We start from the raw sequence: 72,089 nt of genomic DNA, 5'->3' as shown, positions 1-72,089 counted from the left end.
CCGAAAATAGACTGGGTGCGTGAGGCTGTGTGTTAGTGTGGGGAGGAGTTTGCAGCTGAGGGGGGGAGAGGGGGGTGGGGCACGCAGGGCACCACACAACACCACGTCACTACATCAGAAAATATTAGCTTCAGACTCAGTGAATGTGCTTGAAATGCTTCATTTCACAAAAGGCGGAATATCTCAGCTTCTAATTTGAAACGTGTCTTTTTGCTCAAAACAACCTATCTTCTCCGGCTCATAACTAAAGAACGGAAAATGGTATCAATAAACTTATTTTTGCAGATGATAGAAGAGAGTCTCATCGTTCTTTGTGCGTGTTCGGTGTTTACATAGTAATATCACACAATATTCTGTGGGCCTTGAGAAATCACTGAAAACGCTCTGAAACTCTGGCACTGGGAGCGTCCGTTCTCCAAAAGTGGCTGGCACTCAATGAGTTAAGCATCATAACCACGCCTTTTAAGCATAGAATTATTCACAACGTGCTCATTGGAGAAGTGCAGTAAACAAATCACAATGTCCCTTTCATGTTCCATTCCATGGAGCGATCCAATCTGGTCAGAAAAGCCCGACCAAAGCGCTCTGAGCTCCCCCCTCCCTTTCATCCCCGTCTGTCTCCATATATATTATTCCATGTTATTATGCTTCTCAAACCAATCTCACTGCAGTTTAAATACAGCAAGCATGTAAATACGCTACACTATAGCAAGATCAAAGTGAAAAGAATGTTCTAAACGCTTTGGCTAGAAAAATATAGCCTATCCCTGAATGTCATGATGAGATTAGATTGGTGAAAGTTTGGGCAGAATGATATCGTTTTCTCTCGCTACCTTTTCTTCTCCCCCGCTGCACAGATGATGCAACAGCCTCTGAATGACATGGGCTCAAAACTATGGTATAACAACGTTTTTTTCATCGGTCATTCTGCCTGTCTGACGCGCGAGAGAGAGGGAGTGAGAGAGAGAAAAGAGAGTGACCCTGGGGACACACCGGTATGCGGAACTTGCGCGCATGCACCGCGCAGCGCACCTCCGCACAGAAGGCGCTTAACGTGTCCACACAGAGAGCGCAGCTCACTTCTCTTTCTCTGTGCACTCTGCTCGTCCGCTATATATTTTGCCCCAGATCTATTGTCTTCGTTGTAAGTAAATAACAACATAAATATATAAAGTAATATGTTTGGGATAACTGTTAATGGCTACCTTCAGCGATATGAAATGCAATTGCATCATATTTATGTCTGTTCTCCTCCCGTTTTCCCAGTGCATGTTGTTGTAGAGCAGGGGTGCCCAAATTATTTTCCATGAAGGGCCAAAACTCAATCTGGGTGGAGGGCCGAGGGCCAAAAATAAACGTTGTGGAATTACATTAAAATGTATTTGTGTTTTATAGAAAATTAACATTCTAAATCTAAAATAACATTTCAATATAATAATCTACTTTTTATCTGTTTGGTAATTGTAATCATTTGCAATTGGTTATATATATTTAAAAAAACATCTATTTGTGTGGAGCTTAAACATTTAATCAGTAAACACCCAGTTAAAAACAGTTGTATTTTCCACCTTTGTAATCAAGAGGGAAATTTTACTTAATTCACAACTTGAAAAATCCTCAAGGTACTTCGAAAATCAGTTTCATAGTGGCGACGTATATTGTACGCTTTCAAAACAGCCACTCTCTGTCTGCAAATGAGACAAACCGCTTTTGAATTTACTTCGGTAAAAAAATACTCGTCTTGCCACTCCGTCCTAAACTTTCTTTTGTCAGTGTGCCACTGCCGTGATGATGATCTGTCCATCTTGCTGAGCTGGTGTAAAGCCAGTGACTGGGGAGGGATCAAAGATCAGAGCTCACCCCCCAACCAGGTGATTCAGCCAACCAATCAGGAGCAATCAATCCTCAGATAGCAATGCCTCACACCCGTGTGATAGAGTTGGGGAGAGAGAATACCAGCTGCACAAAATTAACGTTAATTGTAGATAGAAGAGTCCCGACATCTCCATTCAGGCGCAGACTGCATAATCGGGCACGTCGGGCAACTGCCCGGTGGCCTGGCCTGCATTTTTTTTTTTTTTTTACCCCCAAATCCGTGGCGGGCCAAAAAAAAAAAGAGTGGCGGCCAAACTTGGCCCGCGGGCCCCAAATTGGGCACCACTGTTGTAGAGAGAAGGTGAGTCTTAGCTCTCTCTCTCTTTTCACACTTCTAAAGGGGCAATCAACAACGTAAATAAACATTATTTTACTTTGAAATTGGTTTTATTTGACGAATGTCCGGTTTCGGAGTTCCTGTCTGCCCTGATCTGATCTGTTCAGATTGACAGAGTAGCTCACGGGTGCAGAGGGTCCACACACAAAAATAGAAATCGAGGCTATCCTCCATGCCCTGCGCGCCCGTGGAGCTGCGCGCTGCGCGCAATTCGGTGTGGACTGACAGATCTGTTAACATGGTGTCCTAATGAAAACTGGCTGTGCACGGGGGGGTTGGATGCTCTATCTGTTTTCACCACTACTTTGAAATCGCACACGGATCCCCAAGGGGGACACGTGCTATGCCTACCAGGGATTACTCACCAACTTTACGCAGAGCAGCAAGGCCAACACTTACCTTCTTCTGTCCCGTGACTAATTTTAGAAAGAGAGAGAACACATTTGTACTTCAACTGATCCCATCCCCTGGCACCAAACGTACAACAAATTACAAAAAACAATTCCTCCACCCCTTACACAAGCTTCCCAAACGGAGCGCAAACGGGAATTCCACTGCTCAATTTGGGGGCGGAACACGCCAGGATTGGCCAACGCCAACTCCAGTGCCCAGAACTGTCTAATCAAATCACCAATAGACACGCTATGGCCCGCCCCTCAACCCTCTTTCATCTCAGGCAGGCAGTATGTTTCAGTCTGACGATAAGTCACCTGTCACCTGTGTGGAAACCAGCAGCTTGTTTATTTATCTCTTCTTCCAACCATTCGTCAACAGTAAGTCCACCAAATAAATCAACTTTGTTATCTAGCTGCTGGTTTCTGCACAGGTGTTTTTCACAGTTAATGGCAGTGCGGCTGACTCAACGGGGACTATTTCTTGTCTAATGGAAATGGACTATAACACTGTGTTATTTTGAGAGCAAATTGCCCCAAAATACGAACACCTTCTGTTTATAGCTTGTATTTTGTGGGTAACTGTTGTATAATCGCAATATTACACTCGAGGTCCTGCCGTATCACTGTCGTGCCACTAACAACAGTAAAGCACACCCTCTCGTGTAATATTGCTTAATTGTCAGAGTCAGTGGATCCTATACTGACAGATCAGTGGGAAACAAGTAGGGCAAGGTTGAGTATAGGGCAGAGGTTTTCAAAGTGGGAGGCGGGGCCTCAGCGGGGCTCCAAACTGTTTCAGGGGAGGCACAGGGAATGGAAGTGAAAAAATATTACATTAGCCAAAATACACATAGAATACTGTAGCCTAAATGTGTGTGATTTGGTTAAAGAGATAGTTCAGAGCCAGAAACAAATAAATGCCTTCAGACAGTCATTTGATCATGGTGTACTCTGAAGTACAGTTGAAGTAGGCTACAGTATGTCAAACAGTACAGTAATATCGGGATATCTTGGCTCAATTGTTGAATGTCTAAGGGATCAAATAAGATAAGCCAGAGGGAGGGGCAAAGGAGGCCAATTCCCACCCTGAAACTGGGGTGTGTGTGTATGTGTGTGTGTGTGTGTGGGGGGGGGGGGGGGGGGGGGGGGGGGGTTGGGGGGGGTTTGAGGGGGTCGCCTGTATCCAAGCATTGTCTGAGGGGAGCCTCGGAATTTGAAAACCCCTGGTCTAGGGTATTCATTCACAGTTAAGCTTTAACTTCATTTCTCACAATCAAGGCCAACCACGATAATCTACATGAATAACGTTTGGTTTGTTAGCATCACTATGCCCATAGCTTAGCAGTGAAGTCTTTGGCCCTTACCTGGATGTAGCTCTGGCTTTTAGCTCTGCCTTGAACCACGGCGTCTCTCAGTGTTGAGTCTCGGCCCCCTTGGTGACACAGCGGTTGTGGTCCCACATCCTGGACTTTAGAGTCTGCTGATATACAGAGTTCCATTCACATGAACACCACTTAGTTGCATCTCTGTGGCTGGAAGTATTTAATCATTATATTGTATTATGGATTCCTTTTTCTTATTTTATTTTATTGTTTTAATATGTATGTATTTATGTATTTAATGCAGGGGTTTTTTCTTAGCACTGCTCAACTTCCTTGTGCTTCTGCCCTTGTGTGTGTGTGTGTGTGTGTGTGTGTGTGTGTGTGTGTGTGTGTGTGTGTGTGTGTGTGTGTGTGTGTGTGTGTTTTTATTAATAATCTATGTCACTGACATATGTCTGTCTGATTCTGCCTTGTCTGGTTGTCTTTTTGTATTTTGCTTTACTCACAGTAAAGTATATGTTTTCATTGTTTATCTGCATCTGTTTGCATCTGGCTCCTAGTTTGTCTGCCTGCCGACCACACACAGTTTCTAACTGCTGACATATGGTGTCATTTAGGTTCACTCTCTGCTGCAACAAAACTTCCTCATTTAGGTGAAAGGATGTGTGGAGATGAAAGGGGAAACCCACAGGAGGACTTACATCTCCGAAGAGTCACACCATCTGACTAACAATACATTGCTGCAGTATACTGTAGTGAGTGTTCGGTCAGGATGGTATTCAAGTTCACACACCCAAAAAACAAAGAAAACACACACACACACACACACACACACACACACACACACACAGGACTGTTGAACGCTGTGGCGTTTCATTAGTCATAACAGCCCTCCCTCCCCTCAGCACTTTACATAGCACCATACATAACACAAGTGGCCACTTGCAGAGCAGGGGCGCAGGGTCTGAGGGGGGGCAGAATATTCCAAATGCAACGCACTTGCCCTTAAGCAGGCCTAATCATTAATACAAGTTATTAGCCACTCAGCATTTTTACTAGCCACAATTTTGTTGTTGGGAAATCACTTTTTATTTTATTATTATTATTATCATTATTATAATTACATTATTTTAGAGTGTCTTGACGTGTGTGCGGCACATAAAGTCTGCAGGCTGCAGCCAGGAATCACAATGTTTATGCGAGGCAGACTTTTAATCAAATTTTTCAATGTAGACTACATCAGAGATTTTTCAGAACCCGATTTCATCAGAAACACATTATTCAACTCACATTATTCAACTCGCGATAACTTGGGGTGGCAATGTGCCAAAAAGTGAGCGCTTACATCGCCCAAAAGCCGCCCCGTCAAAATAGTGCTCAAACTAACGACCATACCGGACTCATACCGGACATTTGTTGCTAAACATGCAGGCCGTCCGAGTAATGTCTGGATATGTTCAGGAATTCACTGCATGTTTAGAAATGGCTAGTCTCAGTGTTTCCCACATAAACTTTACCTGCACCACATCAGGGATAAACATATCTCCATCTTCTTCTTTCTTCACAAACTCCCTCATATCAAGTTGTTTTCTTGGTGGCATGTCTATGTGCCGACAGCCCGCAATGCCGATAGAACCACAAGCAGAACCAGCTGAGCGAGGCAGCGTGTCGGTGGACCGGCTGGAGCTCCTGCACGGCTCCAGCGGAGGGGGCTCCAGACCTAACCCTGACCCCTAACCCTACCGGGCTATCGGCACTGCGGGTGGTCGGCATAGCGAGCGGACCCCGTTTTCTCAGCAAGAGTCCTTACTTGTGATCAGGCAGTAATTAGAAAAGCCTGGGAGACCTAGATATCTTTGTCCCTCCCTCTCTATCTGTACAATGGTATGTGAGCACTGAGGGGTGCAATTCCTCTCAGCCCTGACCATCTCCAGTTCTATTGCCAGTGCCTTGGTCAGAGGCACTGACAGTTACACCAGACGAGACAAAACCTTTTTAGAACGTGCATCGAAAAGTTGCAGCTACCTCAATTGTGGAACGAGCTCCCTCCCATGGTCAGGACGGTCGCTTCACTGCCAATCTTTCGGCGAAAACTTAAAACACACTTTTCAGGCTCCATTTGGGCCCTTTTTAAACTAACATTTCTCTCTCTCTCTCTCTTAAAAAAAAAAAAAAAAAATTACTAACCTAAACTTTACCACTATTCCTTCAGAAGTTGTAGTTGTCATAGTCTGTGTTGCATAGTTGATTGCTGTTGGCAAAAATGTGTTATTGTACATGTAAGTTGCTTTGGATAAAAGCGTCTGCCAAATGATGTAATGTAATGTAATATGTGTGTGTGTGGGGGGCCATAGCAAAATTATTCTAATTTTGATATTGCTGTTGCTAGCAACTCTAGCTCATTTGGCAAAGGTGAGAATCATCAAACTGAGCATCCGTGGCTGCATCTGAATGAGCTGTTCAGAGACAGACTTCTTGCGAAATGTTGCACACACTTCCTCTCCGCGCTGGGGGATGACGCACTGTTTTTGCTCTGAGGCTCTGAGGCTGCCCTCCATGTCTGGGAAGTTAGATCCACTAACATTATGGCACAACAAGACAGGGTAAGTGTTTGTGTGTGTTTGGGTAGCCTATGTGCTGTGCTACAAAACCACAAACAATAACATGAATAACAGGAATGTAAAAATATATATATATATAAAAAATGAATATAAAAATAATAAATAAACACAAACAATGACATGAACCACATGGTCAAACTTCCACGGGTCCATTAGTATCTAAGTAAACAAAATGGTGGATTGTGTCAGTACAATGCTTTTCTTGCCAAGACCCGCCCTGCGTTGCATTCAAGTGCTAGGATTAGCCAGTGCTCCGTAACGTTGGGTGTTTAGGCCGGAGAAGTGAGATTGGTTATGGTTATGGTAAGACTATCAGGGCTAGCCAATCAGAGGCAGAGTGGGTGGCTCTTGTGAAGAAAAGCAGGGATCCATAATATATCAGTGCATGATCATGTGCAGCACCACCCTGTTGCTGAGGATTGTCCGCCATTTTGCACATGAACGTGCCAGAACACAGCAGTCGTGGTGCCTTCATGTGCTGCTGGGAAAGTCCTACATCAGGACTTTACAGTCAGCTGCTATACAGAGTTCCATTCACATGAAGACCAGTTTAGTTTTCCATTTATATCTTTAAACTATTTATTCTATTTTGACTTCTTTTTTAAACAGTTTCCTCTGCTCAACATCGTTGTGCTTCTGTCCTTGTGTTTTTAATGATCTATGACAGATCTATGGCATAGATCATACAAATGTCAATGACATAGAATCTATGTCATTGACATTTGTCTGTCTGATCTGCCTTGATCTGTCTTTTTGTACATTGCTTTACTGAAAATGCCTCTGGTGCATCAAGACAACACCTTGTTGTAATAGGGGTCAAGAGTCAGGGGGAATTCCTACACTCCTCTGGAGAACTGGGGCTTTGGCTGGGTGATCCCTATTTGAAAAAGCAAGCATTAAAAGCAAGAAGACAGAAAAAGTAAGAAACTATTTTATCTTGGTCCCCATTCAGTTACAGTCTAATGGCGAGCCATAAGGTCCAGGCTGATCAGACCTATAATGAGGTGAAATAGCAGCACTCCAAAAATTGAAATGCAAGACTTTGCTCAAATTTATTTATTTTTAATTCAAGGCTAATGCGTTTCGGCATGTGCCTTCATAAGAGCATCATACAGAATTATCGTATCAGCCTCTTTTTATAATGCCGGTGAAGGAATCATCCCCACCTGTGTAGGGGGAGGTACTTGTTTAAAATCAAGACAACATAGAAATATAGCACGGAGAATTCCTGTTTTTTACACCCCAGACCTTATTTCCATCTTAAAATATGATGTTTTACTCGCCCAAATAACTTTGGTTTTACTTCGTTTAGAACTCAAGCTCTCACATATTGCCACATCGCTGCCAGAGCAGTGCCACTGGATGAACACTCATTTTACTCCAAAAATGACCTTTTTAAAAAAACCAACCATCCACCAGTAGGTGGCATGGTATGCATGAGAAAGGCGCGGCACCCAGCAATCGCTGTGATTGCGTCACGTCCGCCTGCCAGCATGCAAATCACTTCGCTTTCATCCAGCTCACTGCTTGGATTGCTCGGTGATTTGCTCCAGGATATGCTAACAAAAGTTGCTTTCTTAGCCGAAGCTACCTCCTTCTTGACAGCCCACCAAACTACAGGCGTTCGGCGGACGAGACCCAGACAGGCATCGGGGCTCTGAACCTGTCCACTTCACCTCGGGCGGCAGCCCCGGCTTCATCGAAGTCATCGAAAGCTAAGACTGTTTTCGCCTTCTATTGTTAGCTCATTTTGTCTGCTAAGTATATGGCTTTTGCTGCCGTGCAAATAGCCTCTACTAGCGTATTATTGACCTTTCTCCTCAGCATGAGGAGTTTTCTCTGAGACTACAGCTTCGCTAGCCGCTAGCTTCGCTAGCCGCTAGCTTCAGCTGCGGTTATGCTCGCTTCCCCGGGTGTTACTCAGGGTGGAGGCTCGCTTCACAGGTGTGTTAGCTTGCGCTGGTCTCTCGGTTCATTACACTAGCTTCAGCTGGTTGCTAGTCATGCTTGTTTTCCTTGGGATAAACAGGCTGTGTTAGCTTGCCTTCCTGCTCGGGAAGGCAAGCTTTCTCCTCGGCTGAGGAGTTTTCTTTGAGACTGACAGCTTCGCCAACCGCTAGCTTCAGCTGGCGGTTATGCTCGCTTCCCCGTGTGTACTCAGGGTAGAGGCTCGTTTCACAGGTGTGTTAGCTTGCGATGGTCTCTCAGTTCATTATACTAGCCTCAGCTGGAAAGTGGCGAGTCATGCTTGCTTTCCTTTGGGTTAAGACAGGATGTGTTAGCTTGCCTTCCCGCTCGGGTAGGCATTATAGCCGATTACGCTCCAGTGCGCGTGCATGTGCGCTAGCATACGGGGTTCGCTTGTAGCTATTAACGGATTAGCTAGTAAGCTCCTCTCACGCTAGCCATAGCTAGACAATAGGCTCGGTTCTTCGCCCTCTTCTCAGGGCACGGCTTGGAGGTTGCTTTAGCTCACTTCAGAGGTGCTAAGCTTCCTTATTTACCTTCTACCCTCTTGCCTAGCTAGGGACCCATTCCTCTAAGCTAAGAGTGTTTGCCTTATTATGTGTTAGTACATACTGCTTGTAGGCTACCACCGTGTAGCTATTACTTTGTCCCCGGACTGGGGGAGCGCTCTGAGATATTTAGCTGAGCGAATACGCTAGCTAGGTAAGCTCGCTTCACACAAGTGTGTTAGCCGCCTCTCTCAGTAGTTACGCTATCTTAGCCAGCTTTGCTTGTCTGCTAAGTGTTGCTTTGCCGCCGTGCAAATAGCATCTACTAGATTGTAACCTCCTCAGTTTCTTCTGAGATTGACTAGCTTCACGAGTCGCTGGCTTTCAACTTGCGGTCACGCTCGCTTCCCCGTGTTACTCAGGGTAGAGGCTCACTTCACTGGCTTGTGTGCAGACTTGTGGTAGCTCACGCTTGTCTCTCAGTGCTTGCGCTAGCTTAGCTAGTGGCTTGTTCACGCTTGTTCTCTCGGGTTGTGGGTTGTGGGTGTTGTTGCCTTCCCTTCGGGCTAGGCTATTGCCGCTTACGTTACCGTTGCATGCGCACGTTCGCTAGCCTCCGGGTTGCTTACTGTTTAGCCTGTGCTTCACTCTAGTTTGCTAGCTTGCTTAAACGGTACTCCCGCTAAGAGGGTGCGGCCTGCGGGAGCTTGCTATTTTAGCAATTAGCTTCCTGCTTTCTCTTGTGCTACTAAGCAGGGAAAGTCAGCGAGGGGATGGGCCTTGTGTAAGGCTACATTGGCCGAGTATGAACCGGCACGAGATGCGTGTTCTGCCTTGGGCATGAGCACGCTGCACAGGCGCTTTTGAACCCTCGGTCTTGCAGCTGCTGTGCTATCTTCAAGATAGCCGTGCTGCGTTATAGAGCTTTGCTCTTCTTGAGGAGGACATTCCTCCCAGCGGTACGCCTCTCGAGAGAAACGTGTCCATTGAATCTCTCTGGCCTGTTGTGGGTGAAGCCCCTGCTGCTCAGCGCGAACAGGGCCAGGGGCCCCAGTCCGAATTAGACGAGCAGTCTTGAGTTAGGTGGGGCGATGAGCCTGTGCCTTTATTCATAGAGTGGGGCAAATTCCCTGGGTACGACCCCCTAGTCGGGACCGCCCAGGAGGAGGTTCCCGATAGGGGGGAGGCTTGGGACGGTGCTAGCACTGTCACTGCGGAGGCGGAGGCTCCCGCGGAAACGAACGAGCCCTACCAGAAGCAGTTTCGTGGGGTGATGCCCAGGGCCGCAGCTGGGCATTTCCTGGGCTGAGCCACCGCAGCCCCTGCATCAGTGCTACAGGGGTGCTCTTCAGGCGTGGCAGGCATCTTGCCCACCGCATCACATGCCTATCAAGGGCGTGACTCGTGCTGTACAGACTGTGTGGGAAAGACCACAGGTGGCCAAGCCGCTTGCGCTAACATGGCTCATTGGTCTACAATGGACATACCGCCCCTTGCTGGCGCTACACATCCAGCAGGGGTGTCAGCTCCCCAAGGTCTGGGCTCAGTGCCAGCCTTCGGCTTGTAGCTCTAAGGACAAGCCCACCACCCTTGGTGCCCAGGGGCCCGGTTTGGTTGGGAGCTCTCCTTGGGTCCCATTCCCTTTGTTGGGGCGCCCCCTGCAAGCGCAAGGAGCCTGACAGGGGGCCCAGCGCACCTTGGTCCATGGTCACGGCCTGGCCTCAGTTGGCAGCGCTCAGGTCAAGCCCACTGGTCAGCTCACCAAGGTCTGGGCTCAGTGCCAGCCTTCGGCTTGTAGCTCTAGGGACATGCCCACCGTCCTCGGTGCGCAGGCCCCCGAGTTCGGTTAGGAGCTCTCCTTGGGTCCCATTCCCTTCGTCAGTAAATGGTAAAATTGCCCCCTTCGTTGGGGTGCCCCTGCCAGCGCAAGACACCCAGCTCACCTTGGCCCATGGCCACAGCCGGGCCTCGGTTTGTAGCACCCAGGACAAGCCCACCGTCAATGGCACCTTGCGCCTGTCATCGGTCGGGAGCTCTCCTGTGGACCACGCCCCCGGACACCATCTCACCATCGTCGGGGCCCAGGGCCCGACTTCGCCTGGGAGCCTTTATGGGATCCGTGTGCGGCCTTCACGGTGTTCCACAGCGGTTCAGCTAGGCCGCCGAGTGTAGTTGCGAGCCCGCCGTCAAAGGCGTATGACGCCCGTCTTCGGTCTCTGGCTCAAAAGAGGACCAGCCTGACCTGACGCGTTCCCCGGACGCGTCTATAGTCGGAGTTTGCGTGAAGGACTTTACCCCGGCATACCTAGCATTTGCGGAGCTAGCCGTGGGACAGGTGGGCGCAGCCTCTCGCACCCTGCTCCCCCCCCCAACCACGCTGCTCACTAAGGGGGCGATATGCTCGGTCCCCAAGGCGGAGGAGCGCTTAGGGTTTCTATCACAGGTACCCTTTCGTACCCAAGAAGGACGGTTCCATGCGTCCAATTCTGGACCTTCGGCGTCTCAACAAGACGCTGAGGAAGTTCCCGTTCCTAATGCTCTCTTTCCCCCGCCTTTTCAATGCGTTGAGGCCGGGGGATTTCTTTACTTCCGTGGATCTGAAAGACGCGTTCTTCCATGTCCCCGTGGTTCAGAGGCACAGGAAATACCTGAGGTTCTCCTTCCTGGGAAAGGCTTACAAATGCTGTGTCTTTGAGCCCACGAACCTTCACGGTGTGCGTGGAGACAGCCCTGGCTCCCCTCCGCGCAAGTGGGATTTGCGTCTTCCTCTCTCAACGACGCTCTCATAGTGGAGGACTGTTGAACAGATCACCTGCAGACCTTGGGGTTTTTGGTGAACTGGCAGAAGAGTGCCTCGTCCCAGCACAGGTGGTGACCTTCCTGGGGCTCGAGCTGGACTCTCGGGCCATGCTGGCCCGCCTTTCGCCAGAGCGACAGGCTCGCACAGTGTGGACAGCAAAGACGCTAAGTCTGTGTCCCTCCGTGTCAGTGCATCAGTGCACAGTCATGCTGGGGCTAATGGCCTCAGCGGTGCATGTGCTCCCACTGGGGAGGCTACACATGCGCCTGTTCCAGATCTGGTTTCTCAGGCATCGCCTGGACCCAGCCAAGGACCGTCATTGCAGGGTTCCTCTGACGTGTCTGGCCCGGCGGGTGCTGGCCATATGGGCGGACCCCCCGTTACCTCTCGAGAGGTACTCGGTTGGGCCCTGTCCCGCTCAGGTTTGTCATTCGCACCGATGCCTCCCTCTGGGGACGGGGTGTGGTTTGCGGGCGCTTTTCGGCGAATGGCCGGTGGAGAGCTCAGGGCCTTCGCCACATAACGTGCTAGAGCTGGAGGCGATTCGCCTGGCTCTGGTTCACTTCCAGCGGCTCATACATGAACGTCATGTTCTGATCCGCTCGGACAATACAGCTGGGATCGCCCACCTGAACAAGCAGGGCAGTGTGCGGTCAGAGGTGCTGAACCGGTTTGCGGCGGAGATTCACCTGTGGGCGTATCCCCATTTCCTTTCGTTGTCAGCGGTTCATGTGCCAGGCCAGCTGAATTTCGGGGCCGACCTGCTGTCTCGGGGCAATTCCCGTCAGACAGAGTGGTGCCTCCACCCTCAGGTGGTGGAACAGATTTGGGCCAGGTTCGGCCGCGCCCACGTCGATCTCTTCGCATCGTGGCGCGCGATGCACTGCCCACTGTGGTTCTCGATTCAAGAGGACAGCCCCCCGCTGGGTCACGACGCGCTGGTGCACGCGTGGCCCCGGGACGGGCTCTATGCGTTTCCCCTGATCCCCCTGATCCGACAGGTGTTGGACAGGGTGAGGTAGCAGCGCCTACGGCTTATTTCAGTGGCCCCCTTTTGGCCCAAGCAGATATGGTTTGCAGACCTGATCTCCTTGGCGCAAGGTCCGCCCTGGGCGTTGCCAGTGCGGGCGGATCTTCTATCCCAGGCGGAAGGGGAGGTACTCCACCCCTCCCCCAGCAGGTGGAAGCTAGCAGCCTGGCTCCTGAACGGGACCATTTGCTAGCCCAGGGCTTGCCCGATAATGTGGTGTGCACTATTCAGAGTGCTAGGGCTGCTTCGACCCGCTCTCAGTACACGTACAAGTGGCGGGTCTTCTCGCGTTGGTGCGGATCCAGTGAACTGTGGTGTGCTGCCAGTTCTCTGTTTCCTTCAGAGCCTTCTTGACGCGGGCCAGGCCCCGCAGTCGCTTAGGGTGTACGTAGCCGCGATTTCTGCTTGCCACATGGGAATTGAGGGTAGCCCCGTGGGGGCGCTCCCTCTGGTCTCGCGCTTCCTGAAGGGAGCGCGTAGGTTGCGCCCGCCTTGTCGTCAGGGGACAGGGTTGGTAAAAGCCTGATTGCCCTCTCGGTGCAGCAGTCCTACATGGTGTTCGCTGGTGATGGACGCAGGGTGACATTGCGGCCTTACCCTGCGTACCAACCTAGGAATATTACTGCCAGCTTTGGGTCTATGGTCACAGACTTGTCAGCTTTCTGTCCCCCGCCGTTAAGTTCGGACGGGGAGCAACATTTGCGCATGCTGTGTCCCGTAAGGGCGCTCTCGGCCTACGTAGCGAGAATGCATTTGTTACGCACTTAGAACCAGTTGCTGGTCTGTTCAGGCCGAGAGCCCGGGGTGGACCCCTTTCCAACAATCGCTTATCGCACTGGATGGTGATTGCTTTGGCATACTCTGCCGTGGGTAAGGCACCCCCGGAGGGGGTATCAGTGGAGGACATGTGCGCTGTGGCCTCATGGGTCCTCCCATCACACGTTGTTAGGTACTACAGTCTTGATGTGTCCGGCTCGCTCTTCGCGCGTGCGGTCCTGTCAATTGCTAGACGGTAGTGCCGTTGTCACTCCGATCCCACACGATGGGGCATGGGCAGTTGCCATGCCTCTCTGATGCACTCTACAAGAAGGGGCAAAGCCGTCTCTACTTTCTGAGAAGACTGAGGTCCTTCAACGTCTGCCGGACCATGCTGAGGATGTTCTATGAGTCGGTAGTGGCTAGTGCCTTCCTGTATGCTATTGTGTGCTGGGGCAGCAGGCTGAAGGCGGCGGATGCCAACAGACTTAACAAACTGATCCGTAAGGCCAGGGACATTGTGGGGCTGGACCTGGGCTCTCTGACTGCGGTGTCAGAGAAGAGAACGTTATCCAGGCTACGCTCCATCATGAGCAATGACTCGCACCCACTCCATGGCGTGCTGGTCAAACACAGGAGTACATTCAGTGAGAGACTGATTCCACCTAGATGCAGCACGGAGAGGCACAAGAAATCATTCCTGCCTGTGGCCATTGGCCTATTTAATGCCTCTCTTAAAAGAGCACCTCGGAGACGCTCAGTCTCCCTGAGATTGAGCCAGCCGATAGGCTAAATGGAAAAGTGTCTGGCTGAGCCACGTGTAACGTATAGGGCAAGCCGAATAATAATACAGGTTCAGTGTGCAATAATTTAGATAGGCTAACTGGAAAAGTGCCTGGCTGAGCCACGTGTAACGTATGGGGCAAGCCGAATAATATAAATATAAGTTCAGTGTGCAATAAAGACAATTTGACACGTAAGGTATACTCACTCTACGTATTTGCTTACTTAAACGTACTCCACTACTTTGCTCCTATCGCAGTAATACTGGTTAACGTTTATACTGTTTATACTGTTTATACTGTTTATACTGTTTACTCCATGCTATGTTGTGTTGTTTTCTTCTATTCTGCTTATTTTACTATTGCACTACTACTGTGTATTTATTTTAGGCTATGTGTGTTTTGTGAACGAGCAACTGTGATTTGTCCCAATTTCCCCCCGGGGATTATTAAAGTCTTTCTGATTCTGATTCTGATTCTGATTCTGATTCTCAGGGTCGCTCTGGGGAGTGCTCCCTGCAGCAAGGGTGGTTGAAGTTGGCAATATGTGAGAGCTTGAGTTCGAAACGAAGTAAAACGTTAGGGTTGTGCTACAACCCGGGTTTTACGAGTGAGAACGAGAGCTCTCACTACCCAGCCTTGCTGCGTCGAGGCGTCGATTGTGCAGTGAGCTGGATGAGTGGAAGTGATTTGCAAGATGGCGTGCGGACGTGACGCAATCACATGATTGCTGGATGCCGCTCCTTTCTCATGCATACCATGCCACCTGCTGGTGGATGGTTGGTTTAATAAAAAAGGTCATTTTTGGAGTAAAATGAGTGTTCATCCAGTGGTGCTGCTCTGGCAGCGATATGGCAATATGTGAGAGCTCTCGTTCTCACTCGTAAAACCCGGGTTGTAGCACAACCCTAACATTTCATTCTGATCCCCCTAGAAGATATTCAGATCCAAGTAGAGTCCTGGAACTGGCCAAAACAGGCGTAAATGGGGCATACATCATTCACACTGTAAATAACGTATTTCCTGTCACACCGTGGTTCATTATGGTTGTTATATAATTATGAGAACATGAATTAGCTATGTAACGAACCTCCATGCTGCCGACAGCCTGCTCTGTTTGCTGTCCGAGTGTCCATCACAGATAACACCTCCCGCTTTATCTCCCGCTGCTGTTTGTAATCAATATATGGCCTTATTCCATATGTACGGCAATTTAATTGAATTGTCCATCCTGCCCCAGATGTGCTTAAGAAGAAGAAGAAGCGAGAAGCGAAGAAGAGAAAACCACAGAAGAAGAACATAAGCACATCCGGGGCTGGTCAGAGTTGACTCCGTCTGTTGTGTTGTGTAGCTTAGCAGCCTGCTTAGCATATAGATATGATCTGATTTCAAGATTATGTGTGTGTGTCTGTGTGTGTGTGTGTGTGTGTGTGTGTGTGTGTGTGTGTGTGTGTGTGTGTGTGTGTGTGTGTGTGTGTGTGTCAGTCATCATGGCTAAATGTTGTCCGAGACAGCTATCAGATTTTATTTTAGTGTCACAATTGTGTAAGATCCAGTCACAAATCTTTACAGGTCTGCCCCCTATGGGTGTACTTATGTCCCTGCTGGTGCACAGTCATATTAAGTCATTGCGGCTGGTGTGATCCAATCACAAGATCATCTGTAGTTTTTGACTGAATATGATTGTAATGGAAACATGTCCTTCCATTATTAAAGAATGACATGAAAACACACTAAACTTGTTATGGGAGTAGGATCATTGCTATAATACTTCTGTATAGGTAACACTTTAGTTTGCTAGTCCGCCTAGAGAGTATTTTGTAACATGTCAACAGCTTATTAGTTGACATTCAACAATTCAGCTGTTTTGCTTTGTCTTTGGTTTTAACAACTTATTAGTTGAGATTCAACAAACTGATTACGTTTGATTTCCATTCCACACACCTGCACCAAGTGGTATGTTCATGAATTGTCACATGGACTCTAGAAAATCTGTTTAACATCTGTTAAACAGTTGAATGTAAACTAATAGACTGTGGAAATGTTATAAATACCCTGCATGCAGACTATTGAAATTATGTTTTACCTGTAGTGACTTCATGTTATGTGGAGAAGAGAGAAACTCAACTTCCTCATCTGCATGTGGTGATAAGGTGGTCGCCTGCTGCCCCCTGCTGACTGCTTTCCATCACTGCTCAGCTTATTGACGCCTGATAGGAAACTAGGTCAATACAGCAGCAGGAGAACACAATGTGATTATAGCTGCTGTCTAGCGGTGAGTCCGGGTCGGGCATTTTGCTGAGCAGAATGCTTGAGTAGGCCTAAGCATGTTTATTCTGCATCCCCCGGGGCTCAAACTCACAACCAGGGGCGGACTGGGATCATAATTCAGGCCGGGCATTAGGTACCAAGCAGGCCAGGCCGATACGGGCCGACGCGCGTGCCGACGAAAAATGTGGGACGTTTGAAGCCCAATTTGGGCTGTTTCAAGCCCAATTTGGGTCGTTTGAAGCCAGATTTGGGCCGTTTGAAGCCCAATTTGGGCCGAGTCCAATTTTACAATGAGATGCACCCACTTTAACCCTGAAGTGTAATTATTACTTCAGACTAACTAATGAAGTAATAAAACCACTAGTAAACCAGTAGGCGGCGCCTGGCCTGCTGTTCAGTGAGTGGCCTGACTGCGGGCACCAAAAAAAAAAAAAAAAAAAAATTGCAGGCCAGGCCACCGGGCATTTGCCCGACGTGCCCGATTATGCAGTCCGCGCCTGCTCACAACCTTGCACCAATGGCAAGTTGTGATTGAGTTGAGCTATACAAGAGAAGTGGGAAAATCAGAGAAGGCTTCACACTATGACAACCAGACACCAGGGAGCAGTATAACAGCTTTTACGGGCAGATTTGAAACAAGTGTCAAATATTCTGTATTATTCATCCTGATCAGTTGCATACTTCACCAACATGAGACAACATGAGATTTCTGTAATTTGTTTTAACAAATATTGATTGCTCCAGAAGTGAAAAACTAATGTTTAAATATGCTCTTTTTCCATTGACTGCAATAGTATACAGTCAATTCAAAATACTGTCCAAAAGTTTAAGGTCCCAGCTGATTGTTGAGCCCAGGAAGAGAAAGGACTGGGGAGTCACCCAGGGTGATGGGGGGGAAAGTGGGGCTGCGTTCTTCCTGTAGTCCACACTCTACTGTCTTTTGAGCATTGAGCTCAAGTTTTTGAGATGAAACCCCCATTCTGGCGTGAGCTGCGCAAGAACCCCAAGATGGCGACAGCACTAGGTTTCAAAACGGGAGTACAAAAACCAATGGCTTCGTACATAGGGCCCTATTCTGCCACAGGCCTTCGGCGCTAAAACGGGCCTTAACCGCAAAAAAACGTGCCTTGCGCCTGTTTTGGGACGATATCAATATGGCTTTACGCTGCCAAATGCGCTTTAGGCCGAATGGGCGTGGCGCAGTCCCAGAATGGGCCTGAGTGGGCGTGTCTGCCTTAAATCTCGGCGTACTGCTATCTTCCCACCTGGCGTAAATTTAGCGTTTTGCGCTTTTGAAAAGCAGGCCTATTCAGTGCGCCAGTTGCGCGGAGCACTCCCCTCTGGCTCTCTCCTCTGTCACCCTTCTCTGTGTCACTCTCTCCCTCTCTCCTCAGTCTGACAGGCACAATACGACTGTCTCTCTCTGACTCCCTCGCTCAGACAGACACAACACACGTCCTATAGGAAATAGCAGTTGTAAGTTCACTGCCTGTGAATGTCCCAGCATGCAATTGGGCACTTCATTTCGCTACTAAATAGCAACCAAATGAGGCGAAATAGATATAAAAGGTCGATCTAAAATAATGTGGTAACACAGCCTGCAATTGTAGAACATTTCAATATTGGACCAAATAAAACATCGAAATTAAAACACCACCCTAAGTGAAACATATATGTCCTCCTGGGCCTATATATATCCCTTGTCGATTTAACGTGATTTAGATAAGTGATAGCGGAACGCGCTTCCTACTGTCATCTGCTATACTGTGATGTCCGCTCCAATAACTTGGCCCTAATTCACATTTAGTTTTACAATAAAAACACATTTATGCAATGACTTTACATAATGTGCATCATTCTACCTGCAGCAGGGGAGAGAAAACGATATCTTTCTGGACAAACTTTCACCAATATAAAATTAATCTCATCATATAGGGATAGGCTATATTTTTCTAGCTGATGCCTTTAGAACATTCTTTTCACTTTGATCTTGCTATAGTGTAGCATATTTACATGCTTGCAGTATTTAAACTGCAGTTAGATTGGTTTGAGAAGCATAATAATATGGAATAATAGCCTATATGGAGACAGACAGACTGGATGAAGGGAGGGGGGGGGGGGCAGGGCGCTTGGCTTCTGTCTGGTTTTGCGGGACCACTGGAATTGGAGCTTAAAAGGCAAGCGTGCGATTCGTTTATTGCACTTATCCAATGAGCATGATGGTGCATAATTTTACGCTTAAAAGACGTGGTTGTAATGGTTTAGGCTGCGTCTAGTGCCAAGACCAAGATATCAAGTGCGCTGGTCCACGCCCACTGCGCCAGGCGCTCGGCGTAGAAACTAGGCCGATGCAACGATAGGGGCCATAGTATTTACTGTCGATGGTTCAGACCCTGCTCCTTAGCTAGCTGACCGGTACTTCCAGGAGATGGCAACTTCAAGTGGAAATCAAATAAATTTTGGTTATTTCCTTAGAAAAACACCCTTTCACAAGGCGTTGAAAAACTCACTTGATGAAAAAAATAGGATAAGGAGTTTGGACTGACCCAATTTACAGTTTTAGCAGCAGGCAAGTGACTGTTGTACAGTATAAATCAGTCACTTTATTTGTATTTTAGTGGAAGGATGTCACCAACTTTTTACCTACTTAGTGTAGATGAAATATGTTTATTATGAACTAAATCAAAGAGCTTGAAATGTAACTGCAAGTAGTTGAAATAGTCTAAAATTAGAGCAAAAAAGCCTAAACGTAAAAAAATAATATTGTCTTGGTGAAAATAACGTGATTTATTATAAGTGATTGAATGTTTTAATGCCCCAATCAGTAACTTTTTCACCTTAATATAACAGCTTTTTAGTCATTGAAGATGGTAGAGTGACAGGGAGAATATCACCTCTATTGGTCACACACCGCCCTCCAAAGGCCTCTCCTGGGACTAAGCAGTTTGGTGCCTGCGTCCCGGAGGCTAAATGTGCACATGCGCTGTACAGCGGAAGCGTTGTGTTCGTGAAAACAAGGGAGTGACTCTGTGCGGATTTGCTACGAATATGACGTTTCACGGAACTATGGATTATTATTTCATCACGTGGTGAGTATCCGATGTCACAACATGTACATAGAGCTTTCTGGTGCTGTGTTTTGTTGACTTTGAACGGCGATATCAATATCGATGCTATTGCACCCAGAGGGCGCAGTTTCTCCAATAGCAAAACTTGGAAAAGTTGATGAATGGGGCTTTAAGTAAAGACCATTTTGGGAAAAAGAGGTTTAAGGAAATGATCAATATTTCTGGGTTGTTACAGTTGTATTAACCCCACGTGTTCAGCATTCACATGCTACAGTATTCACATTTTGTACAGCAGATGGCAGCAGAAGGCTCTATAAAGGAACTTGGAAGTAGCTAATATTTTCCCACTCCTTTTATGACTTCATAGAATGTAGAAAATGAATTTAGTAGCTTCATATTACCGCCTCGTTCTGATTCATCCACTGTTTCCCTACGCTGACTATTACCTTCTCGACCATTCCCTCATTCTCGGATCCTCCTCAGTCTCACAGACAGACAGTGCTTATCTTCAGAGCCTGCTTTCAGTGAATCAGACTATCGGTGGACACCCTCATGCACACACACACACACACACACACACACACACACACACACACGCACACACACAGGCACACACACGCACACACACACACACAAACACACACACACACACACACACACACACACACACACCCACAGTTCTATGGGCCTGCCAAAGCCTGTATATCACCTTATAGGAGGGGTCTCCAACAGCCAAACAAAGCCAGGATGTAAAAAAAAAAATGTATTTATTCATGTATAAACTAAATCCCACTCATGTAGGACTATATCTCCTACAACTTTGAAAAGCAGGATTGCAACAGGAGAAGTCACTGTTCACAAAACCACTGAAAAAAGCCAAGGCTGCAACCGAAGCGTCATTCAAAGTGGCCCATCATTTAGCAAAGAACACCTTTGTGTTGTTGTTAAAGGGGGACTGTTCACAAACTTGTCCTTTCGTTTGGGGTTTCTTCGTGATTCTTGTCCAAAGGTGCAGTGCGCCGTGTAAAAATCGCCCTCTGCTTTTTCCTCTCGAGCGCGAGACCAGAGAAATCGCCCTGCCATCCCCCGATCCATCTCATCTTGTCTTCTCTTCTCATTCTCCACATGCCGCGCCGCCTGGCATGCAAAACTACTCTGTGCTCAGCTCCATAAGAGTAACATTATATGTAGATAGGCAGGCACAACGACGATGAATAAAAAGTTGTTACCGTAGTTTTGTGCCGCGATGACATCGTGCGATGACATCGTGCATTGCTGATGTCAAAGGGTGGCGATTGGACGATCTGACTGAGGTCAAGATCGCACAACTCTAGAGCGGAGCTGCAGCTGGCCCGCAATACAAACAACACCCCCCCCCCCCTCCCTCCTCCTCTCTCTTTTCTGTCTCTGAACAATTGAAGTGGTTGAGTGGTTCTCAATGTGGGGTCCGTGGACCACCAGTGGTCCTTGAGAGGATTCCAGGATTCTCTGTTATCTCTCAACCTAATATATATGGAATTCTGGACAAAATCATATCTAGGCTACATAAAAAAAAAAAAGATTTGCATCTGACAGGCCAAATCTCATCATATTGGGGTCCATTGCCCCAATGTGAACTAAATTAGGGGTCCTTAATATGACAAAGGTTAGGAATGATTTACAGCAACACAATGCCATTTCCTTCCTTTTATTTCTATGTATGATTATAGTAGCTTTTATAGGGAGTTGTGAGGAGCCGGGAAAGGGTACAGGGGGAGTAGGGGAGTTACTATCTTGAAATCCCATAGTCTTTGGTTCATCGTGACGTCAGGCTGTACCACATTTTGTGCATTTTTTAGGGCAAAAAAAAAGCAGGTTTGAACCCATATAGGGCACTTATGCGGCTGAAAATGATACAAATGGTACAATGCTAACAGTTTGGTCTCAAATGTGGAAATTTTGACCAGATATCTTCACACACCACCCCAAAAGTCATTGGTTAAAAGCTGAAAAAAAGTGTTTTGGGGGTTAGTTACACTTGAAGGATGCAATGACACTTGTGGCCGAGTGTTTATTCAAAGATCACAAAAACAGTCCTGAAAACCTGTCTGCTATCAGAGGTCCAATTTGGCACAAACCAAGGTGGAGGTTCTGCACTCTCAGTGCAAATGGGTTTCATTTCAATTTCAGTGTACTCTGGCGGGTGAGGAAGTAGTTGGCGACTAGTTTTTATTTTTTCTAAGTAGCTGTCATCCTAAAAGAGTTTGAATACCCTTAGCTTTATAGCATAGAAAGCCCCTGTATATTGTAAATAGACTGTGGTTGCGGTTGTTCTTCAGAACATGACGTGGACAAAAAACAATGACGCATAACACACACGCATGCACGCGCGCGCGGGCGCGCACACACACACACACACACACACACACACACACACACACACACACACATACACAAAGAGAGGAAGTGTTGTTGGTTAGCCACAAGTTACATTTTCCATCTAACAGCTTTGTGCAGCACGTACACAGGTGGGGCGACTGGAGCTCAGGAGCTCAGGAGGTAGAGTTCGATTCTTGCCTCCTCCAATCTGCATGTCGAATTGTCCTTGGGCAAGAACCCCAAATTGCTCCCGATGGTGTGCCAGCATCTGCGTGGTAGCTTGCCACCATCAGTGTGTGAATGTGTGTGTGAATGGGTGAATTCATTGTAAAGAGCTAAATGTCATTTACCATTTATACAAGATGACAAATATGATTATGAAACTTTATTAATCAGTCTAAGTTTATTAGACATTGGATCGTTGCAACAACGGATAGTAACAAGATCCAGGAAAGAGGCATAGAATATAAATAAGACTGTATATTAAACATAAAACAGACAATTATCAGCAGATCCTAAAAAGAAAAGTACGTATGAAAGTACCCACTCACAATAAGATCAGTGAGAACATGGACACAAACTGTAAAAAACAAAATGATAAAAGGATGTAGTGAGGCTGGGTTTGAAGGGCTTTGGGGTGCAGTTGTGGTCAGCAGACCTCCTGTTGAACATCACTGGCTGAACATCACTGGTTGACCTGGTGTGAAGGTCTCACCGGTGAGTACAAGACATCTGCTTCTGATGGAGAGTCTGAACACACACACACACACACACACACACACACACGCACACGCACACGCACACGCACACGCACACACACACACATCATGAAGAACAGCAATAGAGGGCTTTCAGGTGATGCAGCCCCGCATTATTATTATTATTATTATTATTATTATTATTATTATTATTATTATTATGGGTTCAAGCCCCAAAGGGGCTGGAAACACTATTGTATTTGTTACGTTTATTATTCTTATTATTTTCCTTCTCTAAAACTGTATACACATCAGAAACCCTACGGCCCACAGTAATCAAACTTTGCACATAGAGGTTGGAAATGTCACCCACTACTCAGAAACAAAAAATTACACCAATCTACTAATCTTTGGCGACATAACAGCCTATTCCACGTTTTGATGATGTTAATGTAATATAGAGACTTGGGTTGAGGACATCAATTTGGGCAAAGCGAGGATGGGCACCTGATTCAGCCTGGAGCAGCCCCATTCGCTGGACTACCCTTCCTTGGAAAATCACAGAGGGAGAGAATTTGGAGAATGTTCACTCTCGTACAGCAAGACTGGAGACTGAGAGTGTTCTCTGTTCTCTGTCTGTTCTCTAGATGGCGTAGAAACATTTTTTTTCATTCTCGTACTTTTTAAGCGGTGCTGTGTGATTTTGCTCGTATGCACCTGTAGGTCAGTAGTTGACCTGGGCTAGGTTCCAACACCTAGCCTGGGCTAGGTTACGACACCTATAGCCTTGTTTTCTTAAGCATTTGTCCAAGATTTGAACCCCTGGTATCGCCGCTTGCGGCTATATTTATTATTATTACTGTTATAAAGTTTATAACCACCATGCCACACACAGTGGGCCCTATTCTCCCACAAGCCTTCGGCGCTAAAACGGGCCTTAAACGCAAAAAAACGTGCCTTGCGCCTGTTTTGGGACGATATCAATATGGCTTTAGGCTGCCAAATGCGCTTTAGGCCGAATGGGCGTGGCGCAGTCCCAGAATCGGCCAAAGTGGGCGTGTCGGCCTTAAATCTCGGCGTACTGATATCTTGGCACCTGCCTTAAATTTAGCGCTTTGCGCCTTTGAAAACCAGGCCTATTCAGTGCGCCAGTGCTCTTCTGCTGCCTCTCCCCTGTCACCCTTCTCTGTCTCTCTCTGAAACCAGGCCTATTCAGTGCGCCAGTGCTCTTCTTCCTCTTCTCTGTCACCCTTCTCTCTCTCTCTCTGACTCCCTAGCTTAGACAGGCACAACACACTTCCCATATAGGAAAAATAAATTGTAAGTTGTCTGGCCTGTCCCAGCATGCATTGTGCTTCTCCATTTCGCTACTAAATAGCAACCAAATGAGGCGAAATAGATATAAAAGGTCGATCTAAATTAATGTGTAATGGTAACACAACCTGCAATTGTACACATTTCAATATTGGACCAAATAAAACATCGAAATGAAACACCACCCTATGTGAAACATATATGTGCTCTTGAGCCTATATATACCCTGTGTGGATTTAACGTGATTTAGATAAGTGACAGCGGAACGCGCTGCGGAACGCCTTCTACTGTCATGTGCTATACTGTGATGTCCGCTCCAATAACTTGGCCCAACCTCACATTTAGTTTTACAATAAAAACACATTTATGCAATGACTTTACATAATGTAGGGTATATATTTATGTACATCATTCTACCTGCAGCAGGGGAGAGAAAACGATATCGTTCTGGACAAACTTTCACCAATATAAAATTAATCTCATCATATAGGGATAGGCTATATTTTTCTAGCTGATGCATTTAGAACATTCTTTTCACTTTGATCTTGCTATAGTGTAGCGTATTTACATGCTTGCAGTATTTAAACTGCAGAATAATAGCCTATAATGACAGACAGACTGGATGAAGGGCTTTCGTCTGGTTTTGCGGGATCACTGGAATTGGAGCTAAAAAGGCAAGCGTGGGATTCGTTTATTGCAGTTATCCAATGAGCATGACGGTGCATAATTTTACGCTTAAAAGGCGTGGTTGTAATGGTTGAGGCTGCGTCTAGCGCCAGCACGACGATATCAAGTGCGCTGGTCCACGCCCACTGATTTGAGCTGCGCCAGCCGCTCGGCCTAGAAACAGCGCCGATGCAACGATAGGGACCAGTCACTTTATACTTTGTGACATAAAGTGACTGTGTGTGGCATGGTGATTATAGGCAGGGGGTGGGTGCTAAGAAATACCCAGCGTCTTCCAAGAAGTGATCTGTGTGTCTCTGTTCAAAGAAATGGACAGGAAGTCATTTTGTACATGAGGGCGCTTTCACATCTGAAAACACGAAGCAACCAAGTATAGGTAGGAAAGACCTCTGAGTTTCTGATTTGTTGTAACTTTTTACCACAACATGGTCAACAGCTAACACACTCTGTAACTCTGTGGTATCAAACTACATTGCATATATTGATCAAAAAGCTTGGTCCCAAATCATTCCTATACACATGCTGTTTATTATTATTATTTGCTTAAAGTGATCAGTACTCTACTTATAGTGATAATTTTGTCACACTTGAGAACGATTTATTTTTTAACTACAGTCATTTTATTATTTTCTTACGGCATCTCTGTCTGGTCTGTCTGTCTGTCTGTGGAGAGATGGCGGCGTCTCTGTCTGTCTGTGTTTGTGGAGAGAGGCTGCTGTGTTTGAAACAGCTGGAGGTCTAACTTACTGTATGTATTGGTACACACATACGCAAGTAAAGTCAATAACATTCAGTAAAACGCAAAGCTGTCCATTTCATTACTTTATATGTGATGTATGTAAGAATTATGCAAATGTAAATTAGAAGGTAATCTACATGAGCCATAAAGAAAATCGGGGGGGGGGGTTATAATAGTGATCATGACACAATGATATGACACAATGAATAAACAGATGAATAAACAAATCGCATGTTTGCTAATGATACTGCATTCTATGTATGTAGGCCTAAACAATCAGCTGTTTGATATGTGGTGACAATCTGTAAAGCTTCTATAAGGAAGAGGAGAGCTACCTCTCTTGTTGGGTGGTTTGTTGGGTGGTTTGATGACTACTTGGCCATAAGTGACGTCTCCGGTTCCTTTCACTGCTGAGTAGACTGGATCTGGAACACAGTCTGAAAAATATATGACAGTAATAACATATACCATACTGCTACTGCTAGTAATACTGCTGCCACTATACAACGTACGTCGCACTACTAGTATTTAAAATTTAGCCTATGTTTGCTAATCATACTAGGCCTAATAAACAATCAGCTGTTTGATATGTGGTGAAAATTTGTAAAGTTTCTATAAGGAAGAGGAGAGCTACCTCTCTGACTGCGTGGTTTGCCTCTCTTGTTGGGTGGTTTGATGATGACTTGACCATAAGTGACGTCTCCATTTACTTTCACTGCTGAGTTCACTGGATCTGGAACACAGTCTGCAAAATATATGAGAGTAAGTAGAGGTATGAGTCCCGGTCGGTGCACTAGTGCCTCATCTAGTCTGTTGGGGGCACCTGTTCCGGGGGAGAGGAACTGGGGAGAATAGTGTGATCTTCATGCGCTACATCCTGCTGGTGAAACTCCTCGCTGCCAGGTGAAAAGAAGCAACTGGCGAGTGCACATGTATCGGAGGAAGCATGTGCTAGTCCAGTGGTTCTCAAAGTAGGGCTGGGGCCTCAGCCAATTAATGGAAATGCTACACACACAAAAACACATCTTTATGGGGAAGGAAATGATTCAGTTGTGGAGTGCACAGGAATGACGAGGCCAATCGCTTTATCCACCGTATCTTTATTTCACCAGCACTCCAACTATTTACATTACCTGGTATGCCTCACTGTTCCCCATAAGACCGGTTAAGGATATAACCACCAACCCGGAAACCCGTGACATCTAAACTCTCACGAGCCCTGCTGCTAACTCCTCCCTCTTAAAGGGGCCACGGCCATAAGGTGAATGTCTTCATCAACTCTCAATAGCTCTGCTGTGGCACCGCCACACAGTTATATTAATACTACAGTATAATACATAAAAAATATATAATATTTTTTTATTTGAACCACCGACCTCTTTCATCCAAAGCGATTAGTGACGACCCGTTCTACCTCCTGAGCTACAGCCGCCCAGAACATATGGACAGAATATAGTATACCTCCATAGTGCAAATGTGCTGTGTAAATTACCAAACCAAGTCCAGAATGTGAATCAGAGAAATGTAGAATCAAGTCTATTTTTTTTTACCACTCTGCATAAGAAGAGGCCAGTGACCTGATTAAACTGTATTTGTGTGAAACAGGAAGCTGGAGGAGGCAGACCGCAGAGAGGTTTAGTTCAGACAGGCCAACACACGCACACCCTGTCATCACTCAAAATGGACCATACTAAAACATAAACTTCCCTACAGGACTAAAGGACATTTAATTGGAGGAAGTTGTTGTGTTGGTTGTAAATGTCAATGTAAATACATGTAAGGTCTGAGGAATAATGTAAAATGTAAAAAATAAAAGTAAAAAGAAGAAGAAAAATACAAAGTAAAAAAAATATGTTTAAAGTGTAGAAAACACACAAGAACATGAATTATGAGAAATCCCTCATATAAGACAGCAGAAGAAAAACAGTACCTTTGCGCTGTCTGATTGGCCGCTGTAAGTCACGTGTTATTCTGATGTCACTGTATGTAACGTCATCAGTTCCTGCCTCTCCATCACGACCTGCAATGCAATAGTTTACATGAGGGCAGCAGGACCATGCAGAGACCTTTAGAGGGGCAGGTGCTCAATGTTAAAAATGTTGTTGAGCACCACAATAGTGTAACGCTCAGTCCACATGGATTTGCAGTATTTCGCTTATAGTTTGCACACGGCCATTGTCCCGCCATATCATCAATTTCTTCAACATATGAATAGGCTATGAAGAAAACAATACTATCATACATTATTGAGAAGAATTGCTTTAACCTCTTCTACTCCACCAGACACCATTTTTGTATTTTTTTTGGTGGTGGCGGGGGGGGGGGGGGGGGGCTGCCGAATTTAGGGTAAGATAGCAGGTCAACAGTATATGTCACATAGCAGTGGTAGACATCATCTGAAAGCTGGGAACCTGAAGGTTAATTTTATCGTTATCGGTACAAGTTATGCCGACTGTGAAAGACAGACTGTTTTACTGCATTAGACATTGCTATGAACAGGCGGTTAGCTTGAACCTGCTGTTAGCTTGCACCCGTTAAAACCGATTACGTTAGCTGGAGTAATAAAACACATATTTTCTGAACTTATTACCACTTCCCACATATGCACAACTCTTTGGCATTGTTCCTTCTGACTAGTTACAGACTAGTGCTTCTGTTCTGACTAGTAGCTTGCCCGAACCGCCCTGCCTAGCAATGGTTGCTAACGTAGGATTGGACAGTGGCCGTTCTAGGGCGGGACTTGGCGAAGGGTGAATTGGGCTAATTGAGTCCACAAGAGTCTCAGCTTTCCAGTCCTACCCAATGTATGTAATTCCAAGATTGTTTAGTGGACCGAGTATGGGGAAATATTTAAATAGAATAGGCAAAAATAACATTTATAGTGCATGCAAAAAACATTTTTTTGCAACAACAAAATAATGCATGGGATTAGCATAAAGTGGGATGGTCTGTAAAGGGAGACTGCCTGTTTTTTGTTTTGTTTTTTAACGTTTGAACTGACACATTGTGGTATTCAAAGTGTTTTAATATTCATTTTTGTATAGTGCTGATTTGATAGGCTTAGGCTATTTCAAATTGATCAAACACATAAGGGGAGGGGCAGGGGGCAGGCCGGGCCTGAAATTCTGACAAGCCGTATGGCTCACATCGGGCTTGGGCCTGAACACTCGGGCCCGCGCAGGGCTATAGGGACTAGATTTCTGGCCTGTGCTGGGCTCTAATTTAGATGGTGGCTGTAGCGCCACCATCAGGACTATTTACTCCCATAAGGGCTTTTCACACTACATGCTCTTAGCCCGGGGCTATCTAAGCCCCGGGTTAAGAGTAGGGCTAAGATAGCCCCGTTTCACACTGGCCACTTTTAGCCATGTGTTTAGATGGAAAGTCGGGGATAACGCTCCACAGCAGGGCCAGCTAGCCGGGGTTGAAGTCGGGGTTAGCCCACTTTGGAGTGGGCCAGGATTGTGCAAGTGTGAAAGCTTTCTTAGCCCTGGGCTAACAGCTCTCTTAGCCGCAGGCTAAGAGACTGAGATCCCGGCTAAGTGTAGTGTGAAAAGCCCTAGTTGAGTAAGTTTGGCATGGGACTGGGCATATTTGCAAAGTCTGGTGTATCATGTATCAGGCAGATTTCCTCAGCAGAAGAGGAAGAAGAAGAAGGAGAAGAAAAAGAAGAAGGAGAGAGGAGGAAGAGGAGGAGGAAGAGGAGACGAAGGGAGTAGGAGGAGGAGGAGGAGGAGAAGAAGAAGAACTGCCCGGACTCTAATAAATAAACGGTAGGGTAATGTCAAAGTAAATTCAATAGTAAGCCCAAACAGGAATGTTAGTGTAAAATGTAAAAGTCTTACTTTTGGTTTTCCTCCGCACGCACCACCCCACCATCAGAACCAGTACAGCCAGCCCACAGAGCAGTATAATAACACACCAGAACGCCAGGGGAAGAGATGTGGGAGGAGGGGTAGAGGAGGGAAAAAAGGAGGAGGAGAAGAGAGGAGATGAGTAGGTAGAAGTAGAGGAGGAGGTAGTAGGAGTAGTTGTGGGCCTTGCTGAAAGAAAACAGTAGAAATAATAATTAAAAGCAGTAAATAATAACATAACAGTGCAGGGGTGTCTCTCAAACTCTGAGGCTCCCAGTCCTGAGATGGACATGCTAACCAGTGAGGCAAAGAGACATCCCTGTGGCCAAGGGCCAGCGTGCTCATCCCAGGGTCTCTAGGGTGTATTATCTGCTAGAAGAGCTAACCTTGGACAGAAAGTGTGAGGAGTTTTGAAGAGCAAGGACTTTGTGGTGAGCGGCTGCGTGCAGTCAGGCATGAAGTCAGTGCAAGTTGTGACCGGCGTAGAGCAAAACAGACCACTTCTGGTGTGAATGGCCAGGCTCCTGCTTGAGCTTAAGCTTCTGTTACCAGTGTGTTCCCCCATTTATTGTTTGTCATCCAGGTTTGATTTTCCGGCAAAATAGCACATGAAGGCATCACTGTTTATCCATGGGCCAAAGGCGATCTGTCCACGAGATTTCAGCCAAAACTATCCATTACTTCTCTAGTCTATTTATATAGCCCTGTATCACAAACATGTCTCAAATGGTTTTTACATAGCATCATATCATATACATCAGGGGTTTTCAAAGGCTGAGACTGTGCCTCTCCTCAGACAGAGCTTGGACCCCCCCCCCTATTCTATGTGATCCTTTTGTTAACTAATTAATGCCCCCCCCCCCCCCCCCCCCCCACACACACACACACACACACACACACACACACATACATTCACTGAGCCTCCCCTGAAACTGTTTGGAGCCCCGCCTTCCCCTTTGAAAACCTCTGTACTACATCATGTATGTACATCTTATACCTCCTATACTATAGTCTCGCTATAGCCAGCCTCTCTTCCCTTCCGTCAGAGAGTCTGGCGCCGCAGGTTTCCATTGTGGGATTGCGAAAAAAATGCTCTGTTTGGGTTAACCAATCATCCTCGTCTTGGGCGGTGCTTAGCGTTAGTGCCCTTGGAAAATAGTTTCGGGGTGGAACTTGTGCCGAGCAGGCCTTCTTTATTGCACAATCCAAATTTTCTTAAACTTGCCATTTTCAGCATGTAGCAACGAGTTAGCCTGTAGGTTTCTGCCGTTAGCTTTCTACGCTAGCTAGTTAGCGTCGTTGTTTTTACATTCGGCGGGCGGGAGCATTACAGCGACGCGTGATTTCTAACCCCACATAGGATAAGCAATAACCACGCCCTGTGGCGCTGGGATTGGCCAGGAGCATTGAAGCTTGGGACTAAAGCACCTGGGGTTTTTCATCTTTTAAAATAAAGATGTTTAAAAAACTATTGCTTGTTACATTTTCAGTGCTTTTCTCTGGGTAAGAATTGAGCTTGAAATTAACGATATGATAGCCTACATTATATTATATGAGCTATGAACGTGAACACAACACCCTTAATAGTATTGCATGTTTTTGTAGATTGTGTACATTGTGTAGATTACAATTATTATACTTATTATTATTATTACTATGCTAAGGAAGGTAGGTGACCATAATTCATTTCAATGTCCGCTCTCGAAATCGCTGTCCGTTCTCAAGAGCTATTCAGTTGGTTCATGAAATCGCTGGGCTGCGTGCCCTCCAGTGTTGCTCCTGGCCAATCCCGGCGCCACAGTGCGTGGTTATTGCTTATCCTATGTGGGGTTAGAAATCACGCTACAGCGACACACATGGGAGCTGATTGACATGGTCGGCGCCAATGACAGAGCATGTGACAGAGCTTGCAAGCGGGGGAGCGGATATCCTGCTGCCACCGAAACAGCCGCTCGAATGGGAGAGCAGCTTTAGAGTAGGGGAGGGCTTATCCCTGTTGCCTGTTTCCATGGCGCCAGACGGAAGGGAAGAGAGGCTGGCTAGCGAGACTACCTATACTATAGATAATTAACTACATCATCTACATACTATTGCCGCGGTAGTAGTTGTTACCCGTGTTACACGGTGGTGAGGCATACACCGATTACATAACATGCCCACCGGTAACACCGTTCAACTCTGCCCGCTCGTGACAGTTTCAGCATGCGCTCAGCGCTCCCTCCTATACCTGGCTGTCTGAGTTCATCATATCTCTGGTTAGACATACCAGCAAGTAACGTTAGTTGTATATGTTCTGAACACAATTCACCCTCATACACATTTAGGTAAGACCCTTATCTAAGAGAAAGAGATAAAAACATGCACATCCAAGGGCCGAGACTTCGGGTAGGTGCTGAGTCGAAAAATGTAGCAGTGAAACAAATGAACAAACGCTCGCACACTACAAGGGCTCCTTTTGAATAGCTTCATTGCACCAAGTGCAAGTGGTAACGTTTCGAGCTACATTAGCCTGACAAATTAGTCTGACGAAGAGCTAATGTAGCTCAAAACGTTACCACTTGCACTTGGTGCAATAAAGCTATTGAAAAGGAGCCCTTGTAGTGTGCGAGCTTTTGTTCATTTGTTTCACAAGACCCTTATCTAAGCCTGTGTGTATTCTCTTGCCACTGCCCTCTCTGGAAATGTGATTTTAATAGAGCTAAATCTCTGCTAGCATTGATGCTAATAGGTTAGCTAAACCTCGGCTAACATTGATGGTAAATAGTTAGCATTGATGACTTAACTGTGATAAAAGCACATACTGATGCTACTCAGCTATCGTCATTGCCTGGTTTACTGCTGCTTGCTGGTCATGTTAATCCCATGGCCAGAAAAAATCACCAGATTTGTCACTAACGATGTTGGTTTATTTTCTCCAGGAGGAGATCTGTCCGCAGTGCGTAAAATTATGTGAGGCTGACAGTGTTGCGCTGAGAGCAGCAGCAGCATCAGGGATGGGAGGGGTTGACTGACTGGGGGAGACAGGACTGTATGCAGAGTAGCCTAATTTATAGAGCGACAAATGTAACCGTTCCAAACTATTCTCTGTGGTAAACCTGACATCCCTACCACGCTTGTATTGATTACTATCTTAACAGGTGTGTCGGACTGAGAGCAGTTAAATAAAAAATCCGGACCGTGAGGACTGCTGAGGAGCTCTGAAGTTTTTTTTTTTACGGTGTCACCGGTAACACCGGTGTTGTCACGTGTTTATTACCCGGTGGGAAAATGTCCACACCTTGGCATCCCTACTATACGACACACAAACACACTCATGCCTATGGGCAATTTAAAGTCTGTGGGCCCTATCTTCGCAAAAGTGGCAATTTAGCGTTTGCGCTCGTTTAACGCCATGCGCAATGCAAATTGGGGGCGGGCACAAGCCCATGCCTGTTATAATTGTACTGGGCATAGGCGTGCCACATGCCAAAGCAGGCGTTTCAGCGCTAAAATGTGGTGATAGATGGCATTATCCTATCGTCAGCAGCGCGCAATTACTTTGCGCTAAGAGCTTTGAAAAGGACCTCTTACACGCTAAATACCTAGCTGTGCTGGAGCGCACCATAATCTCCGTGCTGCACAGTGCAGTGCAAAGTAAAATTTATACGAGTGGAAGACTCAATTAACATAAAAGACAACAGCTAAAAGCTATTTAAAAAAACTCATATTTGCTCACAGTTGTCAAATCACCCAGAATAAAATGGAAACTTCCCATCACAACTTTCAAAATAAAAGTATACCATTGCAACTTTTTTTGTGTGTGATCCAAAATACCCCAAGTACCAAAGAGGAAATAAAGAACATATTTGCATAGGGACCTGTTTCAAATGAACATAATGTTGTGCCTTCAAAAAGTCAATTTTAACCTGTAGTGAGTCACGCAGTAATACATTAGCGCTTTTATTTTGAAAGTAAGATTGTACTTGTACTTGTACTAGCTCATTGTTTTCACGTCAGTTTGCTGGTTATTTGTGTTCTGGGTTCTTCAATAAAGACACCATCTTATAACTTGAAAGAGCTTTACTTTGAATTGGCAGTTACACCAGACCGTCTGTGCAGCTCTACTGTGCAGTTCACTTCCTGAATCTGTCTGACTGACTGCTTACTGTGCATGCTCCAGCTGATAGGCTCATAACCGGGAACTAGCAAATCAGTATTTGCTCTTATCATTACAGTTTTCACGTGAGTTTGCTGGGCACACAGTCGGGGAGTGTATTTTCATCTGTGATTCCACTTGTTCCCAGTTGTATATGTGTATTTCAGTCAATTTTTCAATTGTGATAAAAAATCTTAAGGAACACCAGTTGGGTGAGTGTAAACTCCCCAGTCTTTTCATAATCTGTTAAGATTTTCAAAGTCGTCTGCTACATTAGATGGCTGTTTTCACACAGTTTTCTGCGACCCTTATGAGTGCAGAAAGTACAAGTATTAGATCTAATATCCTTACCTCTCACAGCCAGCCAACTGGGTGCAGACTCTTTAGAGCCAGAGATGTGACACTTGTAGAAGCCTTCATCAGACTTGGAGACATGGGAGATGGTCATCTGTCCTGGAGAGTCAGTCCTGATGCGGGAGCCATCTTTATAGAAATAAGCTGGGCCGGTTGAGGGGGTCTGGCTTGAGCAGTTCAGAGTCACATAAGCTCCCTCCATCACGGGATGGACAGGACTCTGCAGGATCACAGACCCATCTGAACATAGAGACAAACGACATGATTTAATTCATTTACACACAGTTAGTCGCCATTCGTTGCCAGTTTGTGTGCAGCCAGTCAGTGTCCTCCGCTCCAAGCCACTACTAACTTCAGCATTTTGCTATCAGCATCTGATGTTGGCTAACCCGTCTCTCCATGTCCCTGCAGTTTCGCCTGCCAACCTGACTCGAGCCTGTGTCTCAGTCCTCCTGCCTCGTCTGAATCCCTCTGCATCTCAGCTTCTCTCAGTGCTCTCCAGAAGCCGTTCTGCCTGGCCCAGCTTTGAGCTTATCTTCAGCTCCTGGTTCGCAGCTACACTTCACAAGCCCCTGTCCCAGCTCCCTGCCCTGTAATACATTATCTTTGACTTTTACTTACCACCTCCAGTATCTGTGCTCTGCACTTGGGTTCACAAACCATAGCCTTAACACACAGCACCATGCTGAACCAGAGTCCTGCAAAGGGTCGGGTACCCGCAAAAAGCTTGTGTAACGGGTAAAAAATATACTTCTATAAATCCATGGGTACGGGCATGGGTAAAAATGAACTAAACGCGGGCGGGCATGCAGTGCTTGAGAAGAACAGCCATGTATGTTTTTGTGTTGCACGGTAATCTCGTGCATGACGCAGGCAGTGTGTTTATTGTTGGCGGAAGTCAGTCTGGTAACTAGGCAGACAGAGGCAAGAGGAGAGATTTGCAGGCTACTTTCCATCTGTTGTGTATGCATAGCACACTGTTACTGTACCTGTCAAACAGTTTTGTCAAGACAGAAAGCTTTGTTTCTCTACATAACCGACATATTTCAATTATGCATACTGCATTGTTAGAAGCTACGGATGTAATGTAAACATTCAAAACTCAGCCGCTGAGTCAACGTTAGACTGGAGACGCTGTCTTGTCTGGTTTCCATAACAACAATGGGGAATATGGAAGTCCCAGTGAAGACGCTAACGTTAGTTTGGACGTTGTGAAAGTGCATTTCTGTCTGTGCGAGGCATGTAATATGCTGTAATTCTCTCCATGCGTAATAGAGTGGACTCACTCGGCCCGAGGACAAAGCGAGATGGAGAGAGCTTATTGACAGATCGTCGTGGTGCCAACGACCCCCCGGGTTGTGAAGGTGAATATAGCCTATGTCCATTGTCCAACAGGTTTTCTCAATTAATTTCCCTCTTTGCGATGTGATAAAAGTTTCTCAGTGAGTTATAGTTGATTGCCTCACTGAATTATCTGCTAATACTCAATTTTAGCAGCAGAATTTGATGTCCTGGCGTGGCAAGGCTGTGCGTAATGACATATCCAAAAGGAATTAATTACTTTGCACTGTGCTGCGCAGCAAGGAGATTATGGTGCGCTCCAGCGCAGTGAGGTATTTAGCACTACGAGGTCCTTTTCAAAGCTCTTAGCGCAAAGTAATTGCACGCTGCTGACGATAGGTTGCCATCTATCCCCACATTTTAGCGCTGAAACGCTTGCTTTGGCATGTGGCAGGCCTATGCCCAATACAATTATAACAGGCATGCGCTTGTGCTCCCCCCCAATTTGCATTGCGCACAGCGTTAAACGAGTGCAAATGCTAAATTACCGCTTTTATGAAGATAGGGCCCAATATCTTCATTACTGTTCACATTTTTAAAACCAATCCTCTTTCACATAGACACAGAAAACAAAGATAGATAGACAGACAAACAGACAGACAGAGAGACAGATAGACGATAATGAATAGTTATTTAGTTATACTATGTAGGTGTTGTATGGTCTTACCAGTGACAGTGATGTTGATGGTGTCGCTGATGTTTCCCTCTCTAGACTCACACCAGTAAACTCCACTGTCACTTTGGTGTGTGTACCTGATGCTGCAGGAAGAACCTGCTGATTTCCCCCAGGCATCTCCTCCACACTCAGACGTCTTTCCACTGGTCTTCCTCCTCACCGTCCGCCCAGCAGAGCTGTCCTCACAGCTCAGAGAGACAGACTCAAACCGAAAAAAATGAGATCTACTGGGACTCACAGATAGAGAGGCTGTGGAGGAGCAAAATGAAGGGCACATTAGTGATCCTTTACATATTTTTGCCAAAAACCAAAAGACCGCATAAGCATTACAAAGAAAGTCTGAAACAGTGTGTATGAGGTAAAGATAAGAGGGCCTTCCCCTCTGGAAGCCATGTTGGAAGTCTTCATTTCATTTCATTTCATTTCATATATATATATATATATATATATATATATATATATATATATATATGAGAACGAGAGGCCGGGAATGGCCGACAGATACATGTACCACGCCTATGGTGGCGGGCGAAGCACGACCCTTAGGTGTGGTATAATAAGCATATACCACGGCCTGTTGTGATCTATTGCTTATATATATATATATATATATATATATATATATATATATATATATATATATATATATATATATATATATATATATATGCTTATTATACCACACCTAAGGGTCGTGCTTCGCCCGCCACCATAGGCGTGGTACATGTATCTGTCGGCCATTCCCGGCCTCTCGTTCTCATCGTTCCCATTCAACGTTTACTCTGGTAAACTGCTAACAGTTTGGGACCGTCATGATGAAGTGTACCAACCTTGTGTGGGTCTGCAGCACAGCAACATGGTCAGCACTGAAGAGAGATGAGACTTACGTTAGTTTGAGGTTTTGCACATAGTCAGACAAGACAACTCTACTGAGAAACTCACAGGGGCAGTGCATGCAAAACATCTGCTATATCTTCTATCCTTAGCCCTTGTTCACACAGGACGCCGAACGTAAGTAGAGCTGAAGCTTGAGGCAGGCACAAGTTGAATTAAAGCCTAACCGTTCACACAAGAAGCCTTCTCTTTTCTTCTCAGCGCCTCCTCGGAGCACCTTGAACCCGCCCACAACTCCCATTGACTTCATGCATGGCAGCTTCACGCGTCACGCTTGGAAAATAGGCGTGAATCCTGAACGATCGCTTGAGCAAGGCGTGAGCGTGGCTTCGGCGTGGCTTTTAGCGTGACACGTGCGCGGGTGGTGTGAACGGCTTCGCCTGTTAACAAGGACGCCTAAATGAAACTTGTTGGTTCAGCGTAGGTTGAGCTTAGTTTTTAAAGTTGCTTTGGCGTATAGTGTGAACAGGGGCTTGGGATGAATTGTATTTTGTATTACACAATATAACATTGAAGAATGATTTGTCTGCAGTACCAATACAAGGATAGATGTGTGGAATACATGAAACAGGATTTCTTTAACAACGCCACTGTCTCAGACTCAAAGATAATCTTGTGCTCACAACGTTGTTTAACTGAATCCAGCACTGACTTCTCATGCATCGCCTGTCCATCACCCTTTATTGCCCAACAAACTGACTGGGAATAACAAGTAAGTACTGTAAGTAATAACAACAGAAACCCCAGAGTGGGACTGTGCTTCAGTGTCCTTTAGTCCTTCGCCATCCAGAAATTACAGAACATTTAATATACAATTTGTACAGTACTGTAGTTGCAAAACAGCAGGCGGCGAGGCCTGTTCTGAAGTTTCTGCTGTTTTCTATTTTGTAGATAAATGAAAACCCAAAGACAAAACACATTGTTTCTGCTAATTAGTTGTTTCTTTGTTTCACAGTGTCCCTCCCTTTTTAAAGTAGTTCATCCTTCGCCTTTTTAAGTTTAGGTTTTAAAATGTATGTAGTAGGTTTGATCTATTTGTATCATACATTATATAATAGGCTTTACAATATCATAAGTCATACTCAGTCAGAACTAGTTACATTCATTTTGCTTGGAAATTGCTACTTTCCAGGCTGCATTACTGCATAATTATTAATGGCTTGCAATTTAAAATGTTACCAAGTTGTCTTTGAAAAATAGGGAACACACACACACACACACACACACACACACACACACACACACACACACACACACACACACACACACACACACACACACACACACTTACAGAGCAGCCATTGTAGAGATGTACTCTCCATTGTACAGCTTGCCGAAATGAGATCAACACTAAAGTTTACCAGTCACACCAACTAAAGACCACCCACTTCCTCTGTGCATGTGTGATTATGTCAGAGTGTCTGTGGTTTTCTCTGCAGCAGCTAGGCTCATATAGGAAAGAGGTTCTTAAGTCCGAATTAGTTTCATTTACTTGCACTGTGATAAAAGACAAGTGAAGTGATCAAATAATGATAAAATAAATTAAATAAAGATGGAAGGAGTACACCAACAGGGCAGTACACCAGACAGCTCCCCTGTACCTACAATCTATGGTCAGGCTCCAAACCTCTCACCGCTCCCTCCGCTCCTCCACCAGTGCTGGACGCCTCACCCCTCCTTCACTACGTGGGCTCAAAAGTCGCTCATCCCGATCGCGACTCTTCTCGTCCCTGACACCGCAATGGTGGAATGAGCCCCCCCCCCCTTTCTGTCAGGATGGCCGAATCACTGCCAATCTTTCGGCAAAGAATAAAAACGTTAGGGTTGTGCTACAACCCAGGTTTTACGAGTGAGAACGAGAGCTCTCACTCTAGTGCCATCTTGCTGCGCACACAGCAACTGGAAGAATATCATTTTTAACTCCAAAAAATGACCTTGAAATGGTGCATGTGTAACCTCCCCAGCGGGAGCACATGCACCGCTGAGGCCATCAGTCCCAACATGACTGTGCACTGATGCACTGACACGGAGGGACCCAGCCTTAACGTCTTTGCCGTCTGCACTGTGCGTGCCTGTCGCTCTGGCTAAAGGCGAGCCAGCATGGCCTGAGAGTCCAGCTCGAGCCCCAGGAAGGTCGCCACCTGCGCTGGGACGAGGCAACTCTTCTGCCAGTTCACCAAAAACCCCAAGGTCTGCAGGTGATCTATCACCACTTTGGTGTGTTCCATGGCGCGGACCCTCGAGCCCGCCACTATGAGAGCGTTGTAGAGACAGAGGAAGACGCAAATCCCACTCACGCGGAGGGGAGCCAGGGCTGTCTCCACGCACACAGTGAAGGTTCGCGGGCTCAAAGACATGCCGAACGGCAGGACGCAGAATTCGTAAGCCCTTCCCAGGAAGGAGAACCTCAGGTATTTCCTGTGCCTCTGAACCATGGGGACATGGAAGAACGCGTCTTTCAGATCCATGGAAGTAAAGAAATCCCCCGGCCTCAATGCATTGAAAAGGCGGGGGAAAGAAAGCATTCGGAACAGGAACTTCCTCAGCATCCTGTTGAGACGCAGAAGGTCCAGAATCGGACGCATGGAACCTTCCTTCTTGGGTACGGCAAAGTACCTGTGATAGAAACCCGAGCGCTCCTCTGCCTTGAGGACCGAGCGAATCGCCCCCTTGGCGAGCAGCGAATTAACCTCCTTGCGGAGTATGTCCAGGGACCTCCCATCCACGGCCGAATCGGGGACACCGTCGAATGTGGGTGGAGGTCTGGCAAACCTGTGCGCCACAACCATGGGGTCGGAGAACATAGGAGCTTACAGTCGCTGAGCCTGTCGGACAACGATGGTCTCTCGCAGGAAGAAGGAGAAACCGCGCCTTCGGTAATGTGTATATTGAGCACCGGGACCTGATCCGATGCCCCGATGGGGGAAGAAAATGGGGGGAGCAGGGCATGAGAGGCTACGCCCACCCGCCGCATGGCCAGCTCCGCAGATGCTAGGCCTGCCGGGGGAAAATCCCTTGCGCAAACTCCGACTACCGACGCAACCCGTGGGTGCGCTAGATCGGGGTAATGCCCAGGTGGGGCATTCTGGAGAATCCCAACTGATCCTCGCCGTCGAGCGTAGACCATGAAGCCATGCCCACACAAAGCGGCTTGGCCTCCTGTGGACTTTCCCAGCCTGTCTGCACAGCGCGGATCACGTCATCACAGACAAAAAAAATAAAAAAATAAAAACCCTGTAGCACTGAAGCAGGGGGCTCAGGTGGGTCGGCCCAAGCGATGCCCAGCTTAGCTGCGGCCCTGGACATCACCCCGCGAAACTGCTTCTGGTGCTCATTCGCTTCCGAACAAGCTTCCTCCTCCGCATTAGTAGTGACGGTGGTAGCACCGTCCCAGCCCTCCTCCCTGCCAAAAACCTCCTCCTGGGGAGTATTGACTAGAGGGTCATACCTGGGGAATTCACCCCGCTCTATGAATGGAGGCATGGGCTCATCGCCCCACCTAAACTCAGACTGCTCGTCCCGCTCCAGCACGGCTATCTTGAAGATAGCACAGAGGCTGCAAGACCGAGGGTTTAAAAGCGCCCATGCAGCGTGCCGTGGCCAAGGCAGAACACGCACCAATCGTCAAAGTCGGCCAACGTAGCTTTGCACACCGTGCACCCCCTCGCGGACTCTCCCTTCTCCATGCTAAGCATGAGCAGGGAACTAAACTAACAGCAAGCTCCCGCAGGCCGCACCCTGTTAGCGGAAGTACCGTAAGAAAGCTAGTAACTAGCGTGAAGCAGCTAGGCAGTAAACCACCCGGAGGCTAGTGAACGTGCACGTGCAACGGTAACGAAAGCGGCAATAGCCTGACCCGAAGGGAAGGCAGCAAACACAACCTCTTAACTAGAGAGAACAAGCGTGAACAAAACCACTAGCTCAGCTAGCGTAAGCAGAGAGAGACAAGCGCCAGCTAACAAGCCTACCAGTCACTCTCGGAAGAAAACTCCTCAGCCGAGGAGAAAGGTCAAAGCAGAAAGTGCTATTTACAAAAGCACCACTTAGCAATACATGCACAGCTAGCCAAGCTAGCGTAAGTACTGAGAAAGCAGCGACACACTCATGTGAAAGCAAGCTGAACTAGCTAGCGTAATCGCTAGGCTAATATCTCAGACTTAATCGTTACCCCAGCCGGGGTGAGCACATGCAACACGGCGGTAGCCTAAGCAGAATGTGCTAACAAAGAAAAGGAAAGGCACTCTTAGCTTTGGATGAGCTTTGTCCGTCGCCCTTGGTGAAGAGAATGCAGGATCGGGTCCCCGAAGCCTGAAGAAAACTGTGAGATGGCACTAGAGTGAGAGCTTGAGTTCGAAACAAAATAAAACAGGCTCCACCTGGGCCCTTCTTGAACTAATCTTTTTCTGTCTCTCTCTCACAAAAAAACAACTTTACCACTCTATTCCTTCAGAAGTTGTCGCTGTCATAAGATTGTGTTGCATAGCTGATTTCTCTATTGTTGACAAAAATGTGTTATTGTAAGTCGCTTTGGATAAAAGCATCTGCCAAATGACGTAATGTAATGTAATGTACACAGAAACTCTTTACAAAAGAGAACCAAGCATTAATGAACTCTAAGAAAACAAAGAGTATGAACAATAACCATCAATTCTCGAAAACGAAGTGAGACGCGCACTCAAGGAACTTGCCAAGAGAAAGAGCCCTGGCATTGATGAAATACCGATCGAGCTTGTACAATCCGTGGGAGATGAAGGCATTAAAGTCTTAAGAGCACTGTGCCAGCAAGTGTGGAAAAGATCAGAATGGCCAACAGACTGGAAAAGAGCGGTGTTTCGGACAGCACAGTGGGTCAGTGGTTAGCACTGTTGCTTCACAGCAAGAAGGTCCTGGCTTCGAACCCCGGTCCGTCCCAGGTGCTTTCTGTGTGGAGTTTGCATGTTCTCCCCGTGTTTATGTGGGTTTTCTCTGCATGCTCCGGTTTCCTCCCACCATCAAAAAACATGTATGTTAGGGTTAATACGCCTGTCAGTGCCCCTGACCAAGGCAATGGCAAAATAACTGGAGTTGGTCGCCGGGCGCTGCACTGCGGCCGCGCACTGCTCCTAGTTCTAGGAAGGTTCCAAGTAGAGGATGGGTCAAATGCAGATGAAGCAGTGTTTTGGTCCTGAGCCCTATGTCACTTCCTTTCTAACCAGAAACCAGAGGTCTTTATGTGCTCAGCTGAGAATTGGTATCCTGCCTCTTGCCATTGAAGTAGGGCGGTTCACAGCTATACCAGAAGAGAACAGGATATGCAATGTCTGTGATCTAAATAAAAGATGTTGAAAATGAGTTTCATTTCATGTTTTATTGTACTTTATATGATGATTTGAGGATTTCCTTATTTGACGAAATGCAAAAGCAAAGACCTGAGCTCTTCTGGGCAGATGATGGCCAGAAGTTGGAGTGGTTATTTAAGACTGAGGTATTTAAGACTGCTAACTTTATCTCTAGGGCCTGGAATAGAAGGCAAGCACAGCTCTTTAAGTAGGTTCAGGTGGTGGTTTTCATGCTGTACAACTTTACCGTATGTATTTTGGGTGTTTCTGTTGGTTTTATGTTTTGATCATTGTTTGTTTAAATGATGAACAGTCAAAGTGTCCTGTAAGCCCATGTGGGCTGGGGTTCATTCGAAGCATGACACTTAAATAAAGAAAATCAATCATGCAGAGGATTAATTTCCGCATGGGGTTAAATAAAGGATAACTTAACTTAACTTCTACCACTGCCAAAGAAGGGTGACAGAGAATGTGCCAACAATAGGACCATAGCTTGGATATCACACACAAGTAAAATATACAGATGAGACTAGAACCATACATGGAGAGAGTAGGCTGTACTCAAGCTGGTTTCCGGAGAGGAAACATAGCAAACTTTAGATGGATTATGGAGATGATTTAAGTATCAGAATAAGTTGTACTTCTGTTTCATTGACTATAGAGCAAGCCGTTTGATTAGCCTGGTAAACCAGCCGGTCACGTGAACTCACATTTCATTTCGTTTTTCGTTTCCATCTGGCCTTAAGCGTTCTCCCACTGTTTAGCAGTGGGTGGAGGTTGGGCCGGTGTACTTGCCTTGACAGACAACTCCTTATGCCAATCAGCGTTGGATCCAGTCAAACCCAAATCCACTCGGGAGAATGACAAAACCCATTTTCCGCCAAGAAACTCTGCTGTACTTGTTTAATTGTTATTGAGTCTATTTTTGCAATAACTGCACTTTATGGCTGTTTAAACTCGACAAACATTGACATTACTCCTCCAGACGGATTGTTTTGTTTTGTATTGTTTTGTTAGTGCAGTGCTAGTGGCGTTCCTGATTGGCCAACTTGCGCTGTCAATCACTGGGCACTGAGCGAAGTCGCTGATTGGTTCTTCCACTTTGCAGTTTCTGCTTAAAGCCCTCCCAGGGCTTGATGTCAGACAGTCCCGCAGAACTAAATGAAATGTGAGTTGACGTGACCGGCTGGTTTACCAGGCTAGCATTTGATTGTGCTGACCACCAAATATTATGGAGGGTCGTTGAGGAGATGGGATTACCAATACATCTCATCATGCTGATGACGGACATCTGGTGACTGTAGGCACAGCATATGGAAATACCAAATGGTTTGTAATTATGAAGGGTGTGCACCAGGGCTGTATCTTATCTCCATACCTCTTTAGTGAATACATCATGAAAAAGGTGGAACTGGATGAAGATGAAGCTGGCATTAGGATAGGAGGAAGTAAATACAACAACTTGAGATATGCCGACGACACAATCCTGATGGCAGAAAGTGCAGAGGACCTGAAGAGAATACTGAAGAAGGTGAAAGAACAGAGTGCTCTCCTGCTGCAACTGAACCTGAAAAAGACCTGAAACCTGAAAAAAAAGACTACAGATACGCTGACTGAATTCAGGCTTGATGATGAGGTGGTTGAGATTGTTGACAAATTCAACTATCGGAGCGGCATTTGACAGACAAGGAGGCTGTGAAAGGGAGATGAAGAGAAGACTGGACATTGGAAGAACAACATTGACCAGTCTGAAAGACCCAGATGTATCTGTCAATACAAAACTTAGACTGGTCAAAAACACTGGTGTTTCCAGTAGTGAGTAGTGACATATGGCAGCAAAACATGGACTGTGCGGATAGTGAACTGTGCTGTTGCAGGGGGAGGCAAGTATCCTGCATGATTCAGTATGTTGTCTGAATCTGTGTTACCATGCCCCCTAATGGCCACTAGGGAGCAGATAAGCTAACCATGAGGATGTGAGTGACTGAGTAGGCTAAGTAAATAAGTGAGGTAGTTTTCATGTCCATGACCTGCTTTGCATCTAAAATGGTAGAATAACCATGCAAAGATTAAATCATATAATATATTCATAATTAAATTAACTACGGGTTGTAGTTCAAGCTACAAAGTGTTTTTGTTTAGCTCTAGTCACTAGAGCTAAAGACAGACAGTTGACTGTCTCACAGTAACTCAGAGTGCTTTGGAGTAGAGACTAGGGCAAAAGACAGAAAGCTGACTGGTCACAGTAACTCAGAAGGTTTGGATTTTGAAGCATTACATGTGTTTACATTGAATTGTTTTATTTACTTACCCGTTTATTGTTTGTTGAATCATACCTGTGAAAGAGAAACCATACTATTTTTTCTAATCCATTTATGGTAACACTTTACAATAAGGTACACACATAATATAGTAGTTACTAGTAAACTAATGAGAAACTAACTTTTAGTTAATGAATAGTTAATGATTAGCTAATGGCCTTTAATCATTAGTTAATCATTAATTAATGATTAGTTAAAGTCAGTTCTGTGTATGGTTAACCATTAGTTAATCATTAGTTAAAATCACTTTGTGAGTATAGTAGTTAATCATTAGTTAAAGTATCATTGTGAGTGTAGTAGTCAATCATTAGTTAATGATTAGTTGTCAGTTCCTTAGTAGAGTAATTACTCATTAGTTAATGGTCAGTTTGTGAGTATAGTAGTTAATCGTTAGTTAATCATTACTTAATTATTACCTGTCCATTAGTTACTGTTTTTGTGTACCCTATTGTAAAAGTGGTGCATCATATTCAGTCGTTTATGAGTACTGAATCATTACTTAATTATTACATGTCCATTATTTACTCTTTTTGTGTACCCTATTGTAAAGTGGTGCATCATACTCTGTGTATGAGTCCTGAATCCTAAATGATTAACTAATGATTAACTAATGGTTAAAGGAGAATTTCGTTTTTTTTTTTAACCTGGAGCCCTCTCCTCACATTAATTATTATCTGACGACTCACCCAGTGTTCTCCGCAGCGATTTGGACCATCGTAGGCGTTGTTGTGATCGAAATAGTACTCCAAGCCAGTCCTTGAATGCGCTCCGTCGGGGCCACATGGCAGCGTGCTCTTCCTCCATGTACTGTAAATAGACAGTTTTCTTCCTGTTTTCGATCGTCATTATATATATATAAAGAAACATCAGACTGCCAATCTCCCCCGGACTATTTCCAGCGGTATGATCCCATTTCCTCCTTTCGGGTCAGTGTCACCAACTCTCGTCAAGTCCCGCGAGACTTTCCTGCCGCTGGCCTGTGAACTGACTTGCGGTCAGCGGTCACTCCCATCTGATGCTTAATTGCTCCGCTCAGGTGTGCATGTGCCACCTGCCACGAAGTCCGCCTAATAGCAAATAATTTATTACAAAAACAAAAACTAACATAAACAACAAAAAACGCTCTTTATCAATTAGCAAGTTCGAGTCCTGGTCTCCAACTTCCGAGTCCGAATGCATGAATACTCGACTTCAAGTCCAAGTTCAAGTCATCAGTCAGTGCCTCAAGTCCAAGTCAAGTGACTAGTCCTGAGAATTTGACTCGAAATGGTCTCGAGTCCAAGTCCTGGACTCGAGTACTACAAGATTACTTCAAGGACACAGTAAACTGATGAAAATTACAGTATTTTAAATGTGCATTATTATATGTTAATGTGATAGATCTTAATCCATAGTTTGAGCGATTTGTTAAAAACACTACACATTTTAAAGAAAAATGTCTACACATTTTAAAGAAAATGTGTAGAAGTAGACTATTATGAGGACAGAAATGTTGCTGCATAACAGGAATAAAGCAATGGTTTTTTCATGACCCACAAACATTGACCTTTTGTACCTCTGAGATGACCTCTTACATGATGTTTTACTGTTTATAGTTCAACTCAGCATGAGCACTGAGCAGAGCTTTCATTAGAGCCCAATAGGACCAGATGTGAAGGCTGTACGACGATAGAAGATTTGACCTTTTTGAGCTGAAGATTGGTGGCCATGTTGGATTGGAATGTCAAAAATATGTCAAATTGTCAAAACAACAGAAATTCCAAATTTCTCCACCCCAAAAAGTCACAGAAACCATGTAATTTGCAGCATTGTAGGTCAAACCATTGAAAAGGTAATTTCCAACATAGGCGATCATGGTAGCCATTTTTGATTTAGGGCTCTCAAAACTGTGGCCCACATTTTCGTTAGAGGTGGAGGCCAGGTTGAGAAGCACTGGCCTAGGGGACACCACCTGCGGCTTGCAGGAAAAGCTGAATCGAATTCAAATTGTCTTGTTTAAGGGTGATTGGTTCAAACCTCAAGCCTTAGACAAAATTACTCCAAATATACACAAAGATCAGCCTGAAACAGTTGAATTCAATTTAAAGCGGACACAATTTTTTTAAAGTATTATTTTTTGGGGTATATTTGCATCAAAATCAACAGTTCCTCTTATAGAGCTAAGTTTATCACATTATATCCTTGACCTGGAGGGAATGAAATGTATGAGCGTGTAGGTATCTGTGCATATGGGTCTGTAGTTGTCGAGTGTCCACTAGAGGTCACCAGAGCACTAAGCTGTGTGTGTGCTTGTGCAGGGCCGCTGGAAGTCACTTTAAGCAGGGCGTGCTGGGAGGAAGGGACTCTCGGGCCCTGCCGGAAAAAAAGTTTAGCTATTTTTACATGTTTTTAGCCATATTTAGAGGAATATCTCATTTTAAATTAACATTAGGATTATACTGTTGTGATGTAATTACTTTTCTCACTCATTCAGAGCCAAGAGGGAGATATATAGCATGATGATAATGCTCTATATCTCCCTATTTGCTCTGAATACACCAGTTAACATGACACAGAGTTAACATGATAGAAAATATTATCAGCAAACTTAATGACTAGACTAATCATTCTGATCTGAATGGCAATGATTATATCAAGAAACATTGACTCCTCTCTTTGCTGTATAGTGGGAGGTGCATTTCTGAGTATAGGCTATTAAAATAGCATGTCAAGTTCACGTTTCTTTATTGCCAGATTAAACAATTCATATTGGTTGTTGGTTGGTTCAACACAACATGTGCACGCATGCGCGCTTCTTCTTCTTCTTCTCTAGCCTACAAGCATGTAACTTCCTTGATTGTTATTGTTGATAATTCTATTTAAATAGGCTACATTTTCAGTATATCAATAATGCAATCATTTCCAGAAACATTCCCAAACAAGAAAGGAACACAGTGCACTGCAAAATATTTTTAATTAAATTTGTAAAAAAAAAAAAAAAAAAATCATCTTGCCACTACTTCCCGCGGCCCTGTGCTTGTGTGTGTTCTTAGTAAGGCTGACTTGCTACGTCTGCCCGTCACAAAATGGTGGATGGCTTTCCGCCTTCTACAAGATGGATGCCCACAGACATAGGCAATTGTACGTTGGTGCACCGGATGCACGTGCCCCTAGTGGCCAGATTATTTTTTATTTTATGTTGACATATAAACGATAGTTGATGATGGCCGGCTCACCCTACAAGCGAAACAGCCTCCTGCCTGGGGCGCCAGTTCGGCTAGCCGCTAGGGCGCTCTATAGCCCTCACAAAACAACAACAAACAAAAACCTTTCCCTCATGCTGCATACAGGGTTGGACATGGTTGCACTCTAGGGGAGAGCAGAGCAAGGAACTAACCATTCTACACTAAAGCGGATATTAATGTGAGGGGTATATATCTCATCTCTCATAACATGTGTCTATCACTTAGGGTGTCAAGTCATAGTCTATTTTTTTAATTGTCTTTATTGAATGTTCCAAAACTGCATGTTTAACTAAGAATAGGCTACCACTTATTTAATGTGGTTACTTTACTTTGTGGTCAAAAGTTTGGAAGGAACAATGCATGCTGGGGTATATGCAAATATGTTTGTCCAATGGGTCCAATGGCATTGCTCTCTGTCAGAACTTGCTCTGATGTCCTGATGTTGGTTTAGTAGCTAAAGTAAACACAAGTTAATAGCAGCATTCACTATAGACTCTTTAGTGAATGCTTTCCACAAAATCATGAACAATGAAGAAAACCAGAAGGAATACAGTTCCACTTTTACCAAATAAACCAAAATTGATGTTCTGCGACAAGTTATTTCATATCTACTCTTCATTTTGCTCTCAGAGTGCACCAGATTCATGCATTTTACTTTTAAATTTACAAAATTTCTTTGTCCAGGGAGAGCACTGCCCCCCCCTAGATACCCCCCAATCGTGATGATGTTATTTGATCCCATAGACACTCAATAATTTAGCCAATATAGCCTGATATTGCTGTTTGACCTCAGACTACATCAAATACATAAAGAGGTCTGTCTGATGGCATTTATTTGTTTCTGACTCTGGGAGTCACACACTTAGGCTATTCTATGTGATCTCATTTGATCACTAATGTAATAAGTTATTACATTAGTTATTACTAATAACTAATGTAATATGTTTTAAGTAATCACATTACAAATGTTTGACTGAATGCAAGTATGCAGCGCAGCAGTCACATCAATAGTAGAAGACAAAGCAATAAAGAAAAATAATAACAAATTATAAAGTGGAAAATATAAAGTCCTTTAAAGTGACATATGATGAGGGATAGAATAATGTCCGTGGGGGGACCTCAGCCCGTTACTAAGCTGGTTGTTCTCAGGGGGAACGGAGGCTCAGGGGGAGGCGGGGGGGAGGGCGATTGGCAGTTGGGAAAAAAACTGTCCCTGTGTCGAGAGGTGCTGGTACCGTCTGACCTTGACCTCAGTCTTCTGCCAAGGGGGAGAGCCTCAAAGCGTTTATGTCCCAGGTGGGATGGCTTGGAGCGGTCCGCCATGATTTCCCGTTGATCAGTTAGGTCTAGTTAGGCTCATTCACTGTAAAGTCCTTTGAGACAGGCTGTGATAAAGCGGTGTAGAAATAAATGAACTTGAACTTAAGGAGGTCAAGGGTTACAGCACAGTGATTGTTATGATTGTTTATTGTTGATAACTATATTTCTTAGAGAAAATCAATTCGGACAATACCCACTAATTTTCAAAACTGTGCATTGTACTGATCCCTGTACTAGGGATGTCACTGTGTACACGACTACACGGGTACACGGATATTAAATCATATCTGTTTAGAAAAATCAATAACCGTTTACACATTTTTGTGTGTGTCCTTTTAAATAAAGTTTTGACAATGATTTTACTGTGTTCTGGACTCGCAATATATATATATATATATATTTTGTTTATACATATTTTTCACTACAGCAATTCAAACACAGTAACATGGACAATAAACAAATTAAACAGTGATGAGAGCATTGATCGTCCACTTTGGCTTCATAACATTTTGAGGATGATATATTACGTTCATATACTCTCACCTATGCACATTCAAGTGCTCAGGTAGTACAATAATTCAACCACCCTAGGTCACAATCTACATTGTTCTATATCCAGACATTCATACTTGCACACACATACCTACACACCACAGGAGGTTTTTCTAGTGAGGCAAGGGAGGATGGTCCTCCCTTATTTTCTAGAAGAGATGGGGGATTTTATATAATAATATATATATATTTTTTTTTAATAAAATATCAATCAAATGTGTTTTTTCCTAATAAAAATCATGCTATTCTTAAAATGCTTCAACAACAGTGACACCTGTAGGGCACTGATGGAGTGGCATGCAGACAGAGTCTGTGCCATGTCTGTGCCAGTGGGTCTGTCCCTCAGGGGTACAGTAAAAAAACATTCCCCCCCTAGGGCGTTTCATTTCCTCAGCAATTTATCTCATGCTAAATATGATTGGTTGAAAAACACATGCACTTCACAGGGAACAGTGAAGCCTAAAAAAAAAAAAAAAAAAAAACTCTCGTAACGGACAAGCCCGTCTTTTATTGTCACACGAACACCACAATACATGCATGCGGCCACAACGCACTCATGCTGACGGTGGCCGGTGAAAAGTGTCCTCTGCATTTAACCCATCCAGGCACGTCCTTTCCTCCGAGGTGCAGGCCAGGAGCAGTGGTCGCTTTCTCGTACAGCGCCCGGGGACCAACTTCGGATGTTGTCGTCACTGGTCGGATGACGATGACGATCTGATCTTCTGCATGTTTTTAGTGGGGGGGTTATATACGGAGGAACCCCCTGGGGGGTACGGGGAGAACATGCAAACTCCACACAGAGAGAAGGGCCCTTATGATGAGATAAGCCACCTGGGCAGTAGGCACTGAAGATATGGGGGGGGACACAACCACAGCGCTCACAGTGTCCCAGGCGAGAATCAAACTCAGGACCTTCTAACTGTGAGGCGACAACGCTACCGACTGCGCCACTGTACCCCCCTAAACCGCCCTCACCAATAACTACCAATCAATTAATTGATTCACCCTAATTGGTTGTTGATTGGGGGGTCATCTCGCCATTCCGAAGTGTCGGCATTCCGATCATTGACTTCTACGCTTTCGGAGAGGCGGCCCTTTTTATCTCCAAAAAAGGTTTCGCCATTGCGAAAGATATTAGGTCCGCCTTTCCGACATAGCATCTTGAGTTATTTAGCCAAGGGGTGGGAGAGGTTAGGTTCTGGGGGAGGTTAGGTTTAGGCGTGGGGGGTGGGAGAGGTTAGGTTTAGGGTTAGGGTCTGCAGGAGGTTAGGTTTAGGCATGGGGGTGGGAGAGGTTAGGTTTAGACGTGGGGGCTGGGAGAGGTTAGCTCCAGCCAGTCCCCCGGGTTAGGGTTAGGGTTCTTTCGCAATGCAAGACAGATCTCCATTCCGACAATTTTGTCGGAATGGAGATAAGATAAGATTGACATTGCATTGTCCAATGATGAATGAGTCTCAAATCCAGTGCCATTGTCTACTAGGAAGTGAATGCTGACATCAAGATTCCACTTTGCTGTGATGACATGACAGTAATAGATAGATTACACATTAGCAGCAGATTATATTTTCCCCTTTCTCTTTTTATTCTTTTTTATCAAGCAGTAAGTTAGCTCACAAGCCAGACAGTTGTTGCATTGCATTACGCAAGCCAACACGCCAGTCTGTATTTAGAGCAGGCGGCCGCGGTACGCGTGGCGGACACAAATCTCCGCAAACACTGGGATATATGCAATGTCATTGGCTGCACGCGATTACAGACGGCAAGGATGTGCAAGTAAGTCAATTAAGTTCAAGTTAGGTCTTCTAGTAAATTTGGCGTGCAAATGGTCCACCAAGCAGCGCTATTTTATCATATTAATGTTTCATGCTGCATAGCCTGTAATTTTTCCTAATAAAAACCGCGACCTTAAACTCCCACATTTTTTAACTGAATTTGGCCCATAAATGGATGGCTGACAGCAAGCTCATTTTTTAAGCTAGAGCGGTGATCTTTATACCATATGAAAGTAGAAGAAATAAAGAATCGATTGGGACCAATCATGTCAACCTAGCATGTCAGGAAGGGGGGGTAAATAACGCTCCAAAGCTGATTAATTGTAACGTAAGTAAACAAGTATGTTGATAGGGAAGCCGCACACTCTAGTTCCAGATGCAAGAAAGTGTAATTTAAGGCTATTTGACAACCATAGCCTTTGTCAAGTCTCATACAAACACAGTGCAAGACAACCATTATAAAGACAAGTGGGCTGATTGAATGGACAACACCTGTCTTGTGAAAGCACACCTGAGTGTGATTACAATGACATCATAGGATCAGTCATGCAGTAATAGGCTACATTTAGACAGTAGATTAATCAAAACATTGATGCCACAGGTAGGCTGTATACCATAATATATCATTGATCTATGTGAATAAATAGATTTATATCAATAGTAATCACAGCCTAATGCATAGAGATAAACACAATCTGACCAACTCTAAATTGTGTGTCAGCTGTTTCATCCATCTTATTTTTCTTCAATCTGCATTGAAAATATGCAAAGATTCACCAGCTTCTCGCAACAGTTGTAGCTTAAGCCAGTGGTTTTCAAAGTGGGGTCCCCAGCAAAAAGGGGGGATAATCTATTTTCACTACAATCCCATCCATAAGTAACACAATCTAAGCTAGTGTAGAAGTGAGTAACTAAGCTAATAATAACCATAACAGCACAAATAATTGACACAAATCTCGAAATAAATAGTATTTACTCTGAGAAATGAAATAATGAGAAAAGGAACAATTATTGGTGGTTAAAACTGAACAATGATATCACAACAGTCTAATCCTAATGCTAAATTAAAATGAGATATTCCTCTAAATCTGTCTTCAAACTGCAAAAGAAGGAAAAAAACACCCACATTTTCTTCATTCTTCAGTATGTACTATGAATTCTCATTCATAGCACACATGGATTAAACAATAATGTACATCTTATGCAATGAAAGAAAAAGAAAGAAGAAGAAAAAATACAATAATAAAAGACAAAAAAAAAATCCAAAAAAACAGACGCAAAACCCTGTCTGAGGTGAGGTAGGAGATTACCGGTATCTTATTACCTTAATAGCGTCATCACAAGACTCCACCTTTTAGTAAATGTATGGTTTTGAAGTCTCAGTGAGTATGTTATTTGCTCCATTTCATACACATCCCCAAGTGGGAGGGTCAGGCTTTAACCAGTTCAAAGTGATGCATTTCACTGCTACTGTGAGTAAGATTTGAAGAAGATAGTTTGGATTCCTTCCTTCTATCCCATCCGGTATCATTCCCAACAGAGCGAGTCTTGGGTCTTGTGGGATGTCAAGATGCATTATTTCTCTAACAGATTGAAATATGTAATTCCAGTAATTTTCCAATTTTGAGCATGACCAAAATATGTGTAGTTGTCCACCTGTGCCCCACAGTTTCTCCAGCAGTTACTAGATATGGAAGGATTTATCTTAGCTGTTATATGTGGTGTCCTAAAGAACCAGCAATCGTTCATTTCTCATCAAAAATAAAATGTGCATGTTTCGAATAAGCGTATTATTGTCAGAACGCTGGTGTGTGGTGATCCCAGCGAGGAAGGAGATTGAAAATAAACTCAGCAGTGGCTTCAGAAAGGCGCTGGTGCGGGCTCTCATTTTCAGGCAACTAATAATTGAGAAACTATCACAACAGAGACAGAAAGGCTCAATTGTGGGAGCAGATTGGCTAGACACTTAATGGTGAGTGCTGTGCTTTTTATCACAGTACGTGTTATCTGTTAGCTATCAAGCTAGCTACCACTGCTAACGTTATTTTCAATCTGCGTCCTGGCGGTGAGGACGTCAGTCTCATCATCCTTGTTGACAATGTTATGTCTGTAGAACTGGTGGACCACGACGTGCTGTTTAACGTTTTATTAACAACAGCTGTGAGTCGTACAGGCTAAACTCTCATGCTGCTACATCTCTAGCAGGCTCAAGATGACAACCCTGACAACAGTCAAACGTTCAGGCTAGGTTCACCCCCACACTGTCGTAACACTCTTAAAGGGCCAGTCCCACTGACGTGGCGCATACACAACAATCTGCTGCAAGCTACAGATAATAACTTTATCGGGTAAAAAACAAAACATCCGGTTAACAAGATTCAAGATTCAAGATTCAATACTTTATTGCCATGTCAACGTTGATTGGAATTTGTTTCAGTGCAGCTCTTAAAAACAGACATAAACAAACATAACAGATCACATAGTCAAATACAAAAAGATTAGGAAAACTAAGAGAATAAAAGGATAAAAGCACTACAAAAATACATTCAACATGGTATGAGCGGGACTGAATAAAGTGCACAATGTTATAAAAAGCCATTGTTTATAAAAAGCAGCTTCAAGCTGCCTGTAAAGTGCGAGTGAGATAGGGTCAAAGATCAGTGGCGGGCAGCCTCAGGGTTTAAAGTGCAAGTGAAAAGAGGATCAGAGTTCAGGAGGCGGACAGCCTCAGGATAAGTGCTGTTCCTCCTGCACCTGAGAGACTGAAGTATCTTACCTGAGGGCAGGGGTCTGAAAAAAGAGCTAGCAGGGTGGGAGGGGTCGGCGATCACCTTCTGCATCTTGCGTTTGGTGCGTGTGGTATAAATGGAGGAAACAGTTGGAAGGTCGTGGCCGGTGATTTTAGATGCTATGCGTACCACCCTTTCCAACTTTTTTCCTCTCCAAGGCGGTTGTGTTGCCGTACCACACTGTGACTGAGAAGACGAGGACACTTTCCACAGTGGCTCTGTAGAAGTGAACCATCGCCTCCCCAGTCACACCAAACTTCTTCAGCTGACGCAGAAAGTGAAGCCTCTGGTGGGCTTTGCTCAGAATGTCGCTGGTGTTAACTTCCCACTTCAGGGAGCAGCAAATAGTGGTGCCCAGGAATTTGTAGCTGTCGACCCTGTCAACAGGCTGGTCACTAATGACCAGGGAGGGGGGCACTGTTCCACTTTTCCGGAAGTCAAAAATAATTTCTTTGGTCTTAGCTAAGTTTAAGACAAGGTTGTTCAAAGTGCACCATTCTACTAGGGCTGCCACCTCTGCCCTGTAGGCTGATTCATCACCGTTTCTAATGTAACCGACCACTGTTGTGTCATCCGCGTACTTAAAAAATGAAACAAATTGAGAATGGGAAATAAAATCGTTAGTATAAAGTGCATAGAGGAGGGCTGAAAGAACACAACCCTGGGGGGCCCCGGTGTTGAGAGTCATACTTCGAGAAAGCATGTTGCCTATCTTTACCACTTTCTTCCTGTTTGACAGGAAGTCTAAAATCCAAAGACAGAGAGAGTGATTGATACCTAAAGCCAAAGTTTATCAAATAGTTTGATAGGCACAATCGTGTTGAACGCAGAACTAAAAGCAATAAATACAACTCTGACATATGTGGCAGGAGCCTCCAGGTGCTGTAGGATACTGTGGAGGCACAGAGACACAGCATCCTCAACAGACCTGTTGGCACGATAGGCAAACTGAAAGCTGTCCGTCTCAACATTGGACAGGTGATTACAGACAATACGCTCAAATACTTTCATGACAACAGAAGTCAAGGCAACAGGCCTATAATCATTCAAGCTGACAGCATTAGACTTCTTAGGAACAGGGATAACCACACCAGATTTGAAACAAGCAGGGACTCTGCAGAGTGAAAGGGACCAGTTAAAAATATCAACAAAGACAGAAGACAGCTGGTGAGCATAGTGCTTTAACGTGAAGGCAGAGACCTGGTCTGGGTCTGCTGCCTTCCTGCTGTTTTGTTTAAGGAGCAGGGTTCTAACCTCATGCTCACTAACCACAAAAGGAGGGGGTGAAGGTTGTTCTAGACTAACTACTGCTGCACTGGGATGAACATCCATGGGCATATCAAATCTACAATCAAATTAGTTCAGTCTATCGGGGAGGAGGGGGTCATCATCTGGGGCTCGGCGGCTGCTTTTGTACCTTGTGATGGTCTGCAGCCCCTGCCAAACGCCCCTGGTGTCATTGGCTTTGAGCTTGGTCTGCAGACTGTCTTTATATTTAGCTTTAGCTTTTTTCACGGCACGTTCAAAGTAATATCTGGCTACTTTAAAAGGATCTTTGTTACCGCTCTTAAAGGCTTCATTTTTCTTCAAGCAGAGGATTTTAACCTCTTTACTGAACCATGGTTTGTTATTCCTGAAAACAGTCACAGTCTTAGATGGAATACAAACATTCTCAGAGAAGTTGATGTAAGAGGTAACTGTATCAGTATACTCATCCAGCTCAGCACATGAGTCTCGAAAAACAGACCAATCAGTTAATTCAAGGCAGGCACTTAGGCTAGCAGCAGCCTGAGGGGACCATTGTCTTACAGTCTTATAGCTCCGTTTCCTGGTTTTCAGCTGTTGACGGTACTGGGGAATAAGCAGGATAGTGTTATGGTCCGACTGACCCAGGGGGGCTCGCACCACGGCATGAAAAGCCTGGGGAATGGTGCTGTAGCACTGGTCAAGAGGGCTAACTGGTTACACGCTGCCAGAAGGTCCCGTGTACACGTTTAGAAAATGTTGTAACCGTTGACACCCTTTACCTGCATAGACATACTGTACAGTACATACAGAACATACATTTAATTAACAATTCACACTGAAGCCCCGTTGAATTGAAGTGAATTGAGAGAAGGGAGATACAGAGACAGACATACACACACACACACACACACACACACACACACAGAGTGTGGGGGGGAGACTGAGGGAGAGGTGTGCACCCTCAGTCACATGTTGTGAGAGATGTCTACCCCCAAACCCCAGCCCCAGCCCCCTCCTGCACTAGCCAAACAGGACATCTTTGCAACAAGTACAGCCATGTTGTCATGGTTGCTGATCAGCAGCGATGAGTTTTGACTAACTTTGTCCCCTTTTTGCCTTGTGTGTTGTGGTGTGACTAGGCTGGGTTTCTGGGAGGCCAGGTGTGGTGCATGATCATCAGGCAGAACCGCCCACAATCAGGCAGCTATATATGCTGTGCTGTGACTGCAGTTCTCTGCTCGGTTATTGTCTGTTAGTGTGCGGCCATCTCGCCACTAACTTATAGGTCAGTGTGGTTTTTTGTTGTTTTGGAATTTCCGTTTTTCGATTGTGAGCTGATCTCTCTCTCTCTCTTCCCGTCAGTCTGCATGAATTTGCCTGTTACCATCTGTCTGCTGCCCGCCTGTGCCCCAGGAGACCTGTGCTCTCACCTAAGAGCAACCCCTGTCTGGACACCGCCGTGCGTCCTTACGCACACAGACTGACTTTACCTTTTTGTTTGCCCGTTGGGACACCGCCGTGCGTCCTTAGGCACACACACTGACTTTACCTTTTTGGCTTTGCGCCGTTTTTTTTGGCTTTTGAAAACTATTAAACTATTAACTCATTCATGGCCAAAGACGTCTTTGACGTGTTATCAGGAATAGCCCTCCCAGCCAATGACGTGTTTGACGTGTTTTTGTTTTTATTAGTACAGCGCGTAGTTCAAACACTTCCCCAGCCTGTGACATGTTTTCAGGTCCCTAGCCTGAAAGGCAAGCCGACAACACGCGATCAAACACATACCACAGCTGTTATTTTGAAATGAGCAGGAGCAAAAACAGAAAACAGAGAAACGCGCTTCCTTGTTGCAGAGGAGAAACGCCATTGAAACACCCCTCGGCGCGCTGCACGAGCTGATAGGCTTGCTGCAGGGCAGCGGACATCGAAACCGCGGTAGTCAAACCCGTGACCAACATGATCGATCCTGGTCCCTGGACCCCGTTCCTATGTCCCAGCCCAAAAGAGACGAGACGGAGTCACAACTGTGTGAGGAGGAGAACAGCAGCCTCGCCACAGAAATGGCTTTCACACAGAGCGAAGCAGCACACAGCACGGCCACTTTCCTGTCGAGGGCGAGGAAGACTGGACTGACTCCAATGCGACAGGACCCGGATGATCTCGCGGTAAGGAGTGTGTGTGTGTGTGTGTGTGTGTGTGTGTGTGAGAGAGAGACTACACTGATCTCTGCATTCTATTCTATGATCACACTCACTCACACTGAGTAAACTGTATTTTTGATTGTAAAAAAAGCACTTCATGTATATATATATATATTTTTTTTGTCATTTGTGTCATAACGAATAATATTTACATCTCTGATGTCAATACAGTTCAAAATAAAAGAATTGAGAGCGAGTTCTGCCTGAGATTGTATAATTTACAAAATGCCATTTTCTGCAATTTGTCTTCTCAGAGAGACCTTTTTGGTGAAAACAGGGTGTATATAAATGGCTATAAGTAGAGTACCGAACATGCTAAAAGCTCACTTTTTTTTCCCTGGTGAACCCAGAGACGTACATCTTCATCTTCATCTTGAAAGATGACCAACAATTATGAAAATCTTTGGCCTGTGCTAAATATTGGCAGTCCTAAACTGGCCATGAATGAGTTAAAAGACAACCTCAGTTTTGCATCATAAATAGTGGGGCTCAAAAAATGCACTTTTAAATGTAAAATTGTTCGCTTCCGGAAAGACTCCTTGTGGATTGTTATTTTGATAAAAGTCATTGGCCATGCAAAAATCTCGATCTTTCCAAGATGGCCACCATTTCCTGCCCCAAAAACACTATTTTGGGGGCAACTTTGTTCCATGTAAATTTCAAAATGGCTGCCATTTCAAAGATGGCTGCCATTTCAGCTATTTTTACCATAGGATTTCACTGTCCAGGGCGATTTTGATGATTCTGGTGTCAAATGACAGGTTTACTTTTTAACTATGGAAATTTCAAAATTATACATCAGAAATCATTTGTATATCTCCTTTTGCCATTTACTCTGCATATATTTTGAAAGTAATGTGGAAATATACATAAACAACAGTATTTTAACACAACTTTAGCAAAAGTTTTGTTATTGGTATACTGCTATAGGCTTGGGGGAGTGGGGTTGTTTATGAGATAACCCCCACACACAAAAAAAAGTGCTGGCCCTTTAAATCACCGGTACCTGTCACTGCACTGCCTGCTGTCATTATTATCTCCGCCATGTTTTCGGCAGCGTCTGTCTGTGCGTCTCTCTGTATGTTCCTCCTCTCCTCTAGCTTGGCCTTTGCGTATCTCAAGAACCGTTGGTCGGATCAACTTCAAACTTTGGGAGTGTGCTAAGGAGTATGTGATGGAGTGCAGTGACCTGTTTTCGTGCAATTCGGCATAGTGCCACCTACTGGCAACAATTATTTTTTTTATCTCAAAAACTTATCTCAACAACCGTTGGTCCAATTGACTTCAAATTTGGGGAGTGCGCTTCTTGGACCCGGATGGAGTGCGGTGCCGCATTTCATGTAATTTGGACTTATGTATAGTCATAGTGCCACCTAATGGCAACACAAAAAGCGGTTTCCTGTATCTCGAGAACCATTCATCCGATCGTCTTCAAACTTAGCGGGTGTGTTGCTGGGAACCCCATAAATTTCAGTGGTAAACTTTGTGCAATTCCACCTATAACATCACAGCTTTCACATACCTCCAGGACTGTCCGATCGACTTCTGTATGACTGTCCTTTGCGGATCTCGAGAACTGTTTGGTGGATTGACTTTGAACTTGGGGAGTGCACTTAGGGGGGACCTGACAGAGTGCAGTGTGTGTGTGTGTGTGTGTGGGGGGGGGACTGGACTGCCCATGGGGTTGTGGTTTGGGGGAACGGGCACTGCACTAGTAATACATAAATACAGACTGGTAATTTGGCCCAGTTTTATGAAAAAATATACTGTACACAGCCATACACTCAGTCAGACTCCTCTTCAGAAACCCCAATCCCACTCTTCTACGTGTAACCGTATCCCCTAATAAAAAAAATGAAACAATTATTCTAAAACAAACGCACAATAAAAAAATTGACAAAAACACATAAATACGTGGGTTACAACACATACAATAAACAATAAACCCATCATAAATACATTAACAAAACAAAATAAAAGCAGACAATAACGATTACAATATATGATTTACAATAGCAATATACGATATCTCAGTATGACAACACTCACTAACACATTGCATTCAGGCGATGTCTCGTCACACACATGGTCTATGGGTCAGCTTGGGGGAAAACGCGGTCCTGGCGGAGATCTGCACTCCATCGAGTGCACTTTTCTAGTTTGGTGTATGAGTTTGGTTTGCCAACTTTTTCAAGTCTGTCTAATCTTCTAAGAAGATTCCTAAACTACATTCTGTGTCTGTAAGTAATAATTAACATTTTTGACATTTACCTTTATTCTCAGCTTTGATATAGTATACTTGAAAACCTGAAATATTTCTAGTTTCTTCTTTGACTGTAGAAACGCTAGCTAGTAGCATAACGGTTACAGTACACAAGTGTGTGTGTGTGTGTGTGTGTGTGTGTGTGTGTGTGTGTGTGTGTGTGTGTGTGTGTGTGTGTGTGTGTGTGTGCGCACTCAGGAGATGATCTCACACTACACCCCCACCCCACCCATTGATTTCCTGTCCCCACCTTGACTCTCATTCTTTCAAAGCTATTTACTGTTTTAGCAAAAAATTATGTAATTACTTTGCAGCAAGGTGTCCATTTATAAAAGGGGTATTCATGAGATAAAAAATACTTTAGTTCTTTATTTATAGCTTATATGTATTCAATCGTAACCAAATAATCGCTCCCTGACATAAAATGTCAATTTTCTATCCATTTCTATAAGTTGTGCTAAAATACTGTTGTTTATGCATATTTTCATTACTATAAAAATATATGCAGAGTAAATGGCAAAAGGAGATATACAAATGATTTCTGATGTATAATTTTAAAATTTCCATAGTTAAAAACCTGTCATTTGACACCAGAATCATCAAAATCGCCCTGGACAATGAAATTCTATGGTAAAAATAGCTGAAATGGCAGCCATCTTTAAAATGGCAGTCATTTTGAAATTTTCATGGAACAAATCCGGCTTCTCTGTGGTCATAAATGTATGGTTTGATAGAAAGATCATTCATATTAGACAATTCTACCCAAAGATGCCCCCAAAACAGTGTTTTCAGGCTGGAAATGGTGGCCATCTTGGAGAGAAAAAAAATCGAGATTTTTGCGTGGCTAATGACTTCTATCAAAATAACAGTCCACAAGGAGTATTCGTGCCAATTTTGGCGCTTCTTTCCGGAAGCGAACGAAATGTGCTGTTTTGAGCCCCACTAAAACTTGTGTCCATCTCTGGTTTGGGGTTCTTCTGTTGTGACACACAGATATAGAAAGACAGAGATAACAGACAGACAGTCAGACAGACAGACAGACAGACAGACGGGTGGATTATGAGACAAAGGGCCATGGGCACGATACCACACCGCACCCCGCATTCCGCATTCCACAAAACAAGCCTTGCAACAAGTGCAGGCACGAGGGGCATGTACACGCAGAGGTAATTGCACAATGTCACTTGAATTCACCTCGCCACATCACCTCACCTGAACTCAACTCAGGGTTTACAGATCAGAGTCAAAGCCAATCTTAGAAAAGCACTTATCTGAATATGATTTTGGATTATCTTTAAGCCACAAAATCTACCTTCTCGTAACTGGTTTATGAGTCAGTGGTTCCTATTTGATTTGATCATCTTTATTTTGAACATGTGAAGGTTAAACTTCCTTTAATCATGTGCATCACACTCATGGGCAACCCTTGGGCTAACAGGTGCTCCCGTTCAGGGACCAAACCGTCAACTTCCATGTGGAAGGGGCGGGGTCGGGTATTTCACCCTTCGCTTGCGACAGGAGGTCCTTCCGGCAAGGCAGCGGCCACGGTGGCCCTACCGACAGCGAGATGAGGTCCGCAAACCAGATCTGCTGCGGCCACTGCAGCGCCACCAGGATGAGTCGCATCCTGCTCCCTCACTCTCTCCAGGACAGACTGGATCAGGGGGAGGTGGGGGAACGCGTAAAGGCTCTCTCCCTGGGCCACACGTGCACTAACGCATCGTTGCCTAAGGGAGGGTTGTGTTACAAGCCGAAGAGATCTACGTGGGCGTGGCCGAATCTGGCCCAAATCCGGGGTCGACCCGCGACAGCAAGTCCGCCCCGAAGTTCAGCCGGCCAGGTAAGTGTGCCGCTGACAAGGAGCGCAGGCGGGAGTGCGCCCAGAGGTGTATCTCCGCCGTTACTTGGTTCAAGGTTCTCGACCGTACACCACCCTGCTTGTTCAAGTAGGCGATGTTGTCTGAGCGAATCAAGACGTGGTGCCCACATATTTGATGCCGGAAGTGGCGTAGAGCCAGGCGAACAGCTTCCAGCTCTAGCACGTTTATGTGGCGAAGCTCCTGGGCTTCCCACCGTTTGCCGAGAGGCCAACGCACATCGCGCCCCAGCCCCACAGGGAGGCGTCGGTGCGAATGACACGCCTGAACGGAACGGGTCCCACTCACACGCCTGTGGAGAGCCAGGAGGTCCAATATGGGCAGCATATTATTACATACATTAGACTAGAGCATAAAAAGCAGCACTTAGCTTTCGTGCTCTTCGCGAGCAGGTGTTCGCCACCCAAAGCGAAGGTAGTCCGCGGCCGGAGATGAGTTTGGCCTTTTTCGACGGTGGGTGAGTAAGACGAACTGTGGCTGATAGAGCTAACGTTGAACGTTACAGAAGCTAATGCTAGGTCTCAGAGATAGAAAGTGCGACTGTACAGCCATGGCTGAATGTGCGCAAAGTGAGTAGCCTCAGCTGGTCTGCGCAGGTCTTGTCTCGAAAGGAGGACACGTGGGCTGGTGCGGGTGGCTGCCCCAATCGCCGGCTGAGGTTTGCCAGGACGCCTTGAGGGGCGCCTGGGTGGTTTTAAAGGTATTTTTTTGAGAAAAAAAGAAAGGCATTCAGTTCAGCGCCGCTGGGGCGGGCTTCAGCATATGTGAGAATCCTCGTTCTCACTCGTAAAACCTGGGTTGTAGGACAACACTAACATTTTAGAGGGGTCAATTTTTGAAAAAGATAGACATTTATCCAGAATTTTGCTGCCAGATATGCAGCTTGGCAAGTGTGAGTCTTCGTTCTCACTCGTAAAACCTGGGTTGTAGCACAACCCTAATGTTAACCTGTGCATAATGTCCCGCGATAGCACAGTCCATGTTATGTGTACGGATGGCAGTCTTATGTTCAGATATACGAGTCTTTAGAGCTCTTTTTGTTTGCCCAACATAGACCAAACCAGGCTGTGAAACCAGCAATTGCTCTCACCAAAGTCACAATGACACACACACACACACACACACACACACACACACACACACACACACACACACACACACACACACACACACACGCTCACCCAATTGCCAGCGAGAGAGAGGGAGGGAGATGGAGAGATTCTATTGTTTTCACATTAGGCTATACTGACTTTTATCAGTTTTCTTCCAATTATTTTTCTGCTTTTTATTTCTCTTTCCTCTGTTTCTGTCTGGTTTTATTCCCTCTGTTTTACTTCCTGGTCTTTGAAAAAACGTTGAAAAGACCTGTATCAATAAAGCTGTTATTATTGATTGAATCTATTAATAGAGTCAGTCGTTATGTGAGTGTAATAAAGTGCAGAGTAAACTCTTGTTCTTCCCCATCATCACTTCACTTCTCAGTCTACCTGGAGACTGATGATGCAAGTCAAAGCTGTCATTTGATTGGTGGAGCTGTGTGTAAGATAACGCTGTTCCTTGTGTTTGCTTCAGTTCGCAGCAGTCGGTGTGAAGTCAACACGGTGCTGTTGTGTTGTGAAGATGAAGAGCTCACAGACCCTCCTCTTCCTCTCATGTCTCCTTGGGGGCACAGCAGGCGGTGAGTACATCACACTGCATTTAGTCTCACTCACTTTTCACCTCCAAATCTTAAAACCATTTGAACTGAGCTCTGAGACACTCTTCACTCTTATTACTTATTAAACTGTTGTCTTAATATCAAAACAATAAACTGGGTGTGTTTGACATTTGTTTTTCATCTTGCGTCTCTCTGCCTAAATACTGTTGTTATGAAGCACTTTTTGGTGTTCATCCTCAGTCGATCAGAGCTCTGATGACACTTTTTTTCTGGTGGCGTAAGTGAGGTAAAGCCTTTCACAATAACAGATGAGAACTTGACTTGAGTGTTTCACCCGTAGGCAGAATTTGAGTAATGCTTCCAACAGTGTGCGTGCCAATGAGAGCAGTGTGCGTGCCAACCTGAGAGCAAAATGCGTGCCAACCGGAGAAGCTGTCTCAGTTGTGCTGTGAACAGTCAAGCCACTTATAAACATGAAGTCTGGACCAGTGCCAGAGCAGGATATTTTCCGGTTTTACATTTCTAGACATGAGGGTTTGTTTAGAAACAGCTGGAAATGGTCAATTTTTTCTGCCAATTAGAGTGGGGGAGGTGGGGAGTGGTGCAGAGGAGAGCCTGAAGAACAGAATTGGGCACTATACCCAAAACGTGCACACAGGTCTGCATACACTGCATCCACAACATGAGAGCTCTGTCAAACACTTTTCTCCACTACTCCATAACATACATGTCTCACTGTGAAGTTCCCAATGCATTCCAACGCATTCAGGCGATAACGTGGGGTGGCAATGTGCCAAAAAAGTGAGCGCTTGCCTTTGTTACACCGGCCAAAAGCCGCCAGTCAAAATAGTGGTCGCACCGTCGCACTAACGTTAACCTGTGGATGATTTTACAAGTGGCATTCAAGTCATATCTGACTAGTTTTCAATTTATTTCTCCCCACAAAAGTTAGGCTATTATGTCTCGATATAGGCTGATGCAACACTAGCCCCGTTTGGCACTCTTTCCGCGTAGTACGTGATCGTCGTTGTCTCGCTATGAAAAATATCACATATTAATTTAACGGTTCTTGATTATAGCCTCTACGTAAAATGTATTACCAGACGCCACTCTTCAATTCGGCATATATATGATCCATGGAGATGTTACTGTAAGTTAATAAAATGTCAATTCTGGATGTGAGTCGCCTGAAATCCCGATGTCTTCCTCCGTTAAAACTGCATGTTTTTGAATGGAGTTTGGTGAAAGCTGTTCGTTTGCAGCACTTGAAGAAACCGTGGGTTTGCTCTTTTAATTCATTGATATAAGCGATTGCGCAAACAATTAATTAATAGGCTACGTGAACATTAGCGGGCACATATTAGCCAATAGCCTAATGCAGAAGTAGGCTATCTTGTTGCATTTTCAAACTGGCAGATTGGGGGGGGGGGGGGGGGGGACGATTCAACTTTTACTTGTTTACTCACCTATATTTGGCTCTCCTCTAAATAATCCAGCCACGTAACTACAATCATGAAATGATTCAATAGCACTGGGACATTTACATTAATGGTTTGTAAAGTGCAATTTAACTACCCGCCCACTGTGTTAAACAACAGCCGTTTTGCCAATGATGCGGATCCTGTACTAGGGGCTCAGATGGTAATAATCCGCACTCGCGGGAGTGTGCATAAGGCAGATTATTGTTCCTAAACATGCAGGCCGACCGGCTAGCAGCTGGTCATAATCCGGCTTTCACTGCATGTTTAGAAGGGGCTTCAGTGTGTCAGCGTGTCAGGGCAGGTAAGGGCAGGGTAGGGATGTGTTATATCCACTCTGCACTGTAATATGAAGCTGCCACTCCATTCACTATAATCTCCCTGCAAACTGCAATGACAGAGTATATTGCCAAAAGTGGCTCATTAAGAAGTTATAATAAGAGAGTAGCCTACAGGTGCAGTATTTATTTATGACCTTTTATTTTACAGGTTGTCTCATTGAGATACAATCTCTTTTTCAAGAGAGACCTGGTATATGAAGAGACAGAGACAACAGAAACTAAACAGTACCAGGCCACCTATTGTTGTATGCAATTCATTCTTCTGAACAGAACTGCCTCCTCATGAATAAAACTGCCCTTTGCAGGGTGGTCGGTTTGATATATAGTTGACACATCTCTCCATTGTTCACTGTTCACATGACGCTGGTGTATTTCCTTGTTCCTGTTCAGCAAGTCAGAACAACTTTTACACACTCAGACTGTAAATGAGATTAGATCAAATGACACGCAAATCAGACTGGCCAAACTTGCCACTCTCAGGGGATTTTTTTTAAAATACGTATTAAAGGCAGACTAAGCAGATATTGTCGGTTGCATTGCTTGGCTAGAGACGGAGATGACAGGTGGTGACTGGCAAGAGAGATGGCTGCAAAGCTGGTGAATCAGAGTAATTCAAAGTTATTTTGTGATATATGTGATATATGTGATATATGTGTGATGATGTTAATAATCCCCAGAGGAGCCATTTCATTATATAGTGAGACCATTTTTCCACCTTACAGTATAATGACATATTGTGACCTCTAAAATAATCACAGTCTCATAAAACTTTACATGCACAAACTAGACAGCCAGTGCATTCAGGGGATTTATGGCTTCCCTTGACGATGAGGGGTTTTCTGAGCAATTTCCAGAACAGAAGTGGAATTTTGGAGGCATTTTTTTTAATTTTATATCAATTCTAGAGTGGCCAAAAATGGTCAAGCCTAAAGCGCCTGAAAAGAAAACAAAAATCTAAAAACATCTTTAGTGATCTTAATTTTCCGGGATTACATTTCTTGATGGAATAATTATATTGTTGACTTCTTTGCTCTGTGTTTTTCCATTGTCATTTAGGCCAGCCAGAGCTGACAGCGCACCCAGGAGACAATGTCACTTTGACATGTCAGAGTCCCAACAAAGCCCATGTTATTGTGTTGGAGTGGACCAGACCTGACCTGGAGCCTGAATACGTCTTCTTTTACAGAGACGAGCGTGCAGAAACATCACAACAGAATCCGTCTTTTACCAGCCGGGTTGAGCTGCTGGACAGAGAGATGAAAAACGGTGACCTGTCTTTAATTCTTAAGAATGTGAAGAAACACGACCAAGGAATGTACGAGTGTCGTGTTGCAACAGAGGGCACAAGCCGCAGGAAGAGAGCCACTATTGACACTCAGTACAGCAGCATCATCCTCAAAGTTGAAGAGCCAGGTGAGTTTAGCACAGAATAGCAGCCAGCTATACCAGAGTTTGTCTGGAGTCTGCTCCATGTTAGTGGCACTATGAAGAGGCACTGCATGGAAATATAAGATAGATCACAGTCATGTTAACATCTTTTTAGTTAAAATTGGGTGGGTGGTGGTGTCTGTCTGTCTGTGGCGTCGGTGTGGCTCAGTCACGATTGTGATGCCATCAGTGATGATGTCACCAGTGAGCAATTGTGATGTCATCAGTGATGTCACTTGAGCAATTGTGATGTCATCAGTGATGTCATCAGTGATGTCACTCGAGCAATTGTGATGTCATCAGTGATGTAAATAAATCCTTCTTCTTCTTCTTCTTATAATGGCTTTCTGGCAGACTGGATGCCTTGCCCCTCCTCAATGTTCCTCCCTCCGCCCGCCCGCTCTCCTATTCGCCCTCCGTGTTCCCGGACCCCTCGGCCCTCGTGCCAGCACGCCGACCTCCCTCACTGCTCGACGGCTCGGACTCTGTCTCCTCCGTCGGATCCTCTCTCTAGTTCTTTTCACTCATCGGGTGATCCTCCTCCCTGCCTGAGGCTATATAGGTGGTGGGAGTATAAGTAGGATGAAGACCCAATAAGATGTATGCCAACTGCCGTAAAATAAGAAGTAGGGAGAAGAGGACAAGTGGCGCATCATCTCCAGAGTCTGCACCCTAGGAATCGAGCGTGTGTAGTGTGCGAGATTCCTAGTGTTTATAAAAGGTTTCATAAAAGGTTTCATAAAGCTATAGTTGATAAGTGGGTGTATAAATGGTTTTGTGAAACTGCAGTTGATGAGGAGTGATGTGAGTCCATGTAGAAAACTGCCTAAAGCCTAATTCATGCTTCATGGCTTTTGATGAGTGTCTCTCCACAGAAATAAAAGAGCTTGTAATTTAAGTTTCGGCAAAAGGTTTCAGTTATAATACATACTATTTCTTATATATATAGTACATAGTATGTATTATATCTATATATGTATATATTTATAATCTGCTGCTCCTGTAGTGAATGCTGCCACACTCCTCGCACTTTAATGCCGCCAGCTGTGAGCAAAACAAAATGGACTTTGAGTGGCTCCGTGTTGAGCGAAACATGCACTTTAAACTGTTTTCTCTGCTCTTACACCAGGTATTATGTTGTTTTTATGATGTTTCTAATTTATGTTTTTATATTGTTTTTCTTTCTTAGTATTCAGTTGTTTTTATGGTATCTTATGATTTATGATATCCTAGTTAATCTAGTTGATTTATCCACCAGGACCTTGAGTTCATATTTCGTTCCCTCTCATGTTTCATGTTTTGGAATGACAATAAATATCCTTGAACCTTGAACCTTGTCTCGATGGTAACCTTGACCCGGCCCCTCCCAGCCACAGCGTCTCTCCCCTCGGCTTCACTCAGAGGAGGAGCCTGGTGTCCCCTGGCTTTCCTGCTAAATCACTGTGAAAACATCTTGCCGAGTCCTAAATACAAAATATAACAATGGGCACTCTTGACTATGTCCCCGCATTGGTTTTGACAGACAACGGCTCGCTCCTCTTTTCAGAGAAAAGAGAAAAGACCTCCAGACCTCCACTCCACCCACACCAGCCCTGACTCCGCCCACACCTAGCCCTGTTTATGCGGGTGGTAATTTGTGTTCAGCAGGATAATCTTCACAAACAAGGACCACTTTTATGACTTTTGAAACGTTTTATGAAAATCATGTACAAAAAAGAATGCATTTCCGCTTCAAAAGGCATGAAAGTCATCCACGTTTGTGAAGATTATTCTGCTGAACACAAATTACCACTCCCACACACTTTTGTTAACCAAATACCTTATTTCATGCATTTAACCGAAATCCCCATTCTAAAACACCATTCACTTTCCCTCCTATGAACCGAAGTGCTAATTCCGGGCTCATTCCTGCAGTATACTCTATTTGGTGACTTAACGGGGGTAGGCTAGCCATTCCCTTGAATAGCAGTCATTGTGCTAAGCTAACTCGGAGGAGGGGCCTGTCACTACTTCCTACTGCACGCACAGAGAAGAGAAGGGCAACTATATTCTCATCTTACTATCGGGAATATGGCAAATAGGACAATCTCCCAAAATCTTGGTGTTCCTTCAAGATGTTTCCGACCACGTACACTCCTTTAATGAGGAGATGGAGTCTTTGACTAAGTCATTACTTAGCTGACACATCTGTTTTCTTCTCTCAGGTGCCAGGAATGGACATGCTGCAGTGGGAGCAGACTCTGCAGTGGTAGTTTTTATTGGTGTGATTGTTGGTGTCTTTGTAAGTGAAACACAGCTCATCTGACAGTCCCAGCCATCATACTCCTCCAAGACCAATCACATGGACCCATAATACAATACTTTGTTTTCTCTGAGTTTGGAGACCTTCTTCACAAAATATTCATTAAAATAATTAGAAGCCCTAATGATGATGGCAACCCTAATCAAGTGGTTTAGTCAAGTAGACACCGTCCGATTCAACGAAAGACGTGCGGGCGGTCTTCTTACCCATAATTTCATTCAGCACACACCCCATAATTGTTTGCTGTTATTGCCACTGTCAATGATCTTCTGCTGATAGTAAGCTCTCTTATTAACTTTGTTCATTTTAGTTAGACCTGGAATTGTCTGCCAGTAAACATTTCCTCCATCCATGGGAGGTATAGGTTTTAAACGGAAACTAAGATCCCATCTGCCCTCACTAACAGTGATCTGCCCTTTTTATTTATTCCTTTCTTAAACCTTTTATTTTCCTTTTCTAATGTCACCTGAATAGGCGGGGTTTTTAAATCCCTAGGTAGGTTCCTCTTTTTAGTATATGAGCTGGTCTCTATCTTATTATTTATTGATTGACGCATTTTTACTAGGTATCTAATTAACTTAAAGTTTTAGAATTTTGATTTGAGTGGTAAATGATATCATCTGTTTGTATATGTTTTTGTCCTGCGCACACACGCGCTCATACCTGCATACAGATTCACTACTCTTGTCCCACACACAAGGACCACAATGGAAACAAGCCCTCGGGCTTTATTGTGTTCTATTCCTTTTGAGCAATATGTTACTGTTGAGTTTGTCCTGTACTTACCTGCTATTATTGTTTCAATAAAGTTATCAATCAATCAATCAATCAAACACGGTACACCAGCAAACACACTTTGAAACTTGGCACACAACTTTACTTCCCATTGTTTTTCTTTTAATAGTATGTCTTAGAACAGTGTCTTTTTAGATCAGCTGATCTAATGTAGCTGGCCAGCTACATAACTAGCTGAGCAAACTATTGTTGTTTCTTTCCTATTTTTGTACTGCTTTTTACTCTGTGATTCTCCTGTATTGCACTGCATTTTACTATTTTTTATTTTTTTTACTATGTTGTACTACTGAACTTTACTGTCTACAGTTTACAATTGCTGTAATGTATTGTGTATTGTGTTTGGACCCCAGGAGGACTAGCGGTCGTTTCGGCGGCAGCTAATGGGGATCCTTTTAAATGAACAAATAAACAAATAAAACGTTGTAGACTGGTGTGATAGCTCTCTTCTAGACTTAAATGTATCCAAAACCAAAGAAATGGTAATCTCACGAAAGCACAGACATCGCTCCAACAACCATCCACAAAGCTGATGTGGAAATTGTCCAGAACTATAAATATCTGGGAACTGTGTTTGATGACAAACTGAGATTCAGTGACAATACAGATGTTGTTGTAAAAAAGGCTCATCAGCGTCTGTACTGTCTTTGTAAACTAAACTCCTTCGAACTTCGCAGAGAATTCTGGACACATTTTATTCTTCCTTTATTGAAAGTATTTTAACATTTTCATGAGGCACGAGGCGCAGAATGTTCTAGGCGAAATCCCACATTTATCACGCTTCTCTGGGGTAATGCAGGCTTTAAACCTGGGAAAAATGATTTAGGATTCAAACAGTGGTGATTAAAAGGCATCAGTCGAATGATGGACCTTTATAATGATGATATTTTTATGTCTTTTGATGAGCTCAAAGCCAAATTCGATATTCCAAAGTCCCACTTCTTTAAATATTTACAGTTGCGCAGTATTATTAGCTCCAAACAAAACTGCTCATTAAATTTCCCCCCTTTAACAGTACTAGAACAGATCACGACCCAACACCAACATAGTCGAGGCCTGATCTCTCTAACACATTTACATCTTCTTCTAAAGAGCCATGTGACTCAAAAAGAATGTCATGGGGTGAAGATCTACTTGAGGACATTCTGGAGTGTGAATGGAGCCTGATTTGTAGCAAGGCCCAGAGCCTCTCAATAAATTCTAGACTTAAACTGGTCCAATATAACTGGATAATGAGGATGTACATTACTCCAGTTAAGATACATACATTTAATCCAGACACCCCTGACATTTGTGTCAAATACCAAACTCATAAATGAACCCTTTTCCATTGTATTTGCTAGGGCTGGGACGGATCATCATACGGATCAGCCCCCACCGTTCGGAACGCGGTTCGGAACGTCCGTGGTCAGACAGAACCACTACGGTATGTCGGCATTGTGGCATGAGAAAGCCATAAATAAATAAATCGATTTTGAATCGTAATTCGAGTTAATTAGTTAAGACGATGTTAAAAAAATGAAAAATGAAAAATAGCCTATTCATTTCTTTAATAGGGTAGGGATGTGTGAGATTTTCTTTCAATAGCCTATACCAGAATTGTCCACTCCGGTTAACCTTATTGTTGCATGGTGCAATTGTGCAGGGAGAGAAGTTACTGTATACTATCAATGGTTACTATACTGGCCGGTGTTGTGTCAGAAAGTGATTTTCTGCCAGAAACTGATTTCGATCCGCGGGACCACCACACACAGCACAGCACAGCGCTGCCTCGGTGCCTGGGCAGTGACAAACCATGACAAACAAATTCTCATTGTTAAATCAAGGTGTGTTTTTTTCTGCAGTGTAGGTTAGTTGAAAATCAACGTGGCATTCTGAGGAGGGAATAGAGGGTATGCACACCCACTGGAACACGCCCCCTCAATCGGGAACGAGTGTCAAAATGAGTGTCAAGTTCCTCCCTGAGCAGCAGGTGTCAGTTATCTAGGCTGATTACTGCATTCAAGCTCAGTCTTGCTGTGACTCAGTGAGCGTGACCCCACAGTGACTTCTGCCTCTGTGACATCACATGCATACCCTCTATTGTGTGTCCGCGCACGAGCCGTGCGTAATGGCCCTATTCAAGCGAGGATTTCCTGCACTGCGCCGGAGAATGCTGTCTGCGCTCAGGCGTACGTCTGCGTTTGTGCTAAGACCAGCTATTTCCTGGCATTAAAATTGAGCGCACCCAAGGCGATTTTTTCTAACACATTGCGCTGAACCGCCTATTTTGGAACGGGCAACTCCCAAACCTCTCTTTGCGCTCGCCACATACCGACGGTATCTTCCCCACAGCGCTAAATGACACTTGCGCGAGACACATGACAGGCTAGAGGCCCACCGACACGCCTGGGCCACGCCTACACCTGTGTCATCACAGCGCAACACTGGACGGTGCGCTGGG

The 72,089-nt window shown here is 44.8% G+C and overlaps 1 protein-coding gene across 1 annotated transcript; it reads left to right on the top strand.

Moving 5' to 3' along the window:
- The first annotated feature begins 63,232 nt into the window (after positions 1 to 63,232).
- Positions 63,233 to 70,074, top strand: LOC310779365 (myelin-oligodendrocyte glycoprotein-like). The gene is made up of 3 exons (XM_083639907.1): positions 63,233 to 63,326; positions 66,181 to 66,537; positions 68,757 to 70,074. Exons 1-3 carry the CDS (start codon positions 63,269 to 63,271, stop codon positions 68,855 to 68,857), a joined length of 516 nt encoding a protein of 171 aa, XP_083496033.1. The 5' UTR covers positions 63,233 to 63,268; the 3' UTR covers positions 68,858 to 70,074.
- The last annotated feature ends 2,015 nt before the right edge of the window (positions 70,075 to 72,089 follow it).

Source organism: Poromitra crassiceps (genome assembly GCF_964638095.1).
Source record: "Poromitra crassiceps genome assembly, chromosome: 7".
NCBI classification, from domain to species: Eukaryota; Metazoa; Chordata; class Actinopteri; order Beryciformes; family Melamphaidae; genus Poromitra; species Poromitra crassiceps.
Note: the sequence above shows the minus strand (reverse complement) of the source record. Positions and strands in the feature narration are given on the sequence as shown.

Coding starts and splice junctions, on each gene's coding strand:
- LOC310779365 (XM_083639907.1), top strand. CDS start 63,269: ATGAAGAGCTCACAGACCCTCCTCTTCCTCTCATGTCTCCTTGGGGGC. Junction 63,327..66,180: donor CCTTGGGGGCACAGCAGGCG/GTGAGTACATCA, acceptor ATTGTCATTTAG/GCCAGCCAGAGCTGACAGCG. Junction 66,538..68,756: donor CCTCAAAGTTGAAGAGCCAG/GTGAGTTTAGCA, acceptor TTCTTCTCTCAG/GTGCCAGGAATGGACATGCT.